We start from the raw sequence: 62,256 nt of genomic DNA, 5'->3' as shown, positions 1-62,256 counted from the left end.
ATGATTAAACACTAACCCTAACCCTAGTTGGTTCTAGTGAGTCATACACACACACACACACACACACACACACACACACATACACACACACACACACACACACACACACATATTAGGAGAAATCATTAAGCTTGAATTATTGTTCCATTTTATGTCGATTATTTTTCCCACTGATAGCATGTGGCTTGCTGTGTGGCAGAAAGTGGGGAGAATCGCATAAGCTTTAGGGCTACTTACATAAGAAGGAAAAGTTCTAAGCACCAGCTGTTTGCAGAGGCATTAAACACTATCACTCCCCAGAGCAGTTCCAGAGTTGATATGTAAAAGGAAACTTTGGATAATAGTGTAGTTGAGTTTTCTCTGCACTCAAAAAGTACAGCACAACAATATAGATCGAGCTGACCACAAATGTGAGCAGGAGTATAATAGGGAACTGAACAAACGCAGGACAAAGCAAAATCGGCATCCCAAGCCTCAGACATCAGGTGTGTAAGCTAACTGCTTGGTGATGTCAGTACAAGTTGTATGGCAAAAGTTTCAATCATTTCTCACAGGTTCTTTTTCATTGTCTTGAAGATTTGTGGACAGAGGGAGTCTCCTCTGTATTCAGCATCAAGATTCGAAGTTGATAATGGTTAAAACCAAGGGGGAAGACTCTCTTACCAATCCCCCTTTGGTTTGTTTCAGTCAGGCTGAAATTTCTCTGAGCCTCCAATATTTCTGTTCATATTTTTTGTGGGTCTAGTAAGAACTGTTAACCTCTGTGCCAAGAGAATTACTAAGTGACGAGTTAGCAGTAAGGGCTGTCCTTTGTTCTGACAGCAGGAGATTTAGTACAAAAGAACAGGGCATTTCTCCCAGAGCAGTCTCACCATCACCCTGCTGACTTTTACAGAGGAAGTTGTGCAACTCTGGAATTTTATCAGTGGTGGGCCACCTACAAAACTTTCATTATGGGTACACAATGTTAGCCCAGCACTGTGTGAGCACTGCCAAGATTTTCTGTTCCACTGACCGTTTCATGGCTATTTAGGGATGGAGTTCCCAGAAGACTCTTGATTGCTTCATACCCCTTTGAATGCCGAGTGATAGGTCATGGCCCTGTCTGTCCGTTCTGGCAAGCAAAGCCCTCACAGTGGAGAAGCAAAGTCTTGTTGGTGGCCAAAACTAACAGTACAATGTAAAACAAAAGGAGCCTTTTTATTTCTGAGTAGTAGAAGGGAATCAATTTATTTTTCATTTTCATTTTCTTATTACTTTGAACGATAAGACACAGTGAACAAAACTTCAAAGACCAAAGTGGGTGAGTTTGTGTTGTTGTCATGTTTGTTTTTTAAGACAGAGTCTCACTCACTCACAACCAGAGTCTCAGGTTGGTGTGGCACTCACTAGCTTTGAACTATTGTGAACCCTTCCTTCTCAATCTCCTAAGCACTGGGATTACAGGAAGGAGTGACTCTCTGACTAAAGACTTTTCTTGAGGTTAGGGGATGCGAGGCAGGTTCTTATTATGTAACTTTGGATGGCCTGGAAATTTCTGTATAGACTGGGCTGACCTCAAATTCATAACATTGTGTTTGCCTCCTCTGTCTCTGCCTCCCAGTTGATTGGAATACAAGCAGGAATGACCACTAATTATCCACTGACAAATAGAGTTTTTTTTTTTAAGAATAGAAATGGGTCCTTTAGACTTGGTTACCTCAAATGTCAGTGAAAAATATGAAATATTCTTGATCTCAACATATCTAACTCCATTTCTCTTGGCTTCTGCTCTATGATGGGATGATAAGATTCTCCAAAGTTCACAAAAATTGCTTCGTGCTAGAACTTAATTTGTTAAAAGAAATGCCAGAGCCCCTCAAGTTTTGAAGAGCTTATTGATGCTCACAGTTCCCCCCTTGAAACAAGAAGACAGAATGCTACACAGGGTCATGCAGGGAAAGTCCTGAGGCTGATCAAAAGAAAGGAGTAGAGGTAAAGAGAAACATAGATCGCTGCCCTTTACTGGCAATACAAGGCAAACAGTTTAGGATTGGCTTGAAAAAAAAAAGTACATTTCATTGAAGGGCAGAGGTGCTGTCCATCTGTCTAGTATCTTGCCCTCTGATAAGTTTGGATGGAGAAAACAGTGTCTTAGCAATCAAACAGACCTTTAGGAGAATGTGAAAGGCCTATTTGCCAGGAAGTTCTTTATTAACCCTATGAGTTACCTTGCTTTGGAAAGGTTGTATTTCTCTGCTCCGAAAAGTCTTCCCTCCCCAAAATTTTATAGCACCATAAAATATGAAAATTATACAAACCAGTATATACTTCTTTTATTATTATTATTATTCTTTTCTTTATTTTACAATCCAGTTGTTGCCCCCCTCCCGGTCTGCCCTCCCGTAGTTCCTCATTCCATTTCTCCTCCTCTTTCTCCAAGAGGATGTCCCCCATATCCCTCTGAGGCCTCCCAACTCCCTAGGGCCTCAAGACTCTTGAGGATTAGGCGCTTCTTTTCTCACTGAGGTCAGACCAGGGAGTTCTCCAATGTATATGTGTTGGGGGCCTTGGGCCACCTCATGTATGCTGCCTGGTTGGTGGCTCAGTGTCTGAGAGATCTCAAGGGTTTAGGTTAGTTGAGACTGCTGATCTTCCTGTGGGGTTTCCCTGTTCCTCAGCTTCTCCCGTAATTCCCTAATTCAACCACAGGAGTCCCCGATTTTAGTCCAATGGTTGGGTATACATGTCTGCATCTGTCTCAGCATAGAAGTAATGTGTATCTGACTGTCCCCTTCATTGGATCAAACTTGTTTTGTATTAAATCATAAGTATTTGGACTAATATTTGACATATCAGTTTAATCAATACTGAAAAAAATGTTAACTACCATAATAGTCACTTTTCTTGAATTATCCCTATAAAGCTCTATGCCAAGAATCATATAAATTCTATCATCTAATCCTTATACAACTGTTTAGGTAAATATATTATTGCTATTGCCACTGTAATAAATTGCCATGCACTTAGTATTCTAATAACATAAATTTGCCTCATACTTTCATATGTCTGAAGCACAAATCACTGGGTGAAAATTGAGACTCAAGCAAGCTACATACCTTCTGTGGGGTTATGGCAAGAATCCGTCACTTTCTTGGTGGTCATGGACTCTAAGTTTGTGTCGTCCTTAAGTTTCTAAGTATGGAGCCATCCACTGGTGGGTTGTTCTCCTAACAAGAGCAATACCCTTAAAGAAAAGTTTTCTGTCACTCCTCTGAAGACATCAATTGTCCATAGTTCCTCAGTGTCTTGGTTACTGTTTTATTGTGGTGAAGAGATACCATGACCAAGGAAACGTATAAAATAAAATATGTAATTGGGGACTTACAGTTTTAGAGTGTCAGTCCAGTTCTTTCAAGGTGGAGAACATGGATGGTAGGCAGACAGTTTTGGCACTGGAACAGTAGCTAAGAGCTCACATCTGATCCAGAATTTTCAGGAAGAGAAAGGAAAATACAAAGAGAAACAGAGCTACTGGGGCTGGGTTGGGCTTTTGAAACCTTAAAGCCCACCACTACTGACAATCTCTTCCAACAAGGCCACACCTCCTAGTCCTTCCTACACAATCCACTAGGGACCACATATTCAAATACATAGGTCTCTGGGGCCATTCTCATTCAAATCACCATACTCAGGTGTAGGGCTTATAGCCGTCCCCACTCCATGCTAGAATGTTGAATGTCTTTGTCATTTGCAGGCAGTCATAGATGCTGTGAGATTCCGAATACAGTGGTTTTACCATGTCTGCAAGACACTGTTTCATTCCATTTCTTCGTGACTTTTGGCTTTATGAAGCTCTCCACTTCCTCTTTTATAGCTGTTTCTAAACCTTGGGTATGAGAGTACAGATGTTCAGTTTGTGGCCGAACAGACCACAGATAGTTCTGCATTAACAATCATGTACTACAAAAAAAAAATTCTCTGACAATGTCAGGAAGCTTTTCTAATCTATGAGTAGTTAGATATGGGTACTATGTTCATTCAGTAAAATAATAGAAATAGGATAACCCCTGTGTCCTAGAGCTTCCTAGCCCTGATTTCATAATCAGACTTATAGTTCCTTTTGTGGAGAGGGTATTAAATCCAGCCGAAAGGTGGTTAGTCACCTCTATAATATTCATGTCATTATACACTAATAGCCATGGACATATCTTTCCATGGAATTCATTATTGCAATTCATGGTGTTCACAGACGAGTAATAATACTATTGATGTTTCCCCACACACACCCATGAACAGCACTTACCACTGCTGTCAAAGCTACCAAAGAGAGGAAGAACTTCCTGACAGTACTTGATTTCTCCATATCCTGTAACCATGTGTGTGATGTCTTATTATCTTACTAGTATTAAGGTCTTCCTATCACGTTCTGATAGTAACCTAGAGCAAGGGTAATAATCTATATTACTTTGGAGGTGTCTAGCACACCTTTAAATAACAACTTGAGGTGAGGTATACCACACCAGAAACTGGGTTTTTTATTTGACAACCTGTGAATTTTGAGCATAATTACTTGTGTAAACTAATGTCTCATTAAAATTTTATTGCTATGGAGAGACACCATCACCAAGGCAACTATTATAAAGAAAAACATTTAATCAGGGCTGGCTTACAGTTTTGGAGGTTTAGTCCATTACCATCAGAGCAAGAAGCAAGGCAGCATACAGGCAGACATGGTGCTAGACGAGCTGAGAGTCCTGTATCTTGATCTGAAGACAGCCAGGAGGAGACTATGTTTTTGTGCTGGCCAGAACCTAAGCATAGTACACCTTAAAGCTCAACTACCTAGTGACACACATCCTCCAGAAAGGCCACACCTCCTCACAGTGCCACTCCCTATGGTCAAGCATTCGAACGCATGAAATCGATGGTGGGCATTCCCATTCAAACTGCCACATTACACTTCCTTGTCCCCATGGGCTTGTAATAACATAATGTGAAAAAGCATTCAATCCAACTTCAAATGTCCCCATAACAGTCTATAATGGTCACAAACTTGTTTAAAGGTCTGAGGTTCAAAGTCTACTTTGATATTCATGAAATCTTTTAACTGCAATCCTTTGTAAAATCAAAATTAAAAAAATAGATTACATGCTGCCAACATAGGGTATCCAAAATGGAGGAAAGCGAGCGTAGCGAGATAATGCTTCACCGCAGAATGATGAAAACTCAGCTAGGAACACTGCAGTTCCATGTTTGACGTCATGATATTCTGTAGATGTTCAGTTCCTTTCAGCTTTGTTGACTGCACCACATCTCTTTCTCTTGGGCTGGTTACATTCCCTTTAGCAGCTTTCCTCTGCAGATATCACATGGCTTTGGCATTTCTAGCCTCTTGGGGTTTCCAAGGCAACCCAAACTTCGCTTTCACAGCTTCACACAATAGCCTGTCTGGGCTTCCATGTACTGACACCCCCGCCATATATGCCTGACCTCAATGACTTTCCGTAGTCATTGAGGAAGATTCCATAACCCCTTTCTGTAGGTTGATGTTTATATGCAGGTGAGGGCTGGCATGAGTTATGTCAGAGGCCATCATTGAACAGGAAAAAGAAAGGTGGGGACAAAGTTTTTCTAAGGTGAGAGAGAAGAGGAAAAAGAAGGAAAAGAACCAAGGTGGAGGTAGGAAAGAAGAACCCAGATCCACATGTGGTCTTAAGTGCCCACAGGGATATTTCTTAAGGGATGGATTTCTATAGGTTAATTTATCTTATCTAGGTGGGCACTTTATATATTTATCATTTGGTTGTAAGTTTATTGTATAGACATATTGTGGATTGAGAATTTAACATATAAATCTGATTGCTAAATTACAGCTTATGGAGCCTTGACTTTAATGGGTTACTGGGAATTTATATTATAACTATACTATAACTACCAGGGGGCAGTTGCTGGGAGTGTGGGCAGAATCCACAATAGGCCAGTTGCTGCTGGACCTCTAGTGTCCTGATTTTACTGGGTAGCTGGGACTAGAGAGTTCCCGTTAGGCAGAGAGACAGTCAGGAGAGGGCAGCTACCAATGGGGGCTGAGAGACTGCCAGGGCTAGAGGATAGCTAGAGGTAATATGGCATGGTGCCACACTGGAACCAGCCACCGCTGAGAGGAAGTTACCCCACAGATGCCACTTGTGGCTAGTGCCATGGTGCCGGCACTAGCATGGGATAAAAGATTCCATTTTTTAATAATTACTGCAGCACCTTTCTTCTATCCTTGACTCTAAAGCCAAAACAATGTGGCCAAAGCTATCAAGTTTTGCTGCTTTCTGGGTCTGGGACATAGTCCTGTCTCACAGTGGCATACTCACCAGCTTTCTGTTTTCAGTGGCTTCCTTTATTGACTTAAGTTGGCCCTCCTAGAACTTGCCCTGTAGTCCAGGCTGCCCTTAACTTAGAGAGCTGCATGCCTTTGTCCCCTGACTGCTGGTATTAAAGGGGTGCACCACCAAGCCTGGACCTAAGCTGTTCTGTAACTACTTTTCACAATATGGAAGGTTATCAGGGTGGAGTCTTACCTTGAGGTCACTACTTCTTTTATCCCACTTCTTAATCTATTTATTCTCTTTAACATGAGACTTAGCTCCATTCCACTCTTTGATGCCCTCCTTTGCCTGAATCTGTACATTTTGTATTTTTTTTCTTCCCCAATTTGCTTCTTTTCATTAAAACACCCTTTATAAAAGTCAACAATAGTAACCACACAACAGACTTTGCTAGGATGATTTTAGATTTCCTTTGATAATGCAATTAACCTAAATCTCTTCACTTTAGCTTTACAAAGATACTTCATACAAAGGAAAAAATCAGTCACATTCTTCACCAAAATATCACAGTAACAATCTCTAGGTATCATACTAAATTGTTCTCTGAATCCTCTTGAGTCAGACTCCCATAGTTCAAATCACACACAGTACCACTATCTTCCACATTCCTACTAGGATGGCCCGTGAAACTCTACATAAATCATCTAACTACTTTTGTAACCCAAAATCCCAAGGTCCACATTCCTCTAAACAAATGCATGCCTTTTGGTCAGCCGTATCACATCAATACCCCAACACCTGGTACCAACTTCTGCCTTAGTTAGGGTTTCCATTGCTGTGTGGAGACACCATACCACGGCAATTCTTATAAAGGGAAACATTTAATTGAAGCTGGCTTACAGTTTCAGAGGTTTAGTCCATTATCATCATGGCAAGACGCATGGTGGCAAGCAGCAGACATGCTGCGAGCGAAGAGCTGACAGTTCTAATCTTGATCCCCAGGCAGCAGAAGGAGACTGTTATACTGGGTATACCTTGAGCAGAAGAGACCTCAAAGTTAGCCTCCACAGTGACACATTTTCTCCAAAAAGGCTACACCTCCTAATATTTCCAAGCATTCAAACACATGAATTCATGGAGCCATTCTTATTCAGACCTCTACAAGAACTTTGGATTAGAAAATCAGTTGAATTCTTTAAGTGGGGTTTAATGGGCTTCCCCCAGTAGGACCATGAAAGACAGTGGTGCTGACAGTAATTTGAATTGTGAGGGCCTGGGTCAAGAGGTTTCAGAGGTTAAAACTGCTGGTATGTGGCATAGAAACTATTCTTGTGATATTATGGTGAAGAATGTGACTTTTTGTCCTTGTCTGAAAAGTCTGCCTGGGCTAAAGTCAAGAGTTTTGGATTAATTCTGTTAGCAGAAGAAATCTGAAAACAGATAATTATAGACTTTATTGTATGGTTATTAATTTCACTCTTATGAAGATCTATAATGAAAAGGAGCAAGCTGAGCAGAAAAAAATAGAATATTTACAATTTGAGAAGAAAAGGTGTACCAGGAAGTAAAATATAGTTGCATATTGTCTTCAAGGAGAAAAACAAATTAAAGAAATACCTGATGTTAAATGAATTAAATGGATTAAAGGAGTGGTGATCTCAGAGCAAGATTCCACCCAGCTAAGCATCCAATTTGTGAAAGGGGACTAAGAAAAGCTCAGAGTCAGCCATTATGGATATGCCTTTAATCCCAGCACTCCAAAGGATCTCTAAGTTCAAGGCCAGCCTGATCTACAGAAGTGAGTTTTAAAACATCCAATCTTAGGCAGTGAAGAAAACCATTAAAACCAGAAAACAGGCAAAGATATAATTGAACAAGGGGGCCATAATCCAGCCCCAGAAAACAGTAGAACTTGGCAGCTTTGGTCACTTTGTTTTGGCTTTAGAGTTGTTATAGGGTCTGCCTATATCCAGCACAACTCAAACAACAGGTCAATACAGGAAACCAAAAATGCATTATAGTCAAGACATTATTAATCCACCATGGATGCAGAACAGATTCAGGAGATAAACTACAACCCTGAACCAAAACGTTACAGAGCTTTTAAAATTGAAAACAACAAACATCTATGTCAAGTTACAATTACATTTTTCCACCAATCAGAATTCAGGGATAGGAAAATTTCCTAGGGACATTGCTTTATATGGTACTGTTGGGAGCAGAATAAAGGAACTTGTCTTAAGTACTGCCATTTTGATGTCAGACTCCAATTTACCTCCCTCTCTGAACAGCAGTATTTCCCAAAACATTCCGTTACCAATATCCTCTCTAAAAAACCATAGTTAACCCAAACATAATGCTTGTTCCTAACAACAGTAAGAACAAATGAATTTGATTGGTTGGGCAGAAACATTTACATTCAATGTCAGTTGACACTGATGGAACAGTTGGGAAAATTCTAATGCCTGAGTTCTGATTGGTAAAAATTATAACTGTAATGTGGCCCAGATGCATGTGGCTTTTGTGCTTACAAACCCTGCTTCTGCCCCTACTTGGTGCTGCCAGAAGAAACAAGGCTCCCGAGTACTTGTCTGGTGGTCCAGATTGATCAGTGACTCTGCTTATGGTGGGAATAATAAAAGATTTTGCTGTTTCACAAGCCCACAGGTATTTTGTCTTTCTTTCCCTGTGGAGCCCAGTGGACATAGTATGATACAATACCTATCCTGTTTGGTGTGTCATTGGTTTGCTCGTTCATGTCTCAACTTGCCAACCAGGATATCAGGTCTCTCTCTCTCTCTCTCTCTCTCTCTCTCTCTCTCTCTCTCTCTCTCTCTCCAAAGCAGGATGTCAGTTACTCAGGGAGTTCTTGGGAACTTAAACTTTATTTAAATTCTATCAAAATGGAAGTTTTACTCAATGGCTTCAGTTTGGTTTCTTCCCATAGAGTCAAGGATAGAAGAGAGGTGTTCTAGAATCTAAGGAAAGTCACTAAAGCCAGGTGTGTGGGCTGGGTGTCCCTTTCATATTGGCACCAGAGGCCATTGTGACACTGAAGCCTGGATTGTCTAGCAGACCCCAAGCACTGGGGTATATTCCAAAGACAACTGCTTACAGGAAGTAGAACTAGAGGAAATGTGTTGCAGTCAACAAAAGGAGTTGAAGATCTGAAGAACATTTTGACGTCAGACATGGGGATGCAGTGTTTGGAGTTTATCCAGCTGGTTTTCCTATTTGCTTTGGTCTGGTATTTTTTATTTTTAATATGTTTCTTTTGAGAACTGTAATATATATCCTATGTCATTGACTTTTGGAAGTATGTGATCTGCTTTTTCATTTTGACTTTTATCAGGAATTACAGTTAAGAGCTTGCAGGAATCTCAGAAGAAATTTTGAACTTTGGACTTTTAAGCAAGTCTGAGACTGTTAAAGACTGTGGGAATTTTTGAAGTTGTACTAAATGCATTTTGTGTTATGATATGTCTATAAGCCTATGAGGGGCAGGGAGTGGAAGGTAGTAGTTTGAATAAAGTGGTCTCCATAGATTCATGTGGAATGGCATTATTAGAAGGTGTTGTTGGAGTTGGCCTTATTGGAATAGGTATGGTGTTATGAGAGGAAGTGTATCACTGTAGGGATAGGCTATATATAGGATGTAGCTATGCTCAGTGTGGCACAGTCTCCTTCAGCTGTCTGTGGATCAAGATGAAGAACTCTCAGCTCCTTTTCCAGCCTGTATGCCACCATGCTTATTGCCATGATGTTAATGGACTGAATCTCTGAAACTATAACCTAGCCTCAATTAAATGTTTCCATTTATAAAATTTGTCACGACCATGGTGTCTCTTCAGAGCAATAAACCCTTAAGACAGGTTGATTGCTGCATGTAGACTTTTGCTACCTGACCTATGCTCCAGGAATGGTACATGCCACCAGCCCTTGCCCAGCTTCCTCTGAGTCCATAGATAAAACACACACACACACAGTTGTTTATTTTCAACTTACCTTCTTGGCACAATTTCTGGGCGCTACTATTTCCCACCTAGAAAATGTGCCCTTATCATTACTCTTAACTCCAAACCTCCTACCTGCCCTAAACTTTAGTGGCTAGTCCCATTTAGTCTCTGCTAAACATCTCTGACCTCTGGTCTATAACAGCAGCCACACCACACCACTCCTCACAATGCTGTCTGGCTTGTTCTTCTCCCTCCAAATCATGGCAAGCTCCCTTCTCCTCCCTTGCAACTCCCTTTTCCTCCAAAGACCTGGAAGATTTGCCTGAACCTTCTGCCCAGAAGTTGGTCCATGGCTTTCTTTACTGACAGATCAAGAACCAATTGGTGAACAGGACTTTAGCATCAAAACTGCCGCTACAATTGATAACCATTTTCAAGACACCAGCGAATATTCAGTAGATACCTAGACCCCACCACCACTGAGAAAAGGTGGCTTTTGGCAATGATCTGGGATACACCTGAAAACAAGGATAGAAACCTCAAAGGACTGCTCCATGGTGTCCAGGAGCTGCTGAGAGTAAAAGCACAGTACCATATCACATTGGGGTAGCTAAATTTAACCTCAAGGTGGAGAGACTTGCAGTGACATTGAGATGGGATTGAGATCTGGTGGCAGGAGGCTTTTGTACTATGCATAAGATCATTCTTTTTGACACCCGCGGATCCCGTCCGGCAGCAGCTCTCTGCTCCCAGACCCCGTGAGAGAGAGAGACCCAAACGCCTGGTCAGGTGGGCACTCCTGAGGCTGCAGAGCGGAAGAGACCACCAACACTGCTCACCCCTGCCCACATCCCTGGCCCAAGAGGAAACTGTATAAGGCCTCTGGGCTCCCGTGGGGGAGGGCCCAGGAGCGGCAGGAACCCTGCCTGAGACACCCCCGGAACCTGAAGGAAACAGACCGGATAAACAGTTCTCTGCACCCAAATCCCGTGGGAGGGAGAGCTAAACCTTCAGAGAGGCAGACAAGCCTGGGAAACCAGAAGAGACTGCTCTCTGCACACACATCTCGGACGCCAGAGGAAAAAGCCAAAGACCATCTGGAACCCTGGTGCACCGAAGGTCCCGGAAGGGGCGGCACAGGTCTTCCTGGTTGCTGCCGCTGCAGAGAGCCCGTGGGCAGCACCCCACGAGCGAACTTGAGCCTCGGGACCACAGGTAAGACAACTTATCTGCTGCAAGAAAGCTGCCTGGTGAACTCAAGACACAGGCCCACAGGAACAGCTGAAGACCTGTAGAGAGGAAAAACTACACGCCCGAAAGCAGAACACTCTGTCCCCATAACTGACTGAAAGAGAGGAAAACAGGTCTACAGCACTCCTGACACACAGGCTTATAGGACAGTCTAGCCACTGTCAGAAATAGTAGAACAAAGTAACACTAGAGATAATCTGATGGCGAGAGGCAAGCGCAGGAACCCAAGCAACAGAAACCAAGACTACATGGCACCATCGGAGCCCAATTCTCCCATCAAAACAAACATGGAATATCCAAACACACCAGAAAAGCAAGATCTAGTTCCAAAATCATTTTTGATCATGATGCTGGAGGACTTGAAGAAAGACGTGAAGAACTCCCTTAGAGAACAAGTAGAAGCCTACAGAGAGGAATCGCAAAAATCCCTGAAAGAATTCCAGGAAAACATAAATAAACAACTAGAAGCCCATAGAGAGGAGACACAAAAATCCCTGAAAGAATTCCAGGAAAACACAATCAAACAGTTGAAGGAATTAAAAATGGAAATAGAAGCAATCAAGAAAGAACACATGGAAACAACCCTGGATATAGAAAACCAAAAGAAGAGACAAGGAGCTGTGGATACAAGCTTCACCAACAGAATACAAGAGATGGAAGAGAGAATCTCAGGAGCAGAAGATTCCATAGAAATCATTGACTCAACTGTCAAAGATAATGTAAAGCAGAAAAAGCTACTGGTCCAAAACATAAAGGAAATCCAGGACTCAATGAGAAGATCAAACCTAAGGATAATAGGTATAGAAGAGAGTGAAGACTCCCAGCTCAAAGGACCAGTAAATATCTTCAACAAAATCATAGAAGAAAACTTCCCTAACCTAAAAAAAGAGATACCCATAGACATACAAGAAGCCTACAGAACTCCAAATAGATTGGACCAGAAAAGAAACACCTCCCATCACATAATAGTCAAAACACCAAACGCACAAAATAAAGAAAGAATATTAAAAGCAGTAAGGGAAAAAGGTCAAGTAACATATAAAGGCAGACCTATCAGAATCACACCAGACTTCTCGCCAGAGACTACGAAGGTCAGAATATCCTGGACTGATGTCATACAGACCCTAAGAGAACACAAATGCCAGCCCAGGTTACTGTATCCAGCAAAACTCTCAATTAACATTGATGGAGAAACCAAGATATTCCATGACAAAACCAAATTTACACAATATCTTTCTACAAATCCAGCCCTACAAAGGATAATAAATGGTAAAGCCCAACATAAGGAGGCAAGCTATACCCTAGAAGAAGCAAGAAACTAATCGTCTTGGCAACAAAACAAAGAGAATGAAAGCACACAAACATAACCTCACTTCCAAATATGAATATAACGGGAAGCAATAATCACTATTCCTTAATATCTCTCAATATCAATGGCCTCAACTCCCCAATAAAAAGACATAGATTAACAAACTGGATACGGAACGAGGACCCTGCATTCTGCTGCCTACAGGAAACACACCTCAGAGACAAAGACAGACACTACCTCAGAGTGAAAGGCTGGAAAACAACTTTCCAAGCAAATGGTCAGAAGAAGCAAGCTGGAGTAGCCATTCTAATATCAAATAAAATCAATTTTCAACTAAAAGTCATCAAAAAAGATAAGGAAGGACACTTCATATTCATCAAAGGAAAAATCCACCAAGATGAAGTCTCAATCCTAAATATCTATGCCCCAAATACAAGGGCACCTACATATGTAAAAGAAACCTTACTAAAGCTCAAAACACACATTGCACCTCACACAATAATAGTAGGAGATTTCAACACCCCACTCTCATCAATGGACAGATCATGGAAACAGAAATTAAACAGAGACATATACAGACTAAGAGAAGTTATGAACCAAATGGACTTAACAGATATTTATAGAACATTCTATCTAAAGCAAAAGGATATACATTCTTCTCAACTCCTCATGGTACGTTCTCCAAAACTGACCATATAATTGGTCAAAAAAACGGGCCTCAACAGGTACAGAAAGATAGAAATAATCCCATGCGTGCTATCAGACCACCACGGCCTAAAACTGGTCTTCAATAACAATAAGGGAAGAATGCCCACATATACGTGGAAATTGAACAATGCTCTACTCAATGATAACCTGGTCAAAGAAGAAATAAAGAAAGAAATTAAAAACTTTTTAGAATTTAATGAAAATGAAGGTACAACATACCCAAACTTATGGGACACAATGAAAGCTGTGCTAAGAGGAAAACTCATAGCGCTGAGTGCCTGCAGAAAGAAACAGGAAAGAGCATATGTCAGCAGCTTGACAGCACACCTAAAAGCTCTAGAACAAAAAGAAGCAAATACACCCAGGAGGAGTAGAAGGCAGGAAATAATCAAACTCAGAGCTGAAATCAACCAAGTAGAAACAAAAAGGACCATAGAAAGAATCAACAGAACCAAAAGTTGGTTCTTTGAGAAAATCAACAAGATAGATAAACCCTTAGCCAGACTAACGAGAGGACACAGAGAGTGCGTCCAAATTAACAAAATCAGAAATGAAAAGGGAGACATAACTACAGATTCCTAGGAAATTCAAAAAATCATCACATCTTACTATAAAAACCTATATTCAACAAAACTTGAAAATCTTCAGGAAATGGACAATTTCCTAGACAGATACCAGGTATCGAAGTTAAATCAGGAACAGATAAACCAGTTAAACAACCCCATAACTCCTAAGGAAATAGAAGCAGTCATTAAAGGTCTCCCAACCAAAAAGAGCCCAGGTCCAGACAGGTTTAGTGCAGAATTCTATCAAACCTTCATAGAAGACCTTATACCAATATTATCCAAACTATTCCACAAAATTGAAACAGATGGAGCCCTACCGAATTCCTTCTAGGAAGCCACAATTACTCTTATACCTAAACCACACAAAGACCCAACAAAGAAAGAGAACTTCAGACCAATTTCCCTTATGAATATCGACGCAAAAATACTCAATAAAATTCTGGCAAACCGAATTCAAGAGCACATCAAAACAATCGTCCACCATGATCAAGTAGGCTTCATCCCAGGCATGCAGGGATGGTTTAATATACGGAAAACCATCAACGTGATCCATCATATAAACAAACTGAAAGAACAGAACCACATGATCATTTCATTAGATGCTGAGAAAGCATTTGACAAAATTCAACACCCCTTCATGATAAAAGTCCTGGAAAGAATAGGAATTCAAGGCCCATACCTAAACATAGTAAAAGCCATATACAGCAAACCAGTTGCTAACATTAAACTAAATGGAGAGAAACTTGAAGCAATCCCACTAAAATCAGGGACAAGACAAGGCTGCCCACTCTCTCCCTACTTATTCAATATAGTTCTTGAAGTTCTAGCCAGAGCAATCAGACAACAAAAGGAGATCAAGGGGATACAGATCGGAAAAGAAGAGGTCAAAATATCACTATTTGCAGACGACATGATAGTATATTTAAGTGATCCCAAAAGTTCCACCAGAGAACTACTAAAGCTGATAAACAACTTCAGCAAAGTGGATGGGTATAAAATTAACTCAAATAAATCAGTTGCCTTCCTCTATACAGAAGAGAAACAAGCCGGGAAAGAAATTAGGGAAACGACACCCTTCATAATAGACCCAAATAATATAAAGTACCTCGGTGTGACTTTAACCAAGCAAGTAAAAGATCTGTACAATAAGAACTTCAAGACACTGAGGAAAGAAATTGAAGAAGACCTCAGAAGATGGAAAGATCTCCCATGCTCATGGATTGGCAGGATTAATATAGTAAAAATGGCCATTTTACCAAAAGCAATCTACAGATTCAATGCAATCCCCATCAAAATACCAATCCAATTCTTCAAAGAGTTAGACAGAACAATTTGCAAATTCATCTGGAATAACAAAAAACCCAGGATAGCTAAAGCTATCCTCAACAATAAAAGGACTTCAGGGGGAATCACTATCCCTGAACTCAAGCAGTATTACAGAGCAATAGTGATAAAAACTGCATGGTATTGGTACAGAGACAGAAAGATAGACCAATGGAATAGAATTGAAGACCCAGAAATGAACCCCCACACCTATGGTCACTTGATTTTTGACAAAGGAGCCAAAACCATCCAATGGAAAAAAGATAGCATTTTCAGCAAATGGTGCTGGTTCAACTGGAGGGCAACATGTAGAAGAATGCAGATCGATCCATGCTTATCACCCTGTACAAAGCTTAAGTCCAAGTGGATCAAGGACCTCCACATCAAACCAGACACACTCAAACTAATAGAAGAAAAACTAGGGAAGCATCTGGAACACATGGGCACTGGAAAAAATTTCCTGAACAAAACACCAATGGCTTATGCTCTAAGATCAAGAATCGACAAATGGGATCTCATAAAACTGCAAAGCTTCTGTAAGGCAAAGGACACTGTGGTTAGGACAAAACGGCAACCAACACATTGGGAAAAGATCTTTACCAATCCTACAACAGATAGAGGCCTTATATCCAAAATATACAAAGAACTCAAGAAGTTAGACCGCAGGGAAACAAATAACCCTATTAAAAAATGGGGTTCAGAGCTAAACAAAGAATTCACAGCTGAGGAATGCCGAATGGCTGAGAAACACCTAAAGAAATGTTCAACATCTTTAGTCATAAGGGAAATGCAAATCAAAACAACCCTGAGATTTCACCTCACACCAGTGAGAATGGCTAAGATCAAAAACTCAGGTGACAGCAGATGCTGGTGAGGATGTGGAGAAAGAGGAACACTCCTCCATTGTTGGTGGGATTGCAGACTGGTACAACCATTCTGGAAATCAGTCTGGAGGTTCCTCAGAAAATTGGACATTGAACTACCTGAGGATCCAGCTATACCTCTCTTGGGCATATACCCAAAAGATGCCTCAACATATAAAAGAGACACATGCTCCACTATGTTCATTGCAGCCTTTTTTATAATAGCCAGAAACTGGAAAGAACCCAGATGCCCTTCAACAGAGGAATGGATACAGAAAATGTGGTACATCTACACAATGGAATATTACTCAGCTATCAAAAACAACGAGTTTATGAAATTCGTAGGCAAATGGTTGGAACTGGAAAATATCATCCTGAGTGAGCTAACCCAATCACAGAAAGACATACATGGTATGCACTCATTGATAAGTGGCTATTAGCCCAAATGCTTGAATTACCCTAGATCCCTAGAACAAACGAAACTCAAGACGGATGATCAAAATGTGAATGCTTCACTCCTTCTTTAAATGAGGAAAAAGAATACCCTTGGCAGGGAAGGGAGAGGCAAAGATTAAAACAGAGACTGAAGGAACACCCATTCAGAGCCTGCCCCACATGTGGCCCATACATATACAGCCACCCAATTAGACAAGATGGATGAAGCAAAGAAGTGCAGACCGACAGGAGCCGGATGTAGATCGCTCCTGAGAGACACAGCCAGAATACAGCAAATACAGAGGCGAATGCCAGCAGCAAACCACTGAACTGAGAATAGGTCCCCCGTTGAAGGAATCAGAGAAAGAACTGGAATAGCTTGAAGGTGCTCGAGACCCCAAAAGTACAACAATGTCAAGCAACCAGAGCTTCCAGGGACTAAGCCACTACCTAAAGACTATACATGGACTGACCCTGGACTCTGACCCCATAGGTAGCAATGAATATCCTAGTAAGAGCACCAGTGGAAGGGGAAGCCCTGGGTCCTGCTAAGACTGGACCCCCAGTGAACTAGACTATGGGGGGAGGGCGGCAATGGGGGGAGGGTTGGGAGGGGAACACCCATAAGGAAGGGGAGGGGGGAGGGGGATGTTTGTCCGGAAACGGGAAAGGGAATAACACTTGAAATGTATATAAGAAATACTCAAGTTAATAAAAAAATGCAGATTAAAATAATTAAAAGAAAAAAAAGATCATTCTTTTTTTTTTAATCTTTATTTTTTTTTAAACTCACTGTGCATCACAATTACAGCCCCCTCCGTCATCTCTTCCAATTTTTACCCTTACAAATCTCTCCTGCCATTGCCCTTCCCTTTCTTCTCTACAGGGAAGGGGAACTTCCTCATGAGTACTACCCCACTATGGGGCAACTAGTTCCAGCAGGTCTAGGCATATTCTTTTCCAGTAAGGCCCAAGTAGACAGTCCTGGTAGTGAGAAAGAAACAGAGAATGAGATATACTCCTACTCCACTGTTAGGAGACCCACATTAAGGCCAACCTGTACATTTGCTATAAATGTGTTTGGAGTCTAAGTCTATCTCCTGCATGCTCCCTGATTGGTAGCCCAGGCTCCGTAAGCCTCTATGGTCCCAGGTTAGTTGACTCTGTGGGTCTTTCTTGTGGTGTCCTTGACCCCTCTGACTTGCTTACTTCTATTCTCCATGAGACTCTCTGGGCTCTGCCTGATGTTTGGGTGTGGGCCTCTGCATCTTCCTCCATCTGCTGCTGGGTGGAGACTCTCAAGGGACAGTTTTGCTAGGTTCCTGTCTGCAAACATAGCAGAGTGTCAATAATAGTGTATCATGGCTATTGTTTGTCAACTTCACTTCATCTGTAATGAATTACAATCCAGAAGTGGAGGACACACCTGTGATCCAGATCTTGAGGCTGGAAGACAAAGGCTTCTGACACAGATCTTGATATGGACATCTTGAGGTGTAGTAGCCATAAAAACTTAGGCCCAGGCAAGGTAGTACACACCTTTAATCCCAGAAGACTGAAGCAAGCAGATCTCTGAATTCAAGGTCAACATGGGACAAAACAAGTTCCAGATCCAGGCATGGTGGTACACACCTTTAATCTGAGCCAAGCCTTCTGCTGAAGGCCTACTTAAGGACATTGGAAGAAGGAAGACTCACTCTTCTTTTCTTGTACCTACTTGCCAGCACATCTATTGGGACCTAGCTCTTCCGGATTCCAGTTTATACAGAAGACCAGCCTCATGGACTTAGCAACTACTAGATTTTTGACTTCCATTTACAGCTGTTCATTGTTGGGTTAGTTGGACTAAAGACTCCATTTGTCAGTGCCCCATGCCCGTACTGACAAGACTGTAAATCATTGCAATAATGTCCTTAATAGATAGAGACAACCAATATGTTCTGAGACTTTAGATAACCCTGACTAATGCATAGTATCAGGGGATAGTTCTTTCACATGGGATTGAAAGGTAAAAGTTTTAAAGTTGCCCCCCTAGACACAAAGTATAGAGAAGAAGTTAAAAAACAAAACAAAACAAAAAAAAAAAAAAAAAAAAACAGGTTAGGCCCCAGAATTGTATGTTCCAAGAAGCTCTCCTAGGGCAACTTCTAGGGTAACTACATTGGCCAGCTCAACAGCTTTCTCCCAGAAACTAGCTGACCATAAATCTTAGAGAACAATCTTGAGAAGCAGGAAGCAACTTCTCCTAGGAACTAGCGGACCATGAAGTTAAACAATCTGAGAAGCAGGATACAGCTTCTCCTAGGAAACAATCTTGGAAAACAGAGAGTTTTTCCTTGTGATTTTTCACTGTTATTCTACACACTTTCCAATGACGCCATCCCTGCCCCCTCGGGTTGTGGTTTCGCCCTTTAAATACCTCTTCTCCCAGTCTCTCGGGGTCGAATTTCACTGCCCCTGTATAGGATATGAGTCTCGACCCGAGTGCACTGGTTGCTATCGATAAACCTCATGTCCTCATGTGATTACAACAAGGACAGCCTTGTGTGAGTTCTTGGGGGTCGTGTCATCCCGAGACTTGAGTGAGGGTCTCCCCACTCCGGGGGTCTTTCAGGATGGGTCTCAAGTTGGGGCAGTCATTGGTTGGCTGTTCCCTTAGTCTCTTCTCCGTCTCTATTTTTACACATCTTATAGGCAAGACAACTTTTAGGTTGTAGGCTTTGTGGGTGGATTGATATCATCCTCTCTTATCTGAAAGTCCTACATGGCTACAGAAGGGGGCCACTTCAGTCTCTATATCCCGTTCTGGTAGGAATCTAAACTAGGGTCACCCCCATAGGCTTCCTGTATTATTTCCCATTCCAGGCCTCAAACTAGTCATCAGAAATGCCCCCGACACCCCAATGATTTCCATTCTCACTCCCAGCCCACTCTCATCCCCCTACCCCACAACTGATCACCATTACAGTTCCTCCCCTCACTTCCTCTCCTACCCCGTTCTCTCTCTCCATTTACATCTGACAACTATTTAGTTATAGGATCCCTCATAATTGGGGTCTGTGGAAAGCACTGGGTATAGAGTGTGGAGTGAGAGTCAGTGGGCCAATGTTGAAATCCAACTTTGCTACCCATTTATAAATACTAAGGGAAGCCCTTGGGATTGTTAATGTTTCATTCCATCCCACTGTAAAATGCATGTGGCACAGAATATTGTTCTATGAATATTAGATATATTGCTAAACTAGGCTACAAATTGTGATTGATAAGTCAAATACACTATAACTAGATTTTAACCATATTCTCATTTGTGTGAAGTTTTAAATTTATGTCCATGTTAACAACCTCAATTTCTATCCTTTTGCTTCAAATCACTATTGGCAGCAGAAAAGAAAGGAGAGGTCACATATAATGAGAGTTTGTTATGTGATCCTGCTGACTTATTATATAACACTATGCAACATGAAAAACTTTCATTCCAGAAAATAAAGTTTGAAAGGAATGAAATGTTTTTGTTACAGAACAGGAAGGAAAATAGTATACTCAGTAAGTTTTTGTTCAAGCCAAATCATGCATTCTCATCTAATTTACCTTTACAATAGAGCTGAGAATTCTTTGTTTAGCTCTGTACCCCATTTTTAGTAGGGTTATTTGGTTCTCTGGAGTCTAACTTCTTGCGTTCTTTGTATTTTGGATATTAGCCCTCTATCAGATATAGGATTGGTAAAGATCTTTTCCCAATCTGTTGGTTGCTGTTTTGTCCAAAGGCCAGTGTCCTTTGTCTTACAGAAGCTTTGCAGTTTTATGAGGTCCCATTTGTTGGTTCTTGATCTTAGAACATCTGCCATTGGTGTTTTGTTCAGGAAATTTTCCCCAGTGTTCATGTGATTGAGACTCTTCCCCACTTTTTCTTCTATTAGTTTAATGTATCTGGTTTGATGTGGAGGTCCTCAATCCACTTGGACTTAAGCTTTGTACAGGGTGATAAGCATTAATCGATCTGCATTCTTCTACATGCTGACCTCCAGTTGAACCAGCACCATTTGTTGAAAATGCTATCTTTTCTACATTGGGTGGTTTTAGCTGCTTTATCAAAGATCAGATGACCATAGGTGTGTGGGTTCATTTCTGGGTCTTCAATTTTATTCCGCTGATCTACCCGCCTGTCTCTATACCAATAACATACATTTTCTATCACTATTGCTGTGTAATACTGCTTGAGGTCAGGGATGGTGGTTCCCCCAGAAGTTCTTTTATTGTTGAGTAGAGTTTTCGATATCCTGGGTTTTTTTGTTATTCCTAATGAATTTGCAAATTGTTGTTTCTAACTCTATGAAAAATTGAGTTGCAATTTTGATGAGGATTGCACTGAGTCTGTAGATTGCTTTCAGCAAAATGGCCATTTTTACTATATAATCCTGACAATCTATGAGCATGGGAGGTCTTTCCATCTTCTAAGATCTTCAATTTCTTTCTTCAGAGACTTGAAGTTCTTGTCATACAGATCTTTCTCTTGCTTGCTTAGAGTCACACTGAGGTATTTTATGCTATTTGGGACTATTGTGAAGGGTGTCATTTCCCTAATTTCTTTCTCAGCCTGTTTATCCTTTGAGTTAATTTTATGAGTTAATTTTATACCCGGCTACTTTGCTGAACTTGTTTATCAGGCTTAGTAGTTCTCTGGTGGAACTTTTGGGGTCACTTAAGTATACTATCATATCATCTACAAATAGTGATATTTTAGCTTCTTCCTTTCCAATGAGTATCCCTTTGACCTCCTTTCATTGATATTTTGACTTCTTCCCTTCCAATATGTATCCCTTTGACCTCTTTTATTGTCTGATTTCTCTGGCTAGGACTTCGAGTACTATAATGAATAAGTATGGAGAGAGTAGGCAGCCTTGTCTAGTCCCTGATTTTAGTGGGGTTGCTTCAAGTTTCTCTCCATTTAGTTTGATATTGGCTACTGGTTTGCTATATATTGCTTTTACTATTTTTACGTATGGGCCTCGAATTCCTGATCTTTCCAGGACTTTTATCATGAAGGAGTGTTGAATTTTGTCAAATGCTTTCTCAGCATCTAATGAAATGATCATGTGGCCTTTTCTTTGAGTTTGTTTATATAGTGTGTTACATTGATGAATTTCTGTTTGTTGAACCAACCCTGCATCCCTGGGATGAAGCTTACTTGGTCATGATGGATGATTGATTTGATATGTTCTTGGATTTGGTTTGTAAGAATTTTATTGAGTATTTTTGCGTCAATATTCATAAGGGAAATTGGTCTGAAGTTCTCTTTTTTTGTTAGGTCTTTGTGTGGTTTAGGCATAAGAGTAATTGTGGCTTCATAGAAGGAATTGTGTAGTGCTTTGTCTGTTTCTATTTTGTGGAGTAGCTTGAACAATATTGGTATGAGGTCTTCTATGAAGGTCTGATAGAATTCTGCACTAAACACATCTGGTCCTGGGCTTTTTTGGTTGGGAGACTTTTAATAACTGCTTCTATTGTCTTTTAGGAGTTATGGGACTGTTTAGATCATTTATCTGATCCTGATTTAACTTTGGTACCTGGTATCTGTCTAGAAAATTGTTCATTTCTTCCTGATTTTCCAGTTTTGTTGAATATAAGCTTTCATAGAAGGATCTGATAATTTTTTGAATTCCTTCTGATTCTGTTGTTATGTCTCCCTTTTCATTTCTGATTTTGTTAATTTGGATACACTTTCTGTATCCTCTGGTTAGACTGGCTAAGGGTTTGTCTATCTTGTTGATTTTCTTAAAGAACCAGCTCCTGGTTTTGTTGATTCTTTGTATAGTCCTTTTTGTTTCTACTTGGTTGATTTCAGTGAGTTTGATTTTTCCTGCCTTCTACTCCTCCTGGGTGTATTTGCCTCTTTTTGTTCTAGAGCTTTTAGGTGTGCTGTCAAGCTGATAATGTATGCTCTTTCCTGTTTCTTTCTGCAGGCACTCAGAGCTATGAGTTTTCATCTTATCACTGCTTTCATTGTGTTCCATAAGTTTGGGTATGTTGTGCCTTCATTTTCATTAAATTTTAAAAAGTCTTTAATTTCTTTATTTCTTCCTTGACCAAATTATCATTGAGTAGAGTGTTGTTAAACTTCCATATACATGTGGGCTTTTTATAGTTTTTTTTTTTAATGTCATTGAAGACCAGCCTTAATCCATGATGATCTGGGACTATTTCAATCTTCTTGTATCTGTTGAGGCCTGTTTTATGACCAAGTATATGTTCAATTTTGGAGAAAGTATCATGAGGTGCTGAGAAGAAGGTATATCCTTTTGTTTTAGGATGGAATGTTCTATAATTATCTGTTAAATCCATTTGGTTCATGACTTCTGTCAGTTTCTCTATGTCTCTGTTTAATTTCTGTTTCCATGATCTGTCCATCGATGAGAGTGGGGCATTGAAATCTCCTACTATTATCGTGTGAGGTGCAATGTGCGCTTTGAGCTTTAGTAAGGTTTCTTTTATAAATGTAGGTGCCCTTACATTTGGACTATAGATATTTAGGATTGAGAGTTCATCTTGGTGGATTTTTCCTGTGATGAATATGAAGTGTCCTTCCTTACCTTTTTGGATAACTTTTGGTTGAATGACAATTTTATTCGAGATTAGAATGGCTACTCTAGCTTGTTTCTTCCAGACCATTTGCTTAGAAAGTTGTTTTCCAGCCTTTTACTCTGAGATAGTGTCTGTCTTTGTCTCTGAGGTGTGTTTCCTGTATACAGAAAAATCGTGGGTCCTCTTAACATATCCAGTCTGTTACTCTATGTCTTTTTTTGGGGGGGAATTGAGTCCATTAATGTTAAGAGATGTTAAGGGATAGTGATTGTCATTTCCTTTTATTTTTGTTGTTAGAGGTGGAATTTTGTTTGTGTGGCTCTCTTCTTTTGGTTTTGTTGCAAGGAAATTACTTTCTTGCTTTTTCTATGTTATAGTTTTCCTCCTTGTGCTGGAGTTTTCCATCTATTATCCTTTGTAGTGTTGGATTTGTAGAAAGATATTGTGTAAATTTGGTTTTGTCATGGAATATCTTGGTTTCTCCATCTATGTTAATTGATTGTTTTGCTGGATATAATAGCCTGGGCTGGCATTTGTCTTCTCTTAGGGTCTGTATGACATCTGTCCAGAATCTTCTGGCTTTCATAGTCTCTGGTGAGATGTCTGGTCCAACTCTGATAGGTCTGCCCTTATATGTTACTTGACCCTTTTCCCTTACTGCTTTTAATATTCTTTGTTTTGTGTGGTTGGTGTTTTGACTATTATGTGATGGGAGGAATTTCTCTTCTGGCCCAATATATTTGAGTTCTGTAGGATTCTTGTACGTTTATGGGCATCTCTTTCTTTAAGTTAGGGAAGTTTTCTTCCATGATTTTGTTGAAGCTATTTACTGGCCCTTTAAGTTGGAAGTCTTCACTCTTTTCTATACCCATTATCCTTATGTTTGATCTTCTCATTGTGTCCTGGATTTCCCAGATTTTTTGGGCTAGGAGCCTTTTACATTTTACATTATGTTGTACAGTTATGTCAGTGTTTTCTATGGTATCTTCTGCCCCTGAGAGTTTCTCTTCTATCTCTTGTGTTCCGTTGCTGATGCTTGCATCTATGATTCCTTATCTCTTTCCTAGGTTTTCTATCTCCAGGGTTGTCTCTCTTTGTGCTTTCTTTATTTTTTCTCTCTCCATTTTTAAATCCCAAATGTTTTTCAATTCCTTCACCTGTGTGGTTGTGTTTTCCTGTAATTCTTTAACAGATTTTTGTGTTTCCTCTTTAAGGGCTTCTACTTGTCTACCCATGTTGTCCTATATTTCTTTAAGGGAATTATTTATGTCCTTCTTAAAGTCCTCTATCATCATCATCAGATGTGATTTTTAAATCCAAGTCTTGCTTTTCCAGTGTGTTTGGATATCCAGTATTTGCTTTGATGGGAGAACTTGATGATGCCAAGTAGTCTTGGTTTCTGTTGCTTTTGTTCCTATGTTTGCCTCTCTCCATCAGGTTGTCTCTGGTGTTAGCTTGTCTTGCTGTCTCTGACAGTGGCTTGACTGTCCTGTAGGCTTGTGTGTCAGCACTCCTGTAGACCTGTTTTCTTTCAGGTGGATATGGGAACAGAACGTTGTTCCTGGGTTTGTGTTTCCTGAACTTCCAGTCGGGTTGCTTGCACAGAAGAGTTGGTCTTACCTTTGCTCTCAGGTGTGTAAGCTCTCCTGGCGACTTGCTTTCAGCTCTTGGCACATGCAGAAACTCAAAGGGTCCTGCCCCTGACAGCTCCTAGGTCTCTGTGCACAGAGGGCACAGATGGCACTAGGCAGTTTCCTCTTTGGTCAGGAATGTGGGCATATAGTAGTTGTCTCCTCTGGGTTTTCAGGATTGTCTGCACTTCTGAGGGTCCAGCACTCTACCCCACAGGATTTGGTTCAGGGAGTTGTCTCAACTTTTAACAATACAGAAAAGAGAGTCTATAATAACATCAGACACTCATTAACAGTGTCTGTATCTGAGATGTCTAAAGCAAAGACTAAAATTCATGCTAAATTATATACAATGTTCATGTAAAGATTAGAGTGTTTGAAATATGTCACCACTATTTTGCCTCATAAATGACTTAACAAATATTAAACCTGAACCCCATGTAGATTTTTGAACCTCTTTTTTGTTCTTCTTCCTCATGTTTTCAACTTGATAATTACTTTTAAAACCAGGAAATGTTTCTCCACACTCATTTAATTAAAAACACTCTATCTCATTGTAGAAGGTCCTAGGGTTGGGGGGAATTATCCTAGAGTGCTGTTTTTAAAAATAAAATCAAAACTTTGGATGTAGAGAGCCTTTTGGGGCCACTTACTTCTAGACACTAGAATTTGACATTATCAGTACAAAAGAAATAAGCTCTAAGCAGGAATCTGACTTGGGGCCTTGACTCAGGAAATAGGCCAGATTGAGAAATTTACACTTGAGTTAATGCAAAGCTCTGAGCAGGCTCAGTGTGTGTGTGTGACTCCTTTTGCCTTGGTCATCCTGACTAGCCCCTAGAAAGGTGTTTACAGGAGCCTTGCTTGTTCCTTGACCCAGAACTGATCTTATTATTCTACATGTAATTAAAGTGGTATAAAAGCAGATTGGAAAATAAAACATCTGCTTCAGCCTCAGAACTGGCTGGAGTTATGTTAAATGTTGTCTGTCTTTTTTTTCTTTTAAATCCTGACTCCTACCCTGGAGAACCTGTTGACTGACTGAGCTGGCTGGGTCAAATGGTACCTCAACTTTGGAACTCCAGTAAGCAGGATACAGTGAAGGATACCATGGAAATTGAAGGTGAATGAACCTTGTTAAAAGGTAATGGTACAGTGTTTTTTGTGTATGTGTTCTGTTAGATTTATGCTAAAATCTAGAGAAGTGAAGATAATTCTCATAGATGCTTTTAGTATTTGGAACCTGACTAGAGACAGTTTACACCCTAGAGATGAGAAAGATTGGGTTTGAGGAAAACTGTCCTCCCTTTCTATTCAGGGATGCTTTGGCGAAAGAGAAGGAAAATGAGCATAAGCTTTTTTGGAGCTCTCCTAGGGCCAGAAGGAAGTCAGGAGACCTGTCTTATTTTTGGCTCTGATTGGAGAAATGTTTATTTCTGGTTCTGGGTCCCTTAGGTAGGATATCTGGGTCCTTTTGGTGGGACATTGTCTAGTTCTCTCCCTCTATGTCTAATGTCTGTCCTTGGAGCGCCAATCTGTCCTTGTCCATGTTTTCGTTTTGTTGTTTGATTGTTTGTTGTTCTGTGTTTCATGTTTAAAAAAAATGTCTAAAACTTTATCTGCTGGTTGTTCACCCCTTGATTTAATTTTAACTCATTTCAAAAAAATAAAAAGCAGCCTCAATTGGCCTTTGGACCTGCACCTGCCTAGGAGTCTAGAATAGCTAGAGAAGCCTTGCCAGAGGTTGTCTGTACAAGCTGCTTTTAAAGGGGCCAGCACCTTCTAGACTTCTAACGTAAGGAAGCTGATGGTTTTCCTGGAAAAATCTCTGTGATTGTGTTTATTGGCTTTAACAGATGACAAGGTGCTCTTTGAAATTACAGCTATAAAAAGTAAGACAATTTTGTTTGGTCTAAATATGTAAGATGTGTGTAGCCACTTCATTTTTTTTTCTGACTGGTTTTAAATGTATAAATATGCTCTACATGTTTTGGTTGTAGATTATTGGCTTGTAAGTAAGTTATTGGGTATGATTAAAAATTTTTACTATTGGTAACAGAAAGTTGGCTTAAAACTGGTAACTCAGAGTTAGAATCATTCACACAACACATGGCACGAGCTGACCCAGGGAAACAGGTTTCTAAAGATATGTGTAACTTGGGTAATATTTTATGTAGTTCTTATCCTAGAAACAGACTTATAAAAGGTAGGGTTTAGGGAAGTATCTCTTTGAGGTATTGGAGGTTGCACCATTGTCTGTTCGTGTGCAGGAATTGGCTGCCAAACTGTAGGATGGGAGAGCTGCAGCTGGTGTTGATTTTGGAGAGACTAGATTGTTTGTTGGAGGTTGAGTTTTGCTTTCCAAAGTTGTGGTTGTGCTCTGGTGTTGCAAGGGAAATTATAGTTAAACTGCCAGTGTTCCATTGGCTGCAGTTTGCAGTTTGGTCACAGGCTCAGGATTCTAACTCACACATATTTGTAATTAAGAAAAAAAATCAAGCAGTTAGAGATTGTTGCAGGGTTTGCAAAGGGTTGATGAGGCTATGGAATTTGTGAGAGCAGTACAGCCTGTTTGCTTACTCCAATTGACATTCCAGGAAATGCATATAGAATTATTATGGATTTGGAGGATAGTTTTTATACTGTTTCTTTGGGTCCTGGTGATTGTAAAAGGGTTTGCATTTAGTGTATTTGCTTGTAATTTTGGAAAGCCCATGAAATGATATCATTGGAAAGTTTTGCAAAGGAATGGCTAATAGCCCAACCTTATGTAAATAATTTTATCACTGCTTCAGTATAAGAAGTTAAGACTTTGGATTTTCCAGTGTATATTGTTCATTATATGGATGGTATTTTATTATTAAAAGTTTTGAAGTAGTTGTTACTCCAGAAAAGATTCAAAGGCAATATTTGGGACATTAGTTATATCCTAAACAAATTGTGGCACAGAAAATTCAAATAAGAAAAGATCGTTTACTTACTATAAATTATTTTCAAAAGCTGTTAGGAAATGTTAGTTGGCTTAAGATCTCACCTTAAGCTTATCACAGGACAACTTAAACCCCTGACACTCTTAAGGGGGATGCAAATCCTAATTCCCCTTGACAGTTAACTGATGAGGAATGAATATCTTGGCAGAAAGTAGAGGAAACTATTAGTCAACAGCAGATACTTTATATAGACTATGATCAATTGTTGGTTGTTTGTACCCACAGTAGTCCTTTGGCAAAAGGGACCATTAATGTGGATTCATCTTTTCTCATCTCCAAGTAAAGTTTTAACACCCAAGTAAAGTTTAACACCAAGTAAAGTTTAACATGAAGCAGAACTGTAGGATAGAATCACAGAAGTATTTTGGGAAAGAACTTGATGAAATATTCCTTATCCCAAACAGCAATTAAATTGGTTATTTCAGAATACTGATAGTTGGCCTATTACATGTGCAAACTTTTCAGGCAAAATTGATAATTTTCCTTTATGCATGCTTTTGTATTTCCTGTAAATGTACACATGTAGCACATAGAAAATGTGCTTACTGTATTTATAGATGACTCATTTAATGAGAAGGCAGCATCAGTAATTGGATCACATGTTTATTCTCTTGCGTTTCCACCTGCTTCAGCACAGATTATTGAATTGTGTGCTGTAGCCACTGTTTTTAAATGTTGAAAAATCAAAATTTTAATTTGTATACTAATTGCTTGAAGTTGTTCCTTCTTTAGATACTGATAATTCTCAAAATTTGCAATTATTTATGCAAATACAACCTAATTTGGATAACATACTGTTTTTTTGTAGAACATTTAAGAGCTTATACTGGATTGCCTCGACCCCTTAGTTAGGGCAATGCCACAGAAGATTTCAGGGACAATTACATCATCAAAATAGTAAGAGCTTGAGACAATAATTTGGGATTTCTAGAGAAATATGCAAATCCAATTGTAAATACTTGTCCTCGGTGTCTTCAATTTCTTCCTGTACCACATAATGGTGTTGATCTCCGAGGACTTGTACCTAATCATAATGGCAAATCGATGTTACTCATATTTCTGATTTTGGAAAATTAAAGTATGTACATGTGACTATTGACATTTTTTCAGGCTTTCTAGTTGCAACTGCTTTAACAGGAGAAGCAACTAAAAATGTAATTAGTCATTGCCTATGTTGTTTTTCTATGCTTGGTGTTTTAAGTCAGATTAAAACAGATAATGAAACTGGCTATTGCAGTCAAGCATTTGAGAGGTTTTGTTGTCAATTTATTATTACCCATATTACTGGGATTTCTTATAATCCTCAAGGACAAGGTATTGTGAAACTTTAAAACAATATCTTCATAAAATAAAAAGGGGGGTTATATCTGTGTATACCACACAATTATTTAAATAATGCTTTTTCTATTTTAAATTTTAATTTGGATGCCAAGGACTGTCTATGGCATACTACAACTAGGCATACTTGTGCCTAGGTGAAATGGAAGGATCCACTTACTGGCATATGGCATGATCCTGATCAGATATTAATATGGGGAAGAGGACATGTTTGTGATTTTTCTGCAGGATGCTGTAGGAGTATGCTAGCTGCCAGAGTGACTGACGCTGATGCTTAGACAACGAATGATGCTGACCTGTATATAAACTTGCTAAGTGTCCTGACAAGGGTGATGGAAAGCTGTATTAGATGTATGTTCCTGACCCACCTTTGCTTGTCAATATCCCAGATTGGACAAACTGCCTTGCCTCAAGCTTTTAGACCCTTGGTACAGAGAGCATGAGACTGTAGAAATTGCCTTCAAAAAATCAAAATGAGAGGTTATGACTCTTCTCTTTCCTTTAATGTGACCAGTTATTCTGACTCAGTCATGGACTGGGCTAGAAATCAATCCAATATTGGAAATAACAGTCTTCATTTGGAAGACTGGTTCTAGACATTTTCAGAGACATTTAAAAATTCAGAATTGCCTTGTATGAAGTTACATTTACAGTGAATACAATTGGGACAGGATCCAGATTTCTAACAAATGTTAATGTATGTGTTATAAGGCTCCTAATCTTTTATTAATTGATCATGTTAAAATTACTTTTGTTTCTTCTATGATATTTAATGTAAGTTGTGTTGATTGTACACTTTCTAATTGTGTTAATGTGTTGCAGTCTTGCAGGTCTGTTATGATGGTCTATCAACCAGCTTTTGTTTTATTGCTTGTGTGTATTACAGGACCCTGGTATTCTGACAAAGGCTTGCAAATATTGAAAGAAGTGAATCAGGCTTTAAACAGAAGCAAGAGGGTAGTGGGCTTGATTTGCTGGTGTAGCAGCTTTAACTGCATTAATAGGTAGCTCCACTGCTTCTACAATTGCTTTGACTCAAAGCTAAGACAGCTATTTTTGTTAATCAAATGTACTAACGTTTTGAGTATTCAAGAGGATTTAGGCATTTGGAACTACAGATTGATGCTCTTTATGATACTGTTCTTCAAATTATTGGAGAGGATGTTCAGAATTTTAGAGTAAGAAATCATCCTGAATGTCATGATAATTACCAATGGACTTGTGTTACTTCTAAAATTTACAATTATAGTCACTATGATTGGAAGAAGGTTCAAAGACACTTGCAGGGTATTTGACATAATTCTAACACCTCCGGATGTTTTAACCTTGCATACTGAGATTATGAATTCAAAGAATGCTACTCTGCTGAGTGTTGATGCTGCAGATATTGCTGATTAAGTTATTCATGGCCTGAGGTCAGTATTTCCGTCTTGGTCAAGCTTCGAGAACAGCATATATAGCTTGACCATGCTAGCTCTTCTTGTCCTGGGAATACTTTTATTCCTGCCCATTGTGATAAAGCCTGCCTTTAACAACAGCAACATGTTGGCAGCCAAAATACATGGCTTGGACCTAAAAATGGACCCCCATACAGAGTCATTTAACAGGTTGGCAACCCAAGGATGGGTAACATTCTGCACAGAGCCTTACCAACCTAAGACAGAATACCATTGCTTTTGATAATGCATATTGCATGATAGTAAGGAAGGTATTCATGTCAGAACGACCTAAGACAGGCTCAGTCTTATTTACGAAATAAGTAAGGGGGAGATGTAAAGAGACTTTTGGGGCCACTTGTTTCTAGACACTTGGTGGGAATTTGACATTATTAGGACAAAAGAAATAAGCTCAAAGCAGGAATCTGACTTGGGGCCTTGACTCAGGAAATAGGCCCAGATGAAGAACCTGATGACTGATTGAGCTGGCTTGGTCATTTGTATAAAATCCAAATGATGATTTAATGTAAACATGTGGAGTGCAAAGCTTGCAAAACTTGTTTAAAGAGGTTTTTGTTTGTTTGTTTTAATCTTTGACTTAAGAGACATCTTTGTTTTTGTTTCCTTTCTAACTCAAAAAGCTATTTTGTTGTCATCTCCTCCTTGATAGCCACAGCAAGAGGTCACTAAGAACTTCTGCTTGGTAGTCTGGTTGCAAATGGCCCTTCCACCTCAAGGAGTGTTGTCCTGTCAACTCATTATGGCATAAGAAACAATTCTACTGAGTCACTAAATTAAAACTCAGCTTTGCATGGTGGGGAACCTGTCCCAGTCTCTACAGCAAAACAGAGACTACCTTGTACCATATGCCCCACCTGCAGTCAATTCTTTGTTCTCTTTCATAACCAGATCTCTCAAGTTCTGTTCATGTTATCTTCATTGTGACAGCACAAACTTAGCACAGTGCAGTCCTGATTTCACTCCTGTCACTCTCTGAAAGGTCATCGGTGGCCTCCATGTCATTTGTTTCAACGAATGCTGTCCTTCCTATTCAATTTCTGATTTTGTCAAGTCAACTTCACCCTGAATTTTTTTCCATTACCTTTCAGATGTTTTTCCTGTTGTCTCCTGAAGACTTACCCAGCCCCAAGGACTAGCACTCAGGAGAACTTTGTAGTTTGTTCTTGAATGATCTGGATATGGTATTATTTTGTCTCTTCACGCCTGTGACACACAGACCACATATGTGCAAGTGACTTATTGACACATGACCCCTGTTCTTGTGCGTCAAACTATCCGTTGGACAACTAACTGCAGTGTAGTTCCTATGGATCAGATCCATTCTGTTGACACAAACAGATAAGCCTAAATTTTGTTTTTCAATCTTATATCCTACTGATTTCCCACATACACGCTGTAACCTAATCACACTCAGCTTCCCTCCATTCTTTGAATACCTATGTCACAAAAGTTTGAATCCTTGCTACTTTTTTCTCTATTTACCTTCCCATCATGCTGAGATTGGAATTCAGAGTTCTGTATATTCTACCCAGGAGTTTAACCATTGAGCCAAACCTCACTCTATTTTGAATGGTAAGTTCTTATTTCACTTGACTCTAATCTGGGAGGGAAGGTCTGAGCATGTGTCTACTGAGCTTCATGAGAGCTGATAGAGAGCAGACCCTTCAGACACTACTCTTGATGTGGAGGAGAATATACAACTGACACTATTTCCATCTGACTCAACCTTATTGGTCTTTACTACCTCATAGCCACATCTCTCAGATCCTGCACTAAAATGTCACCAATGGCACTATGAGCCCAATTAGTATTCAGAAGATAATTGATAAAACAATTAAACAACTGGTGTGGTAAAATTTAGATTTGTCATTAAATTAAAGCATTTTAGAGGGATGGAAAGATGACTCAGTGGTTAAGACCATTGTCTTTCCTTCTAGATAATCTATATTTGATTGCTAGCACCCATAAGGAGATTCATAACAATTTGCAACTCCAATTTCAGGGGATCCCTCTGGTTTCTATAGGTACTAGGCACACACATAGTGTACAGATACACATAGTGTACATGCAGGCAAAACACTCGCAAAAATAAAGAGAAAAAATTAAAAATAAAACAGTTTTCTTCAAAATTAGTCTGAGTATTTTGCTTTATATACATATAAAAATTTAAAATGCATGTATATTTATATTTTGAAAAAATTTTCATAACATCTAAGAGCAAACACTATACATCCACAAAGCTCTTGCCTGAATGATTGAGAAACAATTTTATTATATGAATTATACAAATTTGTAATGTGGATTGTTTTTTCACCTTCTAAATGCAGTAAAATTCAGGTCTTCTTTGAGAGCTTTTGCCTCTTCATGAAATATTTTATTATTTGCATTTTACCTATATTCTTCATTGCCCCCTGGACCCCATATTAACACTATTACATCAGCCTTTATTACAGTTCACAATACTGAGTTTGGGTGACATAATGTGAGCATTGGAAGCACACTGTATTTGCAATAGGATTTTGCTCCAATAAAGTTGATAACCTATTGCAAACAATCTGCTTTTAGTGTGGTTTAAAATAACCCTTGAGGATCACAGCTAATAAAAATTCAGAGAGTTATTACCAATTCAGTGTCACTGAAACTTCAGGGATAAGACTAAATTCAAGTTTAATCACCGCATAGCACACTATGTTACTGAACCCTTAAATTAAACTCTAAAAGACTCAAGAAATATTCCTGAACATTAATTGGATTCTAATTGTCAACAAAGATGAAGATTTAGATTTAAGACTCATTAGTAAACATTTATACTTCTATCATCTCAAGATGTCTACCAAATACTTAGAAAAATCTCCCAGCAAAGTGGTCTTGGCTTTCCTCCTGCTCATTCCGCCTGATGTCTTACATAAGAAATACAGTGATTCCAACTAAAGGAAATGAAAACCGAAGTACTGAGACTTTCCTAAAGAGTATAGACTCAGAAATGATTTCCTTAGCATGACTCAGCTTAGCAAGTTACTCAAAAGTATCTCCATTTTTATATTTGACCATTTGTCTACATTTCTCCATTTCTGAATTAAACATGGACATTTTGAAGTGTTCTTTTCTTTGGCATTATTTTTTGCTTGTTTAAAAAAAATGAAAGAAATAGCCATTTGTGGTGGTTCAAGCCGTGAATCCCAACACTTGGGAGGCAGAGGCAGAGGCAGAGGCAGAGGCAGAGGCAGAGGCAGAGGCAGAGGCAGAGGCAGAGGCAGAGGCAGAGGCAGAGGCAGAGGCAGAGGCAGAGAGGCAGAGGCAGAGGCAGAGGCAGAGGCAGAGGCAGAGGCAGAGGCAGAGGCAGAGGCAGAGGCAGAGGCAGAGAGAGAGGCAGAGGCAGAGGCAGAGGCAGAGGCAGAGGCAGAGGCAGAGGCAGAGGCAGAGGCAGAGGCAGAGGCAGAGGCAGAGGCAGAGGCAGAGGCAGAGAGAGGCAGAGGCAGAGGCAGAGGCAGAGGCAGAGAGAGAGAGGCAGAGGCAGAGGCAGAGGCAGAGGCAGAGGCAGAGGCAGAGGCAGAGGCAGAGAGGCAGAGGCAGAGGCAGAGAGGCAGAGGCAGAGGCAGAGGCAGAGGTAGAGGCAGAGGCAGAGGCAGAGGCAGAGAGGCAGAGGCAGAGGCAGAGGCAGAGGCAGAGGCAGAGGCAGAGGCAGAGAGGCAGAGGCAGAGGCAGAGGCAGAGGCAGAGGCAGAGGCAGAGGCAGAGGCAGAGAGGCAAAGGCAGAGGCAGAGGCAGAGGCAGAGAGGCAGAGATAGAGGCAGAGGCAGAGGCAGAGGCAGAGGCAGAGAGGCAGAGGCAGAGGCAGAGAGGCAGAGGCAGAGGCAGAGAGGCAGAGGCAGAGGCAGAGAGGCAGAGGCAGAGGCAGAGGCAGAGAGGCAGAGGCAGAGGCAGAGAGGCAGAGGCAGAGGCAGAGGCAGAGAGGCAGAGGCAGAGGTAGAGGTAGAGGCAGAGGCAGAGGCAGAGGCAGAGGCAGAGAGGCAGAGGCAGAGGCAGAGGCAGAGAGGCAGAGGCAGAGGCAGAGGCAGAGAGGCAGAGGCAGAGGCAGAGGCAGAGGCAGAGGCAGAGGCAGAGGCAGAGAGGCAGAGGCAGAGGCAGAGGTAGAGAGGCAGAGGCAGAGGTAGAGAGGCAGAGGCAGAGGCAGAGGCAGAGGCAGAGGCAGAGGCAGAGGTAGAGGTAGAGGCAGAGGCAGAGGCAGAGGCAGAGAGGCAGAGGCAGAGGCAGAGGCAGAGAGGCAGAGGCAGAGGCAGAGAGAGAGGCAGAGGCAGTAGATTTCTGATTTCAAGGCCACCCAGGTCTACAAAGAAGTTTCAGGACAACCAGGGCTACACAGAGGAAAGAAGAAAGAAAGAAAAAAAAAAGGAAGGAAGGAAGGGAAGAAAAGGAAGAAAAGAAGGAAGAAAGGAACAAAGAAAGAATTTACCATAGTTTTTTTTTTAATGTGTATCAAATGGCTCCTTAACCCTGTGTGATAATGTCAAAAATTCTTTACATAGCATGTACAATTTCTGGCCCTGTGTCTTGAATTTTATCCTCTCATTAGTTTTGGTCATCTGTGCCTGTTCCTTTAACCCAACACCTCTTCATCTTCCAGAAAGAAGTTTTTTCTTTGTTTGTAGTGAGGGTGCCACTTCTCCCCAAGGTGCACACTTCATGTTTCTCAAGGCCAGACAGCAGCTGTCCAATCTACAGCTTGGCACATCACTCAATCTTTCTATGCTTCAAAAGCAGGAGTGGAAGTCCTGGGCCTTTCTGTGTTCTGTTAGGGATTTTTACTCACCAATATTATATGGACTTGTCACCATATTAAATGCTATTTGTTGAATCTCATTTCAATAGTGTGAAGTTACTCTAACTTTCCCCATTTGTTCTGTAGATTCCTTATAAAAAGAGAAACTGCTCTGTTCATTTTATATCTGGCACATACTTTACGTCATATAAAGAAGCATCTTTTCAGTCATGGATGTAGCTTAGTGAAAAACCACATGGCTATCATGCACGAGGCCCTAGATATGAGTCCTCAGACTGGCAAAAGGATAAAAACACTCAAAAAACATTTTATTTTTCTTGAGTGATATGGTAAGCAGCAAGAAAAATTATAAATTTGGAAATCACACAGTTAAGCCATACAAAGCTATTTTTCCCCTCCCCATCCTCCCCCCATTACCGCCCTCCCCCCAACAATCACGTTCACTGGGGGTTCAGTCTTGGCAGGACCAAGGGCTTCCCCTTCCATTGGTGATCTTACTAGGATATTCATTGCTACCTGTGAGGTCAGAGTCCAGGGTCAGTCCATGTATAGTCTTTGGGTAGTGACTTAGTCCCTGGAAGCTCTGGTTGCTTGGCATTGTTGTTCTACTATTATTTATTAAATTTGTACATATACTGTTTTGGGGGGAAATGAAGAAAGATCATGGTGCACTGCTGCTTTGTTCAACTGCTAGAAGTTTTGTTTTAGGAGAATCATTCTGCTAGGATTTCAACAAGTTAACCACATGACAGGATTTGTGCTTCCCTGTGCAGTTCTCGTTACATGGGAGTTGAGTGAATATTAATTCAAATATGCTTGCCAAATATTCACTCAATGACAAGAAATCTGGATTTTTACATGGACTACTATATTAAAAATGTCTATCTCCAAAATGAGTTCGTAAGTAAAAGTAGACTATATCTGTATATTTAAGCAAAAAGTTAAGCTAAGTGTTTGAATTAAAAATAATAAATGGAATAATTACAGCTATACATTCACAATACCCACATCATACCTATCTATCTGAAAATGACATTACTTCTTATCTTACTGAATAACATTCTGCTTGCATTTAATTGGTCACACTGACCTTGAATATTCATGAGTTTATAGTGTATGCCTTCCGTCTTCGTATTGTAGCAAATTTATCTTTTAATTGTTTTGTTGTCCAATCTGATCTTCACAATTTAGGTTCCCAGTTTGAAGAAGGAAAATCGTCTCAAGTTTTTTGACAAATGAATACAATGAACACAAATGGAATTTGTTAATAATTATAGCATATTCAACAGACATCTTATATGTTTGTATTAATAATTGAACCAAATTATTTGTGCTCCTATGTTTTGTCTATAAGCAAAACATATCATTATCCCTGTATAATCTCTTTAATAAAAGTTTTATTTTAAAGTTATATATTGGTTAAATTTTACTTTAGTCAAGTCCATACAACTACTTTACATCTAAATTGGGCTGTTCCCATCACAATGGTAACTGTAAAACTGATTTTTACTAGTGACAGTGGGTATGGTGTAGTAGATTCAATTTAAACTTATCACCATCTAACTAACAGATGAATGAGACTATGGTTATTTTATTTGGCTTTGACAATTACCAGAGAATATTCCCTAATCTACTTTTCTAACTTCTGGCCTGATTACTTCCCCAGTGGTGTACCACTAATACTTGCTGTTTCTCCTGACCATGTGATCATGGTCCATCTCTTCTCATGTAGCTTCCTCCTCTCTCCCACATCCTTCTTCCTCCTTCTCTGCAACCCCAAACCATTTAATTCCAAACCTGCTGTGTTTGAATATGTTTGGGCCAGAGAGTGGCACTATTAGGAGGTATGGCCTTCCTGGAGTAGGTGTGACCTTGTTGGAGGAAGTGTGCCATTGTAGCATGGGCTTTAAAATCCTCGTCCTAGCTGCCTGGAAGCCAGTCTTTTCTAGCAGCCTTTAGATGAAGATGTCAAACTCTCAGCTCCTTCTGCACCATGCCTGCCTAGATGCTGCCATGCTCCAGTCTTCTTGATAATAGACTGAACCTCTGAACCTGTAAGCCAGTCCCAGTTAAATGCTGTCCTTATAAGAGATACCTTGGTGGGGGGTTGGGGTGAGAGGTTGGCAAAATCACTCAGTGCTCTTAAAGAGGTCCTGAGTTCAATTCCCAGCAACCACAGGGTGTCTCACAACCATCTGTAATGGGATCCGATGAGGGCCCTCTTCAGGTATGTCTGAAGAGAGCAACAATGTACTTACATAAAATAAATAAATAAATCTTTAGTGGGGGGATTAAGACTTTTTATTTTTATTTTTTTAAATTTTGAATCTGACTATAATATTTCTGGAAGAATGGAACAAAACATGAAATAAATATGAAGCAATCACATGGTATACATACATGCATTTAGGCAAAAATACATACATAAATTAATAAAACAGAGGGCCACGACAGTGGTGTGTACCTTTAAAAAAGAAATAGTACATTGTAAAACTTACTTAAAATGTATTTATCAAGGAAAAATAATGCTTAGCAAAGTAAGAGAAGCCCTTACTCTTAACAATAGATTCTTAGAGTTTCCCAGGTACTCCTATGTGAGAAATTGGTCAAATCACTTCTTGTGATGAATATCAGAAGAACTGAAATGGGAATCCATAGCAAGGAAGCACATACGTGCACATTGCAAATGGTTCATCTTTAATGTTATAGCTCTTCTGATAACAAAGTTAAAAGTTTACAGTTGAGCAAGGAAGCCTGATTCTTAGGTCAGCATGTTCAAGGTTAGGTAAAACAGAAAAACATCTGAGATATTTGGACATAATTTATCCCAAGTATTTTTTAGAAATTGAGGGATGCCTATGTTCTTCAAATGTCAACATTTGTTGACATTCCAATTTTGCTTCTTGAGAAATATCAACATCTGGTGTTCCCTTGTCATATTGCAAATTAATTATGTCCTTACATAACATTAACTTAAATCTCAATATTATGTACAGATGTTGAAGTTCATTGTTATTGGAACTCTTGCATAGTACCTTCAGATTCTGTTCAGGGAAGAGGATTCCAGGTTAATTACATCTCCATCTCCTTTCCTCCAACTCCAATTCCTGGAGTGTATGGCATCTTCAGCAAAAGGGTTTTACCATTGAGTTCTGGGAGAAAATGAAAAGCAATGGTAATTGCTAATACTGTTCTGGGTGTCTCATGTACTCCCCCAAAATAAATCTTTAAAAGAACTAAAAAGAGTTATCTTGATCATGGTGTCTGTTACAGCAATGGAAGCCCTAACTAAGATACCTGCCTACCTCTACTCCCTTCAGTTATTGGCTGTAGCAATTTTTATTTAGCCAATTACTAAATTAGCCAATTTTATTTTAGTTTTAAATTAAGGATCAAGGTTTGCACAACAAAAAACTGGTAAATGTGAGAATTCACTCATAGACAACTAGACCTTTGGATACAGAGTTTAAAATTACAATATATAGCAACAGAGCAATCCTCAACAATTCCACTTTTTTTCTGTCTAAAGAAAAAAGGTCTTTCTCTTATAATAATAAACATTCAGTAGGAACCATTATGAAAAAATTATGAAAATTATTAGGTGAGAGTTTACATTAAAAAATCCAGCCTGTTACAGGAGCCTGATATAGCTGTCTCCTGAGAGGCTTTGCCAGAACATGACAAATACAGAGGTGGATGCTCGCAGTCAACCATTGGACTGAGAACAGGGTCCCCAATGGAGGAGTTAGAGAAAGGACTGAAGTAGCTGGAGGGGTTTGCAACCCCATAAGAACAACAATAAACTAACTAGACCACCCAAGAGCTCCCAGAGAGTAAACCACCATCCCAAGAGAGCATATGGATGGACCTATGGCTCCATTCACATATGCAGCAGAGGATGGCCTTGTTGGGCATCAATGGGAGGGAATCCCCTTGGTCCTGTGAAGGCTTGATGTCCCAGGGTAGGGAAATGTCAGGGCCTGGAGGTAGGAGGGAGTGGGTGGGTGGGTGGGTGAGGGAGCACCCTCATAGAAGCAGGGGTGGGGGGTTCATGGGGATGGGATAGTGGGTTTCTAGAGGGGAAACTGGGAAAGGGGATAACATTTAAAATGTAAATTTTAAAAATCCAATAAAAGATAAAAAGGAAATAATTATTTTTTAAATGGGTATGGGCAAGATGTTTTTTCTTCTGGCAATCACCTTACTTTACTTTTTTGAGTTGTCTTTTATCCCCAAAGTCTTGTTCCCGAAGAACCAAAACATTCTTCAAATATCATAAGTGTGTTTCCCGTTTTGAAAAACACTGTATTTAAAAGTAAAAGAATAAATAGTATTAAATATCATGCACTCAACCCTCCTGTCACAGTTGGAGCTCTGTATCAACACTGTCCCAGTAAGAGGCAGGTATTTTCATACACCTGCCTCAAGCATGCCTTGATTTCCCTAGTCCTCACTTTACTCAAATGCCAGTGGTAGAAAGTGAAACTGAAGCTGATGTAAAACCTCAAAATTCTGTACCTCGGGAGTAAGTATGAGAATGAGTTGGGCACTGGCATCTAGGGTAGAAAAAAAAAAAGGAAAATATTGAAAGGTAAAAGTTTTAAGGTTGCCCTCTAGACAAAAGTTTAGAGCAGAAGAAAGAAACTGGTCGGGCTCTGGAACTGCGATTACACCAGCCGGTTTGACAACTCTCTCCCAGGAACTAGCTGACCATAAAGTTAGATTAAAATCTTAGAGAACAATCTTGAGAAGCAGGAAGCTTCTCCCAGGAACTGGTGGACCATAAAGTTAAACAATCTTGAGAAACAGGAAGCTTCTCCTTGTGATTTTTCACTGGTATTCTCAACATTTTCCAATGACGCCCTCCCTACCCCCTTGGGTTGTGATTTCTTCCTTTAAATTCCCCTTCTCTTAGCTACTGGTGGTCGAACTCCTCTACCCCTGTGTGGGATACGAGTCTCGACCCCAGTGCACTGGTTCCTATCAATAAACCTTGTGTAAATTACAGCAAGGATGGTCTTATGTGAGTTCTTGGGGGGTCGCGTCATCCCGAGACTTGAGTGAGGGTCTCCCTGTTCCGGGGGTCTTTTAATATAACAGAAAAATGAAACCAAAAGTGAGAACCTTTAAAACAACTCTTCCAGGACATTCTAGTTTAGACTGGCACATTCTAGTTAGAAGTTGGGTGGCAGCTGGCATGGAGAAACAGAAAGCAACAAAAACACAAACTCATCATAACTCCAAAGACAAAAGCCAACCTGCCACTGTCTTTTTGGCACTCCAGAGACTCCTTTTCGTGAGGTTATTTATTCAAGCTCTACTTGGTCAAGGCCTGCAGGCAGCTATGAGGAGCATGCTGAAGGTACACACTCATGGGGCCCTGGATTGTGAGACTCAAGGGCTGGCAGGTCAGGACCTTTGACTGAACCATGTACTCTACAACTCAGCTCTCAACCTTGAGAACATTCTATGTAATTTTCCCACATCTTCAAGGAATTTAGTTTATTTTGAAACTGGCACTTCACTTGAGACTTTAAGGAGTACCCCAACCGCTGGTCTCCCATGTCAGCTACTTGCGTCTCGCACTTCATCTTCTATCAAAGCCTCAGGCTGTGTGAGCTACTCCTGTCTCTACAGCACACACACCTTTCTGAAGCCTGGCACCTATACACCTTCCATGTTCTCTTTTCTGGAAACATCTTCCCCTTCCCTGCTACATCATCAATGTCTCTCTCTGGCTTCAGTTTCTCCTTTTCATTTGCTTCTCTTTATGGCTCAGAGGGTCTTGCCTTAGCGGTGACTCAGCAAATACTTGACTGCATAGCCCCTCCTTCCCACCATTCTGAAATTCAAATCTGGAATGAAAACATCGGGGGAAGGTAGTCCAAATCTCCGAATTTCCTGAGGTTAAGAGAAAACACAAAGCAAGGCTGACACCTAGTGGCTACCTACTTGCTGCATGGGCCTGCCCCGCATCAAAGGAAGGACAAAACAAAAGAAAGGGAAGATAACTGAAATCAATGCTGGGGACATGGCTGTCTCTCCCCATCCTTTCATGTTATCTAAGTTCTAAGGATAATTAACTCACTTCTACCCCTTTTCTGAGGGTTCTGCCTGGTCCTCTCTTGCCTTCTGAGGATGTTTCCCTGGGTCGGTTTCTTCAGCTCCCTCCTCACTATCCTATCTATCCTATTAAGAGATTTGTGTCTGGAGCCCTCAGGCTTGCTCGTTCTGTGGTTCTAGAGCCCTGGCCTTCATTTACAGGCTGTTTCCTTACAGTCTAACACACTTCTGGCCCCAGCAATAGAGTCACAGCTTCCAGGCTAGATTTTACTTTGGTACTGGGGCTCTGGCAGTCTTAAAAACTAGGCTCAGTCACTTGTCCTCAATAGTCCAATTAAGGAGCCAAGAAAGTCAAAGACAGAGAGAAATTTATTCAATGTGGCTGCACCAGGAAGGTGACTCCCCTCACCCAATTTATTGCCCAGGATCCTGACATAAGGTATAGGTTTAAATGAAGGAGTGGAGAGATGGCTCATCACTTAAGAGCATGCACTACTCTTCCAGTAGGCAGAGAATGCTTTCTTTAGATTCCAAGACTCCCTGTCTCTTCCTTCTGAGGTTTGCTCCTGGGCTGCCTTCAGCCACCTTTCCTTCCCCCTTATCCATTATAGTTTCACATACCAAGACACAGGATGTCTCTCAACTTAACCTCTCAGTCTTTTCCCGTCTGCTTTCACTGTCATTTCTCATCCAGACGTTTACTAGTTACCAAACTGGGTTCTCAGCTGCATCCTTGTTAGCTCTCTTCCCCCAGTGTGGTCCCGCGCATTTTCCCAATGACCTCACTTTTTTAAAGCTTCTTCCATGGCAAATGAAGTTTAGACCCAGCCCTGCCTACTTAGCTACTCATATTGCTTCATCCCTGGGGTTTAGCTCCTGAAAAATTAAGTCCCTCTTTTCTCCTCACTTCACTACCTCCCTCCCTCCCACAGCATGAATTTTGCCCTAGATATTTCCTTGCTTGGAATCCACTTTCCTACTCTTCCTTTTTCTTCTAGATAAGTATATCCTTTCCTGTCAGTCCTGGAGTACTCTTCTGAGGTCCCAGCCAGGAATCCTGTGACCGTCAGTACTGCATTTCCTAACTAAAACAGTTTCCAGAGGCTGGAGAGATGGCTCAGTGAATAAGATGGATGCTATTGCAAAGGACTTGGGTTTGATTCCCAGAACCCACAAGGAGACTCACAACCCTCTGCAAAGTCAGGTCCAGGCAATCTAGTGCCCTCGAGTCCTCTCCAGGTACACATGATGTACAGACATACAAACAGGCAGGCAAGACACCCACACACATAAAATAAACTGCTTCAAAACTCACTCCATACTTTTACTTTTTCTATTCCACTGCCCACTGGCACCAGAGTGCTAATAATTCATTCGCCCTGTTGCAGTTTTTCTCAAGACATTTACATATTGATGTATACATCAATAGCATGATAAATAGCTCCCCAAGTATCCTGGCCATAGGCATCTCTTACCACCAGGCATCCTGAGATGTGAGTGCTTCAGGGTGAGAGACAGATAATTTTAATAGCTTTCCATTAGTAATAGAACACAGCTCCCCATTATTAAGCTGGGGCACAAGGACTGAAAAGCCAAAGTTAACTCATGGCTGTTCCATGGCTTAGCTATATAACATCAAACAATTTAATTTTCATACTTAGTGTGCAGAAGTTGTCACAAAGATTATTTACTGCTCCAATAGTTCACGTGCAGTGTATACTTCCTGGTAGGTATCAACTTCTTGCCTATTCACATTTCAGTCTTTATTGTCTCCTAGGAAGGCAGGCCCAGACTCTACTATTTGACTCTGAACTCTCACTCTGGTGTGGCTCTTCCCTCTGCCAGATTCCTCTCCAGTCCCTGCCCTTTCCTTATCTCATGTCAGCTTCCATTGTCCAGGCTGACACATGCACTCGGCCTTTCTGATAGGAAATCAGGTCAGGTAAGGTCTTTTTTGGTCTTTTCCTTTTTACAACCCATCTATGAAACCCTCAACAGGCTCCTCATTGGATCCTTAAATATCCTGTGCTTGCCAGTTTTACATTGTATGCTCAGTAAAGACCAGTTTCTAACTCTGTATACACCTAAATCCAGTATACACACATTGCTTCAACATATTGTTTTAGCAAAAATGCCAAGGTCTACCCTATCAGTTACACTGTGGGAACAGGCTAGCTTCTCTGGGAATAGTTGCTTAATGGTAGCTATGCCACATTGTATCATCCTGTCCTACCATGGTATAAGGCCCAGTCCAGCACATATGTGGCATCTGCTTTTTTTTTTTTTTTTTTTAAGTCTTCAAGTATTTTGATTCCAATTGCCTACCTGGTATATGCAGGAGTTGGTGCAGCCTGTAATGTTATGCATAGGAGATGCCTCAGATGTGTGGTCTGAGTTTGTGCATCGTGCAGCTGTAGCCATGACACTTCTCCTTGTCCTCTAGCTGTTCCATGACCACTGCCAGCCAGTCCTGGCAACTGGATCCCAGGAGGAAAACATCTGCCTCCAACTCACTCTGCAAGGTCACCTGATCTAGCTTTAGACCATTTTCCAAGAGTCAGAACTAGCTGGGAATGTTGAAATCGCCTTGATTGCAAGAACTCCACAGGGCCTTGTATACAGTTTAAAGCCTCACATAGGGGGGGGTTGTGGGGAGGGGGGAGCCTAAAACTGACCAACCAAAAGCCCCAGAGCAAGTCTTTGAACTTTAACTTCTAGGTGAACAGTTTAGATAAAGTTCTGAAGATGCCTTTAGTTGCACATGAATACTTAGAACTATAAACTGGCAGGGCTCAGCAGTGCCTCATCTGCAATGCATTCACCAGTTCAATAAAGATGACCAAGGCCTATGAACCTAATTATAACTTTATCCAAAGTCATTAACAATCCAGTATTGTTATTATTATTATTATGAGCTTTGCTTACATCTTCTAAAAGTAATCCTATAAAAATGAAGTACTAAAAAAGTAACCTCCAGCCCAACTTCCAGTCTGGAATTGACTGATCAAAAAGAGTATGGTGTGCTTATGGATTGGTAGGATTAACTTGTAAAAATGGCTATCCTACCAAAAGCAATCTATAGTTTCAATGCGATCCCCATCAGGATTCCATCACAGTTCTTCACAGACATGGAAAGAGCAATTCTCAATTTCATATGGAAAAACAAAAAACCCCAGGATAGTGAAAACAATTCTTAACAATAAAAAAAACTTCTAGGGGACTCACCAACCCTGACTTCAGGTTGTACTACAGAGCAACAGTGTTAAAAACCACATGGTATTGGTACAGAGACAGGCAGGCAGATCAATGGAATAGAATTGAAGACCTAGAAATAAACCCACATACCAATGGTCACTTGATCATTGACAAAGCCAAAAAACATACAGTGGAAAAAGGAAAGCATCTTCAACAAATGGTGCTGATCTAACTGGTGATCTGTATGTAGAAAAATGAAAACAGATCCATATCACTTTGCTCAAAGCTCAAGTCCAAGTGGATCAAGGACCTCAACATAAAGCCAGATACACTGAATTGGATAGAAGAGAAAGTGGGAAAGAGTCTCAAACTCATTGGAGCAGCGGGAAATTTCCTAAATAGAACTCCAATGGCCCAGGCTCTGGGATCAACAATTGATAAATGGGACCTCATGAAATGGAAAAGCTTCTGTAAGGCAAACAACAGTCAATAGGACAAATTTGCAACCTACAGAATGGGAAAAAAACCTTCACTAACCCTGCATGTGATAGAGGGCTAATATCCAATAGATATACTCAAGAAGCTAACCTCCAGAAAACCAAATGACCCAATTAAAGAATGGGGCCAGAGCTAAACAGAGAAGTTATAACAGAGGAATCTGAATAGCTGAAAAGCACTTAAATGTTCAACGTCCTTAGTCATTAGGGAAATGCAAATCAAAACAACCCTGAGATTTCACCTCACACCAATCAGAATGGCTAAGATCAAAAACTCAGGTGACAGCACATGCTGGAGAGGATGTGGAAGAAAAGGAATACTCCTCCATTGCTGGTGGGATTGCAAACTGTCAAACCACTCTGGAAATCAATCTGGCTGTTGCTCAGAAAACTGGAAATAGACCTACCTACCTGAAGACCCAGCAATACCACTCTTGGGCATATACCCAAAAGATGTCCCACCATACCAGAGGAACACGTGCTCCACGATGTTCACAGTGGCCTTATTTGTAATAGCCAGAAGCTGGTAAAAACACAGATATCCCACAATGGAAGAATGGAGACAGAAAATGTGGTACATTTACAAAATGGAGTACTACTCAGCTATTAAAAACAATGACTTCATGAAATTTACAGGCAAATGGATGGAACTAGAAAGTATGCTGAGGTAGCCCAGACCCAAAAGGACATATATTGTATGTACTTACTAAGTGGATGTTATCCAAAATGCACAGAATACCTAGGATATACCCCATAGAATTAAAGAACTTTAACAAGCAAAAATGGTCAATGACAATGCTTCAATCCCACTTAGTAGGGATTAGAAAATAATCACAGGAAGCAGAGAGAGGGAGGAAGGGATTTGGGTAGGAGAGGGAGACGAGGGGAAAAGGGGAACAGGATTGCTTATGGGGGTGGGGCCCACAGATAGGAGAAAAGCCCAGAGGATCAGCAGAATGATTGGAAATATACAGCCTCAGAAGATGGGAGATGGGGAGACCCTCTAGAAAGTACCAGAGATCTGGGAGGTGAGAGACTCTCAGGACTCAATGGGGGTGGCCTTAGCCAAAATGCCCAACATTGGGGAGAGGGAACTCAAAGAGTCCACCTCTAGAAGATAGACAGGGCCTCAAGAGAAGGATGGTGTTACCCAGTCAAAATTTCTGACCCAGAACTGTTCCTGTCTAAAAGAACTACAGGGACAAAATTGGAGAAGAGACTGAGGGAAAGGCAGTCCAGTGACCAGCCCAACTGGAGATCCACTTCATGGGGAGACGCCAAAGTCTGACACTATTACTGATGCTATGATGTGCTTACAGACAGGAGCCTAGCATGGTTGTCCTTTTAGAGTTCCAACCACCATCTGACTGAGACAGATGCAGATACTTACATTCAACCATTGGTCTTAAGTCAGGGCTACAATTAAATCAGGGGAAAGCTGGAAGAAGCAGAGGAGGAGGGTGACCCCAGAGCAAGACCCCCAATCTCAACTAACCAGGACCCCTGGAGCTCCCAGTCAGAGCCAACAACTTGACAGCACACTCCAGCTGGTCTGAGGTCCCTTGACACATATATGAGGCCTGGCCTCAGTGGGAGATGTGCCTAAAATAATCAGGGAGGGGGGGAGGCCTGGTGGGAGAGCATCCTCTCAGAGACAGGGGGAGGAGGAATGTGATGAGGAACTGTGGAAAGGAGGCCAGGAAGGGGAGGGGCAATGGCTAAATTGTAAAAATAAAAAAAGTGCATGGTGTCCACTTTCTTTACAGAAAATGCCCCTCCCTGAATACTGGACTTGCTATTAATAATTTTCAGGAGATATTTATATAAAGTAAGTTTATTAAGATCAAAATAAGTCATTGATACCAGGGAAAAACATCCAGACAGCAAAAACTTGAAATCTCCTGCTGGGTGTCGCTGCTCATCTCTAATCGCAGCACTTGGGAGACAGAGCCACAAGGCCTCACGTTCCAGATTAGACTCTGCTTCGTAGTGAATTCCAGCCCAGCACTGACTGAAAACTAAAATCCAAGTCAATTAAACAAAAGCCACTAGTTATAAATAAAATGGTAAGTATTTTCTGGAGTAGCAAGGTTAATTAACCTTATTTAGTGTGGTTCCAATTTATCGTTTAAAGCAATGTGTTCATTTGGCCAAATGCACCACCTTAACCAACATTAGTTGTACTGTGCTTTCAATAGTATAGTCAGCACCAAATGAACTTTTGAGTTTTCCTAATACATGCGACCTTCCTCTAGCCATTTTTTAAAGCACACTCTATATTGGTACCTACGTCACTGGCTTCAGGACAACTTCTACCTACAGTAAAAGTTTAAATTAACACCAGTTATTAGTATACCTTTACAATGCATGCAAATTACAGGTAGACAAAGTTTTTCCTATTCTCCCTGCTTTGATACATATTGTTACAAAAATAGTGTAAAAATGTTGAAACCAATCTACTATGCCTCAGAAATCTCTTCGACCCAGTATCCAAAGTCAAGATAAAAAGCAGGCTGTTAACTTATTCCTTGTTCTGACCATATAATTTCTATAAATCTCATGTTCTCAAACTAGAGTTATAATTTCCAGCCAATGTCTCTGTTGTGGGAGAAGCACAGTCCACACTGACTTGAGGGGAGGCAAGCCTGTCTCTTCAATGTCAAGCTCAATGAGGGCAGTGGCCACCTCCTGCACCAGTCTCTGGCTTGTATAACTTAACGTTTAGTATACAGTCCTAGCTTGGCAGAACAAGTCCAGTGGGAAGAACAGTACTTCCTCCTCTTCCCACCTTGGTGCAACACTTCTTGCCACCTAAAGCAGGCTGCCTGGAATCCTTCTTGGCTCTCAAGTCTCCCTTCCTTTTCTCACTCTAGATCTGCGGGTCGCCTTTTTCTTGCTCAAAGGTCCTCGCTGGATCCCCCTTCTCTTGCCTTTCTGGTTCATTTTCCTCCTCTTGGTCCTCCTCCCTCATCTGCTCGTTAACGGCCCCCACTCAAATCCAGCTGAGGCTTCCTGTTATTGACATTTAGTAGGTCCAACTGGTCTTTTTCTCTGCTGCAAAGTCCTCAAAAAGGGACATAAACTTCCACTTCTTCCCGGAGTTCCGGGCGTCTTTTCCTTGGGGAAGCGCTCCTGGAGGAGTCCCAAGCAAGCGGTGGGGACCTTGGTCACTTGCAGAGCACGGTCTTGCTCTTTACTCTGGTGTCATGAGGGGTGCAGGCCCACTGAGCTGGGCGTCAGCATCTTGTGCGCTTCGGCCAGGTTCCGCAGCCGGTTTAGCTCGTTCTTGGCCACGCGTATCTTTTTGGCCTAAATCTGCTTGGCGAACTGGTCTTCCATGGGGTAGGTGCCCTCAGACACCTTGATCAGCCATTTCTTGGTGTCGGGTGCGACTGTACCCCTATCAGCGCTGCCACTGGCTACTCACCTCGTCCCACCAGAAGGTGATCTTCTTGGACGGATGCCTTATGATGCCCGAACTGCTGCTAGCGGGTGAGTGGCTGTGGCGGGACAGTGACTTCCCGCGGGACAAGCCTGTGGCGGGCTCCCGCAAGCGCGCTACCATCGCCTTCTCCACGCACATGGTCTGCAGCTGCCACAGCTGGTTAATGAGAAGCTGCGTTTGTCCCGCGCCACGGCCCGCAGCTCGGCCTCAGGCCCGGCCTGGTGCAGCACTGTCCGGGAGTGCTGGAGGAAGCCGGAAGATTACCAAGGTCGAATTCCTGCTGCAGCTTTTTGGGCACCCGGACCCACTGCAACTTCTCCTCCTCCTCCTCCTCCTGCTCCACCTGGCCTGCAGCTCCTCCACGCCCTGGCCCTCCATGACTCCCGCTGCCACTCGGTTCCCTCACTCTGGGGCAGCAACAGAACGTATTTTACTACAGCAGCACCAAAATTACCCGCAACCACAGGTGGACCTCTGGACTCGTTATCGGAAGAGAAGGGTTCACTTCCGGAGTACGGGGAACCGGTTAGCAATGGGAGGTTAGGAAAAAGGCCGGCAGAGGGCGCCATTGGAGAGCTGATGTGCTTAGAGGCCAGGCTTGGATTCGCAACCGGATGTGGCTCTGGGCGCTGAGGGTTGGCTGTACGAAGACTGACTAGGACTACGTTTTCCAGAGTGCAGCGGGGCGGGGAGTGGCCGCGGTAGGACGCGGGCTGCCCAAACTCCTGGAGCAGCGGGCTTTGTTGTTTATAGCTGTAGTGGGTGTACACGTTGTCTGCGGCTAAGTCAATTACAAAGGTGTTTGGGGTGAGACAAATTATCTCCCCAGAGTCATAGCCAGTTCTCGGTGCTCTAAAAGTGAGCGATCCCATGGATACACTTAAAGGCAGGTATAGAAGATTATTTTGCGACTTAGGGCAGGCTGTTCAGCTGTGCTTGGTGGTTGCATGGCCTAAGTCCCAATTTTGGATGTGCCACTGTTTGATCCTGAGATATTTCTTTTTTTTCAAAGTGAAAAATCATGGAAGGTGGTGACTCTCATAGTACACCCTATCCGGTACTGTTTTGAAGGTAAATGTGTTAATTAATGCTTTAAGGGAGGCTAAAATACCAGTGAAAACCAAATAGTTTTTATTCAATAGTCGTGGTGGCTTGGGGATCTAAGGCCATATTATACCCGTCTCAGTTTACTATTTACTGTCATTGACTTTAATAGATTGTTTTACCCTCGTTCTGTTCATACGCTGGTAAGTATGAAAACTGAATTAGTAACTGCTACAAAGGAAGCTCTCAGTGAGATGTACTGTTATTTCCCATAAGAAAAGGCAAACTAAGGAGGTGAATTGACTTAATAAGGTTAGACACTGAGGAAATATGAGTGCTACAGGCATTACGGCCCTGGTGTTAGAATGGCCACATTTTCAGTGTAATGTTATCCAAAAATTTTTTGTTTGAATCATACTAGTAGCCTTTGAGTTTTTCTAGTGTAGATCACATGACACTGAGGCAGAGCTCAAACTCCCTATGCAGCCTTGAATTCTTGATCCTCCTACCTCTCTCCCAAGGACCAGCATTACAGACATACCCAGCCTCATTTCTAAAACTAAGTTTTCCATTAGAATACAAAATAGTCGTTTTCAGTATGGTGCTTTCATACAGGTATCACTGTTGTCTCACTCCTCACAACTTCGAAGCCCATACCCCTCTTAAATAGACACTTTAAAGTGCAGACTAAACTGGGTATGGCATATGCCTATAATCCCAGCACTCTAGAGATCGAGGCAGGAGGGTCAGGTGTTCAAGACTAGCCTTAGTTGCACAGGGAGTCATTCAAATTATTTTTATTTTAATGTCTCTCAAATTTGCTATATGGCTAAGGATGGTCTTGGAATTGATCGCCCTGCCTCTTCCTTCTAAATTCTGGGATTACAGTCAGGAGCCACTGTACTCTTTTAATTGCTTTCCTCTTGGTGCTAAACCAGGCGTCTGAAATGTCAGCGCACAAAGCTTCTCTCAAAGTTGTTTCTTCCATCATCCTCTCGTCCTCTTCCTCCTTTGCTGCCTGAGGAACTCTGCCTTTGGGAATACAGTAGAGACAACAGTTCCAGGGGATGTCACAATCATTCTAGTCTAGGAACTTGCTCTGATGATGGCACACTCATCTTTAGCTTTTCCTATTTCCAAATCTAATCAGTTCAAAAGCCTAGGTAGCTCGTCTCTGTATACTGTGTCCTTTCCCTGCCCACTGCCATGGCCTTACCTGATCCTAGCCTAGATCTCTTCTATCTGCTTCTCCAGATCATCCTTCTACTTTGCAAGCAGCACCAGTTTCTCGTTTATTTTGATCAACTGGAAACAGTGATCAAAAGAGATGAAGAGAGTGGGGTCAGGGCACTTAGGTCCCTAGTCCTCTGTAGACCCATCAGAAGGTATCTGTGGCCATCAAAAATCAACAGCCTGCCTCGGAAAGCCGTCTTCTGGCTCCACAAGTTCCCTTGGTTCTATGGAGAACCTCTCAAGATTTCCTAAAACTTTGCCCATGGTTTTGTAAATATCCCTGTTGTTTATCTTTCTCTTTGCTACCGGTGGGTGCTTTTACTAATATCCTGAGGGTATTCTGGGAATTCTGAAAATTTAAATTTCATGAATGTGGCCAAAGCACATGGTTTTTTGTTTGTTTGTTGTTTTTTGGCATATAACAGTCTCATGATTAATTTTGGTCCTGTTTGGTTTTCATCTGGCTTCAAGTTACTCTTAGAAGTTGTAAGTCAGACAGCTTTCCCCACACTTGTTCTAGCCCATTCTTACTTTTCATTTTACCCATCTCCAGAGCTCTAAAGGGGGAAATGTGATGAAGCATGACAACTTTTGACCTTTCTCATCAAATGAGGTTTTCTGATTCTTGTTTCCCCCTCACCACAAAGGGGAACAGGAGGTTTAAGGGCATCAAATTAATACTTTTCATCATCTCTCAACACGCGGCATCAGTACAACTAGTTCTTAAAGCAACTTCGTCAGTCTTTTTAAATGGCATCGATGTAGATTTACTTTCTTTTTAAGGAATGAAACTACGTAACTAATTTATTTGTTGTGTATGGGCATATCTGTGCTATTGCACATAGATGGAGGTCAGAGGACAATTTAGTGGGGAGGGGGTGCATTCTGGGAATTGAACTCAGGTTGGACCTCGCTTTCTCAGTGCTATTTAATTTTCCCCCTATTTGATGGTGGGAATTATTAACAGTGATCCAGCCAGTTTTTGATTCTGCAGTGATTTTTTTTTGTCAAAAAAATTCATTATATCAGTTAATTTGACAAAATATTAGCTTAGGGCTCTTAAACTACTTAAATTATTTCCACAAGGTTTTTGCTGATGTATAGTTTTATGTTGGAATTACTTCGATGAAGAATTTTTAAAATTAATTGATGTGTGTACGTGGTGTGTGTGTGTGTAGGCCTATGGTAGTTTGAATAGGGATGGCCCTCATAGACTCATGTGTTTCAATGTGGTACTATTAAGAGGTATGGCTTTGTTGGAGTAGGTATGATCTTGTTGGAGGAAGTGTGTCACTGTGGGTGTGGAATTTGTGGCTACAATACCCAAACTATGTTCAGTGTAGCACACAATCCTTCTGCTTCCTAACAATCAAGATGTATAACTTTTACCTCATTCAGCACCATATCTTCCTGCTAGATACTGTGTTTCCTGTCATGATGATAATGGACTAAACCTCTGAAACTGTAAGCCAGTCCCGTTAAATGTTTTCTTTTTTTTAAAGATTTATTTATTTTATGTATATGCGTACACTGTCGCTGTCTTCAGACACACGAGAAGAGGGCATTGGATCCCATTACAGATGGCTATGAGACACCATGTGGTTGCTGGGAATTGAACTCAGGAAGAGCAGTCAGTGCTCTTAACCGCGGAGCCATCTCTCCAGCCCTAAATGTTTTATTCTATAGGATTTGCCATGGTCATGGTGTCTCTTTACAGTAATGGAAACCCTAGGTCAAGGCCACAGGGTGTTCTTCTTAATGCTGTTGTTCCTCATGCTGTGGTGACCTCCAACCATAAAATTATTTTTGTTGCCACTTCATAACTGTAATTTTGCTACTGCTATAAATCATAATGTAAATATGTATTTTGCAGGTGGTCTTAAACAACTTCTATGAAAGGGTTGTTCAACCCTCAGAAGGGTCATGAGCCATATTGAGAACTATCCCATAGGAAGACACTGTGTGTCTTATTCTACGATTCTGCCTTATTTCCCAGAGACAGTATCTCTCACCAAACCTGGATGTAGACTGCTGACCAGCAAACCCCAGGGATCCTCCTAATCACTCTTCCTACAGCTCTCAGATTACAGGCAGACACAGTACACAGCCACAGTGACTTTTAAATCATTTCTTTATATTTGGACTTGAGTGTTTATGCCTGCACAGCAAAAGCTTTTACCCATTAATCTATCTCTCCAGCCCTACTTTTGAGAAATTTCTTAATCTTAGATAAAATTTGCTTCAGCTTTAATAAAAAATCTATACTAAAAATTAATTATTTTAAAAAGAAACAAAGAAGGCGTAGTTACTAGTTATGTGTAGTTAGTGGAAAAGCAGACAGCACAGATACCAAACACTGTACCTTCGTCTACATGGAACTTTGGGTTTTAACACTAAAACTGAATCTATTTGTTTTGCTGCCTGAAAAGGCTTGATAGTCTTTGTTTTCTAAAAATTCAATGGAGCTTTGTGTACTTGCCATAATCTTTATTTTTTTTATTAACTTGAGTATTTCTTATTTACATTTCTAGTGTTATTCCCTTTCCCGGTTTCCAGGCCAACATCCCCCTAATCCCTCCCCCTCCCCTTCTTTATGGGTGTTTCCCCTCCCCACCCTCCCCCCATTGTCGCCCTCCCCCCAACAATCACATTCACTGGGAGTTCAGTCTTGGCAGGACCAAGGGCTTCGCCTTCCACTGGTGATCTTACTAGGATATTCATTGCTACCTATGAGGTCAGAGTCCAGGGTCAGTCCATGCATAGTCTTTGGGTAGTGACTTAGTCCCTAGAAGCTCTGGTTGGTTGACTTGCCATAATCTTATCACTGCCTTTAAGATGACTGTTTTTATTCATAAAATACATATCCAAGAGAATGAGATTTGTGTTAGCTTTGAGATGTTACTTCCAGAAGGAGGTTGATTCATAAAGGAGAGATTCATGTACAAAGGAAAGTTGTAGTTCTGGAATTTTAGAAGTATTTGTATTCAGTGTATCTAATTAGGCAGAATATTTATGTCTACTTATTAAATAATTGTAGCAGGAAATATTTAATAAAGGAACACCATCTCACGCTAGCGCAGGCACCTGCAGGCCACATGGCACCAATGGGGTGTTCTCATCTCGGCAGACTTTCTGGCCCAGAGCTCCTGAAATGTCTATACCGGACTCACTAAGTTCCCATGGTGGGTCACTACCACACCAGCCCCATGCACCTAACTTCTGCCACTAGGTGGGGTGTCCTTTACCTTTCTCTTGAACTCAGTTGAGTTGCTGCATGAAGGTTAACGCCACACAGTCTTAGTTCAGAATCGACAGGTAACTCAACCGCTGGGCACAACAACTAACATCCTAGTTAGTAAGCCATACTAAAATAAATCCTCCCGTGCCATCTCTCTGGGATCCTCCAGTTGTTACATCTTTTCCCCCAAGCTCTCCTCCCATCCAAAAGGCTGCAAGTTCCTCTTCTTCCCCTCTCTTCCCCACTCTGACCTGGAAGTCCCACCTACTCCTCGCTCAGTGATTGGTCCCCTGAAATCTTTATGCATCAGGGGAAGGTCTTTGCCACAAACAGTTATTTAAAAATTACATTTACATTTATGAAAGCAAAATTGCAATGAACAAGAAATCATCACTGGTTATGGTAGTATATGCTTGTAATTAGTACGCAGGAGGAGTGTGAATTTGAGACCAGTTGTCTTAAAATTAATACCCTTAAGTTATGGGGGTGGGTAGGATCTTATTATGTAGCCCTGGCTAGATTGTAACTAGATGAATAAACTAAACTGGCCTTGAACTCCATTACCGTCTAAGCCTGGCTCTCCTAGAACTTGCTCTAAAGACTAGGCTGACTTTGAACTCAGAGATCTTAGTGCCTTTGTCTCCTGAGTGCTGGGATTGAAGGGGTGTGCCACCATGCCTCGACCTAAAACTCTTTAATTCCTTTTCACCAGATGGGGGCTTAGCTAGGTGGGGTCTGTCCCTGAGGTCAGCACAATCTTTATTCCATTTCTTATTCTGTTTATCTCCTTGAATATAGGACTTAACTGCATCCCACTTTTTGGTGCCCGTTTTACTCCTCAATGTATATATGTTGTATTTTCCCTTGCCCGGCTTACTCCTTTTCATCTCCTTAGCCTCAGGCAGACTCTTCTGAAGGGCAAAAAGCAGCCTCATTCTTCACCAAAATATCACAAGAATGGTCTCTAGGCCATGTACTAACATTCTTCTCCTGAAACTTCTTGATCCAGGACCAAGTCACCCTCAGCACCACTGTCTTCCTTATTCCTCCTGGGATGGCCCATTAAGTTTCATTTAAACCATTCCTCTGTTTTCCTTATTCAAAGCCCCCAAATCCACATTTCTCCTAAAAAAACATGGTCAGGCCTATCACAGCCATACTGTAGTCCCTCTTAATTTGGGTTTTATTAGTGGAAAGAGACACCATGACCAAGGCAGCTCTTACAGAGGACAACCTTTAGTTGGGGCTGGCTTACATTTGCAGAGACTTAGTCGATTGTTATAGCAGGGACATGGCAGAGTCCAGGTAAGCATGTTGCTGGAGAAGGAGCTGAGAGTTCTACATCTTGATCTTCAGGCAGCAGAAGGAGACTGGGCCACATCAGTCATAGCTTGAGCATTGGAGACCTTAAAGCCTGCTCTCACAGTGACGTACTTCCTCCAACAAGGCTACCCTTACACCAAAGTCGAATCTTCTAATTGTTCTCCTCACTATGGGCCAATCATTCAAACACATGCACCTATGAAGGGCATACAAATCACCACAGTACCTAATCCCTAAATTTTGATGGGTGAAAATTGTAACTAACTTGGCACAGATGTTTTGTGGTCTTTTTCTGCTTAAATACTTGCTGAGATGAGTGTTCAAATCTGTACCAGGTTGTTTTAGATTCTTGGAACCTAACAGCAAATGTATATATATATATATATATGTATATATATATGTATATATATATGTATATATATATGTATATATATATGTATATATATATATATAATTAGAAACTAAAACTGTTTTAGGCTACACTTTTCTTTCCTAAGTGTTTTCACTTGCCAAAGGGAGACAGCAAGGAAAATAACCTCCTAGTGGCAAGTAAGTGTCACTGTATCCCTTAGCATCTGAGCGTCCGCAGCCTCTTCAGCCCTGGGAAACTCTGTTGCAGCAAAAGATGTAATGGCTTGGGATGTATAAATAATATCTCCTGCATTCCCTAGACTTGACTTCCTTTGACTCTTTATGTAGGATATGCGACTTTACTGATGAGCAAGCTGAATCCTGGTTTCTTTCCTTTAGGATTTCATTGACAGGATAGTTTAAGTCTCAGGTTCTAGCTTATTCATTTTGGAAATGGTGTAGCCTTGTTGGACTAGTGTGGGACATAAAACTATGCCAGGAAGTTTGGTAAGATAGAGACCTGGAGACTCGGTGGGCACATCCCTGAGGCTTAGGTGACCAGCTCCCTGCCAGACTCCTTGACTTGGAACACATACCATGCTTCTCACATAAAAGAAATGGTGTGTTATGGTCACATAGGTCCACAACAGAGTTCTCCATGTAAATGAGGTATCCAGAGGACTAGAGAGCTTAGCCTATAAGCTTCCCTTTCTAGACATTCCTCGCTTCAAAAGGTGTTTAATCTCAAGCCTACCCTGAGAAGTGAGTATGGTTTTATGCGTCCATTTTCCACCATAAACAACCAAAAAACTGTTTAGAACCATGGACTGTCTCATTCATTAAAGATCTGCCATGGAGAAGGCATTCGACTACAGAGCCGCAGCTTAATTCTCCCATAGAAGGCCTCTCAGTGCTCCCAGCCACCAAGCCTACATCCACCAAGCTAAGGACAATTCCTGCTAGGATAAGCCAGAGCTCCCCTCTCCCCTAGCCCAGAACTAGATTCTGTCCCCAACCCATGGGCCTCCAATTCTGTTCTCTGCTCTTCAAGCCTCCTTGCAGTTCCTGGATGTCCAAGACTCTGAGAATCCCATGGCCCCACCTTGTCATATATCTGAACCATCTGGGTTTTTCCACATCTCAGAGCCATCCCCCAGAGCCATGTCTAGATGCTTCCCTATAGCCCAGTACCTGCCCAGGAGATAGTGGCAAGGGATAAGTACCTTCAAACTTCCTGTGTTCTTCTTCCCCAAGAGGCCTTGCCAGGCAGCAGATTGGAAGTCAGGAGCCAACCAAGAGGGTAGGTGTTTCACTGTAGACATGGTCTTTAAGACCCTCATCCTAGCTGCCAGAAAACCAGTATTCTGCTAGCAGTCTTCAGATGAAGATGTAGAACTCTCAGTTCCTCCTGCACCATACCTGCCTGGATGCTGCCTTGACGATAATGGACTGAACTTCTGAATCTGTAAGCTAGCCTCAATTTAATGTTGTTCTTATAAGAGTTGCCTTGGGAAAAGACACTGTCAATAGGACAAAGTAGCAACCCACAGATTGGGAAAAGATCTTTACCAACCCTACATCCAAGAGAATGCTAATATCCAAAATTTACAAAGAACTCAAGAAGTTAGACTTCAGAGAACCAAATAACCCTATTAAAAAATGGGCTACAGAGCCAAACAAAGATTTCTCAACTGAGGAATCTTCACTGGATGAGAAACACTTGAAGAAATGTTCAACATGCATAGTCATCAGGGAAATGCAAATTAAAATGACACCAAGATTCCACCTCACACTAATCAGAATGGCTAAGATAAAAAATGCAAGTGACTATACCCAAAAGATGCCCCAACATATAAAAAAGACACGTGCTCCACTATGTTCATAGCAGCCCTATTTATAATAGCCAGAAGCTGGAAAGAACCCAGGTGCCCTTCAACAGAGGAATGGATACAGAGAATGTGGTACATCTACACAATGGAATATTACTCAGCTATCAAAAACAATGACTTTATGAAATTCATGGGCAAATGGTTGGAACTGGAAAATATCATCCTGAGTGAGGTAACCCAATCACAGAAAAACACACATGGTATGCATTCATTGATAAATGGCTATTAGCCCAAATGCTTGAATTACCCTAGATGCCTAGAACAAATGAAACTCAAGACGGATGATCAAAATGTGAATGCTTCACTCCTTCTTTAAAAGGGGAACAAGAATACCCTTGGCAGGGAATAGAGAGGCAAAGATTAAAACAGACACAGAAGGAACACCCATTCAGAGCCTGCCCCACATGTGGCCCATGCATATACAGCCATCCAATTAGACAAGATGGATGAAGCAAAGAAGTGCAGGCCGACAGGAGCTGGATGTAGATCGCTCCTGAGAGACACAGCCAGAATACAGCAAACACAGAGGCGAATGCCAGCAGCAAACCACTGAACTGAGAACGGGACCCCCGTTGAAGGAATCAGAGAAAGAACTGGAAGAGCTTGAAGGAGCTCGAGACCCCTTATGAACAACAATGCCAAGCAACCAGAGCTTCCAGGGACTCAACCACTATCTAAGGACTATACATGGACTGACCCTGGATTCTGACTTCATAGGTAGCAATGAATATTCTAGTAAGATCACCAGTGGAAGGGGAAGCCCTTGGTCCTGCTAAGACTGAACCCCCAGTGAACTAGATTGTTGGGGGGAGGGCGGCAATGGGGGGAGGATGGGGAGGGGAACACCCACAAAGAAAGGGAGGGGGAGGGATTAGGGAGATGTTTGCCCAGAAACCGGGAAAGGGAATAACACTCGAAATGTAAATAAGAAACACTCAAGTTAATAAAAAAAAAAGTTTCACAAATGGAATCAAAATTACTAGGTGAATTCAGTGAGTTCCCAAAGGGACATGCTTGTATCAGTGTACTTTTCAAGATATAGCAGCATTTTCACGGACTGAATCTAAGTATCATGGTGAATTCAGTAGGTTCCCATTATGATGGGTTTGTAATAAGGATACTATTCACGATAAAGCAAAATTGTAATGAACTGAAAAAAAAATGCAAGTGACATCAGATGCTGGCAAAGATGTGGAGAAAGAAGAACTCTTCTCCATTGCTGGTGGGACTGCAACCTAGTAAAAACCATTTTGGAAATCAATCTGGCAGTTCCTTAGAAAATTGGAAATAGTTCTCCCTGAAGATCCAGCTATATGACTGCTGGGCTTATACCCAAAAGATGCTCCAACATATAGCAAGGACACATGTCCACTATGTTTATAGCATCTTTATTTATAATAGCCAGAAGCTGGAAACAACCCAGATGTCCTTCAACAGAAGAATGGATACAGAAAATGTGGTACATCTACATAATGGAGTACTGTTCAGCTATTAAAAACAATGACTTCATGAAACTTGAAGACAAATGGATGGAACTAGAAACTATCATCTTGAGTGAGGTAACCCAGACACAAAAGAACACACATGATATATACTCACTGATAAGTGGATATTAACCCCAAAGCTCAGAATGCCCACAATACAACCCACAAATGATATGGAGCTTAAGAAGAAGATCGAAGTATGGATGCTTCAATCCTACATAAAAGGGGGAACAAAATAACCACAGGAGGTAGAGAGAGGAAGGGACCTGGGAGGGAGAGAGGAGAGGAAGGGAAAAAAGAGGGGGAGAGTCAAGTGTTGGAAGGGACAAGAGAAAAGTACAGAGGGATGGGAATTAAATAGAAACATGACAAAGGGGAGAGAGAACCTGTAGAGACTACCTCCAGTAGATAGACATGGCCCCCAGTTGAGGGATGGGGCCACCCAACCATCTCAAAATTGTTAACTCAGAAATGTTCCTGTCCAAAGGAAAGACAGGGATAAATATTGGAACAGAGACTGAAGGAAAGGCCATTCAGAGATCTCCTCACCTAGGGATCCATCCCACTTGCAGACCACAAACCCTAACACTATTGCTGATACCAAGAAGCACTTGCTGCCAGGATCCTGGTATGGCTGTTCCCTGAGAGGTTCTACCAGTATCTGACCAATACAGATACAGATACTCAAAAGGCAACCATTGGACTGAGGCTGGGGACCCCAATGGAAGGACTAGGGGAAGGACTGAAGGAGATGAAGGGGTTTGCAACCCCATAAGAAGAACAATATTAACTAACTGGACCACCCAGAGCTCCCAGAGACTAAACCATCAATCAGAGTATACATGGATCTGTGGCTCCAGATACATATGTAGTAGAGGATGGCCTTATCTGACAGTGGGAGGAGAAGCCCTTGGTCCTGTGGTGGCTTGATGCCCCAGTGTAGGGGAATGCTAGACCAGTGAGAAGGGAGTGGGCGAGTGGGTGGATGAGCACCCTCATAGAGACAAAGGGGAGGGAGTAGAGGGGGAGTGGGATGGGGGATTTGTGGAGGGGTAACCAGGAATAGGGATATCATCTGAAATATAAACAAATAAAATGATTAAAGAAAAAGAGTTGTCTTGGTCATGATGTCTGTTCACAGCAGTAAAACCCTGACTAAGACAGACCACCTATGTGTACAGAAACACACATATGTTTAAAAAAATTTTAAAGCCCATTGCTGTAAATAAATTGTGGTTCATGGCACTCTAGTTTGAAAATTGGGTCCCTGTCCCAGCTCAGCATCTAAAGAAGCCACACACCTCCGTCATGCTCTTTTTATCGTGTTTGTAAAGTTTGCTTATTTCATTTGCCCTCATTTTTAAAGTAAAATTAAAATATAGGGACTTTGTCATGATCACTACAATAGCTATAGTGCTTAGAACATTCTAGCATAGCACCAAAATTATTTGCTAATGCTCAATTATCTATTAAATAAATAAAGTGCAGTTCTTTTTTTAAAGGAATGTATGGTTCGGTAAGGAAACCAAAGTCAGTACATCCAGATAGGAAAAGAGTGAGGATCCAGTCCACCATAAAGCAATACAGTGGTTATGAGTTTTAGTCTCTGATATCACAGGCCTTTGTTTAAGTACTTCTTCTGCCCCTGACAATTCTGGGCTATCTTGTGTCCCTCTTCTTTTCCTCATCTCTGCTATCTCAGTTGTGTTTGTCTATCTGCCTGTGTGTGTGTGTGTGTGTGTGTGTGTGTGTGTGTGTGTGTGTGTGTGTGTGTGTTTGGCACGTGCATGCCAAAAGAAAATGTTAGGTGTTGTTCTTGGGAGCCTTCTAGCTTAGCTTGGATCATTCACTGAGAGTTTGGGCTCATCTGTTCAGCTAGGCTCTCTGACCAGCAAGACCATGGTGTTTCTTCACATTAGTAAGAGAGCCTAACTAAGACAACCAGAAAAGGTAAAACTCCTACAGGAATCTCTTTTTATCAACTTTCAGGAAGAAAAATGTGTTTCTTTCTATCTGGCCTTCCTCCACTCCCGCACCTGAAGGTCTTGCTGCATCTTCCAGGACACCTGCATGTGACTCTGTAGGCTCCACAGACAGATGGGCTGCTCAGGCGGCACCTCACAGTCCCTGAGGTAGCTGGGTTAGCCGTCTCGGTCTTTACCTGCATAGTTCAGTTATTAGTAGTCCCTGCAGCTTAGGATATATGTGAATTTAGCTGCCTTCCGTTAGTATAGTCCTCATTTCTATCTCCTCCATGTTTACCTGGAATGAGAATCTATTTCCAATTATTCATTTCTTCCAGTTGTTTGAAGTTAGATTCCTTCTTCAAGGTTTCTTTTGTTTATATTCAATTTAGTGATGTCTAAGGTTTAGTGAAGTCTAATACCTTAATGCCCTGCAGAATGGCCATCCTTTGTCAAGTGTTGCTACTGTCATTAGCTAGTATTTTCTTTTACCTTTAAAAAAAAAGTACACATTAAAGCTGAGCCTGGTGGCACAATCCATAATCCTAGTGTTCGGGGGCTGTGACAAATGTGAGTTCAAGGTCAGGCAGGTCACATAGTGAGAATCTGTTTCTAACATAAAGCAAAGTGACCCAGATTAGACATAATTATCATTATAGATAATGCACGTCAATCATTGGGTTAGTTAGATGAAGACAGTATGAAGACAGTATGTGTTTTTTGTTTCCATGCCTGTTCTTGAGAAACGAGCTCCTTTATTCTTTTAATTCTATAAAATTCTATCAGTATGAACATACTTTTAATTCTTTTACTCCATTATTCCTTTTGTGCTTCACCTTGTCCATCAGCACTAAGACTACATTTTCTTTTGATTAAAGTATTTCTCTGTCAAAATTTTTCCTGAGGGAGAAAAATGTATAGGTGGTTAAAATGATAAATCTTTTATGTATAAAAATCTTTTCTTGAGCTTGGAGCGATGGGTTAGTGGTTGAGTGTGTACTGCTCTCACAGAGGTCTTAAATTGTGTGTCAAGCATAGATATCTTT

At 41.2% G+C, this 62,256-nt stretch overlaps 1 long non-coding RNA gene and 1 pseudogene across 1 annotated transcript; both read right to left on the bottom strand.

Annotated features, from left to right (window-relative positions):
* Positions 1-4,615: 4,615 nt before the first annotated feature.
* LOC148006677 (uncharacterized) lies at positions 4,616-38,358 on the bottom strand. The gene is made up of 2 exons (XR_015671422.1): positions 36,575-38,358; positions 4,616-7,333 (listed from the first exon to the last, which is right to left on the bottom strand). It is a non-coding gene; the product is annotated as an uncharacterized LOC148006677 (long non-coding RNA).
* Positions 38,359-47,859: 9,501 nt separating this feature from the next.
* On the bottom strand, positions 47,860-49,172 carry Rrs1-ps9 (ribosome biogenesis regulator 1 homolog, pseudogene 9; annotated as a pseudogene).
* Positions 49,173-62,256: the final 13,084 nt, after the last annotated feature.

Source organism: Rattus norvegicus, chromosome 2 (assembly GCF_021556685.1).
Source record: "Rattus norvegicus strain SHRSP/BbbUtx chromosome 2, alternate assembly SHRSP_T2T, whole genome shotgun sequence".
NCBI classification, from domain to species: domain Eukaryota; kingdom Metazoa; phylum Chordata; class Mammalia; order Rodentia; family Muridae; genus Rattus; species Rattus norvegicus.
Note: the sequence above shows the minus strand (reverse complement) of the source record. Positions and strands in the feature narration are given on the sequence as shown.